Source organism: Ceratosolen solmsi, unplaced genomic scaffold (genome assembly GCF_000503995.2).
Source record: "Ceratosolen solmsi marchali unplaced genomic scaffold, CerSol_1.0 scaffold13, whole genome shotgun sequence".
In the NCBI taxonomy this organism is placed as follows: Eukaryota; Metazoa; Arthropoda; class Insecta; order Hymenoptera; family Agaonidae; genus Ceratosolen; species Ceratosolen solmsi.
In genome coordinates, this window is record NW_011948418.1 from 6,752,932 (window position 1) to 6,825,020 (window position 72,089).

A 72,089-nucleotide genomic window follows, 5' to 3' on the forward strand; every position below is an offset into this window, starting at 1 on the left:
ATAATGCACAAGCCCAACTTATTTCATTATATAAAAAACAAAGTAATTAGTGAAAATACCATATTCGATGAATTGTAATAGAAAAAAAAATTGAACGAAAGAAATTCCAACGTTCACAATTCTCATAATTATAAAATATTTTATTTATCTTGAACCTCGTACGTTGTCTACTGTTCAACTTTCTTTGCTCTGCCATTGCACCGTACAATATAATGTTCGGAAAACATCCTATTTATATAGTCAACAGATAAATTATTTCAAAAATAACCATTATACGAATAAAAAAAAGGATTGAGATCAGATAGGGTTCAAATTGCATCCGAAAAATTAGAAAATAAAAGTTGACATTAAACACAATATGCTTCATAAGTTAGTAAGTTCTTGTTAATTTTTTTAATACAACACGCAATCAATTTATTGTCGTAGTTTCCATTTCATATGCAGACTTCGTGGACACGATTTTTTAATATTCGTGTTAAAAAGTACAATGCATATATATCTTAAGACGTTGGCAAATGACAGCCATTAATCATTAGACCGAATCACCCGCCATTTCCATCAATACCTGCAATTTTCAAAATAAAATTACAGAAAAATATCTTGACATGAGAAATTGCTTGAATATTGCATCAAATACGATTGAAAATTTCTCGAAAACTACGACAATCTTTTTTATTAAGTTAAAGATTAATTATACATAAATATCAAACAGCAGCATCACATGTATTGTAAATAGAAATAAAAAATTTATTCACACGCACACACACACACACACACATGTATATATATATATATATATATATATGAATATATTTTTATTTTTTGTATATAATTTTAGGTTATATGTTGTATATTTATTTATATTTTATTGTATGTATATTTAGTTTATATAGATATATAATTTAATTTAAATTAGACACAATAAAATTATCTGACATTCATAAACCGTCTTTTATTACGTATCTCAAAATATTAATCTATAAATTCATTAGAATGAAAATTATTCAGTCATGCTTTATAACTGTTTTCTTTTAAGCTTTCTAATAAGTCGTGATTTCTCCAATTTTAAAGCTAATTTATGAATGTTATAGATGTAAGGAGCACTTGTAGGACAAAAATTGAATATTTACGAATCTAAAGGTAATATATTCAAGACGTTTAAGGAACTATGTTTGGTTAATTGTTTACAAATTTGTAAGAACAATTTACTTTAAAAGGATGATTTTAAGGAATGTCATTGGAATATTAGTTTTAAATAAGTATAATACGGCAAACTGCTCCACTTATGTTTATGCGCCAATTGTCTGAAATTTATAAATTAAATTAATTTGATGAAATATTTCCATTTGTCTTATCCTTAATCAACGTTTGTAAATTAGAAATTTAACATAAAATAACTATTGCACAAAACTAAAAAGCTCGCTTTTTATAACAAAAACTTATATTTTTAAAATAATCGCAATATCAACTTTTCCAAACACCTATAATTTCTTAATTAATCAGAATTATTATTGATAAGTAAGTAATAAATTCTTAGAAAAAATCCAAAGTATTATATATAAGGAGATTCACGACATTGAAAAAAAAAAAAAAAAAAAAAAAAAATTTAATCTAAGATTTGAATTTTTTTTTATTTTATGTAACATAAGATATAAAAAGAAAATATGTTTAGTGATTAAGATAAAATAGATTAGCTGGGGACCAACAACTCAAACAACACTTATTAACTCGCTCGTTTATGTCAAAGTGGATATATTCAATACGGTAAAAAAAAAAAAAATTACTCTACTTTATAACTAATTCTTTTTGTTTTTGTTTTGTGCTTCCCTTAAATACTCTCAAAGCATTGTTTATAATATCGTGAAAAATAAAATTTCCAATGTGATTCAGTCCTCAATACAATTATGGATATTGTTAATTAATATGAAAACAATGTCAATCACGAAAAAAACAGACTAATTTTATTATATTTGAATTTTATTGTTATTTATATTTTTCGCAAAAAGATTCGATTTTTTTTTTTGTTTTTTTTCTTTCATATTTCGTTCTATTACTGTCAAGCCTTTATTCAATTCGATTGCTTGTGATTTATAATAAGATTGTAATTGATATTATTTTATTCCTATTTTATAATAATAAATCCTTAGATAATTAATTTTATTGCATATTTTATGTGTAAAATTTTAATAATTCTTGATTTTATTATTAAACTTTTCAAAAGAAAAGTAAATATTTAAAAGTATAAAACATTGATTCATTCAGCAATTCTCGTTATCATAAACTTTTAATGCATTGTTACAAAAACTTAACATTGTTCTATTCTTATAAAATCGTTAATATTTAATAATGCAGTTTTAGGTTATATAAACATGGCAATTGATATAAATAATAGGTACGAGATAAATCTACGAAGTTTTTTTCATTTTAACTACGAGAAAAATATTAAAATCAGGATTATTGGATAAAAGAACAAGGAAGCTAACAAGTTTAAAATAAATGATCTAACGTTCTTTTGCACCTGCGTTAAGAATGTCTCGGGACCGTACCTGAAGCTTACAACTATTTTACCATATTAGACTAGACACTAACACGTGTTCTTACTTAAATGGTCCACTTATTGGTTGTTGCACTCTTATACTTTACATCTTACATAATTCGTGAGAAAATTACCTTCAAGAAAATAATGTGGATCTTCTCCCGCTCGTACGGTTTACAAGTTACAGAGTATGGGCTGTGACAATAGTTAACAAATACCATGTATTAAATTGTTGATAATTTATGGTTGTTTTTATTATAGTATTATAATTTATTAGAAGAAATGAAATTTACTAGCAAAGTAACACTACCATGTACTGCGAGATTGGGTGTGTTGTCGGAAATCGAAAGACTGCCAAATTTATCTTATCAAACGCCGTTACTGCTTATATATACAAAAGTACGTATTTAAAAAAATATTTGGTAGAGTATTCGGCGATTGCCATCTTTTTTCAGATTTCAATGTTTGCTGAGAAAGCAAAAAAATCATGCTTAAAACCTGAGTTGCAGTGAAATAGTATTTGCTTAAAACTTATAAAATGCAAAACAATCAATGCATAGAATGTAGAATGTAATAATTATAAATATGTTAATAGTTTTGTATTTGTAAAAAGAAAATCTGTTTCAAATTTATTATTATATTGTTTATGGATGGCAATAATTTAATACTCTTCATTATTTTTACATAATATTGATGAAACAAAATTGCTCAATTATTAATTGAATAAATAATTAATATAAAGTTAATTATTCATCTATAATCAAAAATTTTTATTCAAATATATCTTTCCATTATTTATATGTTTGTTCTTGTTTCAGAGAGGTTGCATTCCACATTTGTGCAAGGATGTTTTTAAAATGTTGTCGCCAGAAAAATGTTTCTTATTAGCATCGTTACCATCTACATTACTCATGGCAGAATACATTAAAGAGTTCAATCATTTCAGTGAATACGTGAGTATGGAGGTATGTGTCTTTTCTAAAAAAAAATCTTTGCACAAGCTAATGCGACATAATAGATACGATACAAAGTTGTAATAAATGTCATATTATAATAAACGTACATATATGTTTCAAAATTTTAATTATAAAATAAATCTTATGTACTTTATATTTTAGGAATATCCATTATTCTTAACCATACAAGATCCAGCTGAATGTACAAAGTCCGGCTTCCACAAACATGATTCCATTTCTGTATGGTCGAGAAATGGAAGACTTTCTATTAATCCAGACCGTTATATGAACGTAGTAGAAATTTTTAAACCCGATATGTACGTCAGCTTGTGCGATGGAGATACGGATAAAAATAGTAGTCAAAAGAGAATAAATAAAGCCATAGAGAAAAGTAAAAATTTCTTTGATAAATGTATGCAAAGGCACGTGGAATCCAATGTATTAAAGAATAAAGGTTTCTTGGCACCTATAGAAGGAGGTTATAATCTACAAGCGAGAGAAAAGTGTATTAAATATATGAAGGATAAGCCAATTTTAGGGTACATAATCGATGGATTACACAAAAACGGCATAGATACGCAAAATATTTACTTTGACGAGATTAAACATGTCATTCAACATTCCCTTGTAAGTCAATATTTCAAAAAGTAAAATATTCTTTATTTATACTTTAACTAGTAATTGTATTCCCGCATTGTATTGTGCACTTTTCAGAATTTACTTCCTGGAAATAAACTTAGAATAATGTTAGGTTGTTGGAATCCATCGGCTGTATTAGATTTAATTAATTTAGGTGTTGATGTTTTTGATTCGACCTATCCTTTTATGATGACAGAAGAGAAGAAAGCATTGTTATTTTCATGTACTTCATGTACACATCAAGAACAACAGTTTGTAAATCTTTCCTTTAAAAAGTATTGGAAGTCAATAAATAAAATTTTTAAAAATATTCATTCAATATTTTATGCAATTTAACTATTTCAACATTTTAGATATAGAGATAATTTTACTCCTATTTGTAAGTCATGCCACTGCGCGACATGTAAAAATTATACCAAAGCATATATACATCATCTTATTCAAGTTAAAGAATTATTAGCACAAGTGCTTTTAATGATGTATGTATTCACCTTTTGGCACAATTAAAACTTTCAATTTTCAAATAATTCTTAAATTATTCTTCAATAATAATATACTTTTAGACACAATGTTCATCATTATATTGAATTCTTCAAGACTGTTCGGATACATATAAAAGATGGGACATTTCAAGAATATAAAAATAAAATCCAATCAAAGTATTCAATGCAAATGTAAAACTTTTAAGTATTTCTAATGGAAACTTTAGTACAAATTATTGTTAAAATTTAATTATTAAATAAATTTATATTTCAATCGACTTTTTTTTCAATTATTATTTAAATCTCAGTTTGTAAACTGAATAATTTTTATTTGATTAGATTTTGGTTTATTTAAATTTTAAATGTATATTTACATTGAAATTTATGTAATTTTATTTCTAAGTTATGCTAAAAATTAAAATTCATCTGCATATATTGTTTATTAACTATAATTCAGATAAATTGTTTTAACAAAGAATAAGCTTATGAGATTACTTGCACATTATTCTATATATATATATATATATATATATATATATATATATATATATAAATTCGTAGCTTTTACAAAATGATTCGATAATACAAAATTATTAATAGAAACAACTTAATCGCTATTAGTAATATATGATAATATTACAATACAATCGTTGAAACTGTTAATTTAAATATTTTCTTTATTTAGAAATTACATTACATTACATGAAAATTACTATTTTCTGCAACATTAATGCATTTAGATGAATTATCTTAAAAAGAAAACTAGATAATTGTATATATCATTATGATATAATATTATCAAGTTGAATGTACACGAAATATACACGAGCCTCAAAACAATTGTTTATAATTACTTTGAAAATAAAAATAACATATTTTCATCTCACGAAAATAAAAATATTTCAAAATTTTGTACAATTAGCATAACTGAAAATTTATTTTAATGATTACATATTTGATCAAAAAAAAAAAAAATTTTTTAACTGTAGATATTACAATAAATAAATTTTAATTTTTTCGTCTTAAACGATATAATAATTTATCATTAAAATTTGTGAATTAGGAATAATATTTCATATAAAAGGTCGATTTAATTAAAATCCGATTACAAAATCACTAATAATAAATAAACTTAAATATTTAAAAATTCTAATATCAACATTACAATAATAGCTTTATTATGTTTGAACTTGATAAACATAATTCTATTGAAAAACTCCCAAGTTTTCTTACGCAATGATAATTATTGTACACAATTAATTGACTTTCCAATTATCAAGAGACGTGAGATTAAAAATAAAAAATATTATCTTATACGATACTTATTTGCTAATCAGGTAAATAGTTTGGGTCCAAGTAGTTGTACGAAGTAGTACTAAAATTTTGTGGAAGATAATCGGTGTCATGGTACTTTGAATATTTCGGTGGTCGTACAACTTCGAGCTTGTGGGTTGAAGGATGAATGGGATCTTCAGCTTCTAGTTGAGCTATAGCACAATCTGAGCACAAATCAACTTGTTCTTGACACTCTTTGCAATGCCATCTTATATGTTTTATAGGCGCTTCGCCACAAATATAACACTTAAAAAAAGAAAAATAATATCCGCGATTTAATAGATTGTAAATGCAGGATTTTAAATTTGAAATAGTAGAAGCAAGTCGTTAAGAAATATATTATAATATATTTCTTATTTTAAATCAATATTTATAAACCTGTCTATTTACACCTTGGATTTTGCACAATAAGTAAAAAAATTAATTCTTATGCATTAATTAGAATTCTTATAAATATATAAATAAATTGTAAATATTATTAAGTTAATAAATATGTGATTGTATAAAGTTATCTTGTTTTTGATTGTGAAATAATAAATATATTATAAAGTATGTCAATTCAACCTTATATCCAAAATGTAGATAAGTTGATTCTTTACTATTATATTTTTCAATTTTAACTTGTCGTAGTAATTCCATTTGGCTTAGCTCATCGTTATCACCATTATTATCAGGAGTATCCACTAAATCATCATCATCCTAAAATTTAAAAGTAAATTATTTAATAATATAGTATTTAATTTAATAATTCTTCACGATCTTTCAAACACTTTTATCCGTAAATTGTATTCAATTATTTTCATCAATCATTGTAAGCTAATGTACAGTTCAAAATTAATTATTTTTGTTTAGGAAAGAAAGTATTTCAATGTGTTATTAAAATTAATAACGAATTAACCAACAAATATATTCAATGAAAATTAAACTTACAGATTCATCTTGACTAGGTTCTCTCTTAATTTCATCAAGAATTTGCTCGTGTGGAAAAAATGTTGATTTTCGAAAAGATGTATAATTACTTTTGTGACGACTGGAACTTTTTCTTATTTCACTTTTCATTTTTGGTCCTCTGCCTGGAATAGGCAGCCCAGCCTTCATAAGTTTGATAAAATATTTTTGTACTCTACTCGATACTTGCTTTGGTGTACGATTTCCTATAATATATAATTGCAATTTACATTTATCGATATACTTTATTAAACATTGAACTTGTTTATAATATAATTTTAATGCTACATTATACATTGTTTGATAAAATTCCTTACCCAGAGCATTAGCAATTTTAGTCCATCTTCTCATCTCTATATCTTCGGGAGGATATTTAATCAGCAGTTCCTCTAATCGCCTTTGTTCGTCCGTTGTCCATAATTTGTTGAAAGTTTCAGGTTTAGTTTCATCAAATGTCCTACCTCTAACGAGCAGTTTATTTGAATTGTCTTCAAACTTGATATCTTTAGGTTGAGGTGTATTCTTGGCATTACGAGTTTGTGGCCTCATGTTGTTATCGGGTTGAGCCACATTATATTTAGACCAATCGATTTCCGGCAGCTCGGGTATCTTCTGTGGTCCAGGATACTCTGGCAGATCCCCATTTTGTAATTTAGCAACATAAGCTATTGGATCTTCCAGTGCCTGTTTCTTAGCCAACAACAACACGTCCAGGTCCTTAATAGCCTGCGTGCGTTGCGCTTGAAGAGTAACTATGACTTTAAGCAGATCCCTGTAATCCTTGTTACCTTTTAAAGCCAAGTGATCGGATTCAAAGTAAAAATTATCCTCGGGATCGATAGTTTCTTCCTCGTGGAAGACGGACTGTGTTTTTTCAATAATCGGGGCGTCGGGTGGCCGACTTCGAGGGAATAACGCCTCTTTATAATTGGGTGTAAAGGCTTCTTCGGCATCGTAACCCGTCAACACCTCTTTCGGGATGTCCGACAATATATCTTCCAACGTCTCGTCTTTAGACATTGCTGCACACACGTCAGCGCTACTCTCCGATTGTCAATGCATTTTCAATTTCGCAGACCACCTGTACAAAAGCTTACTTTTATTCACCTTGAAACGCTTATCGAAGCCGGTTAAACATCATCCATACGTAATGTCAACAATGCACTACGTCGGCCCTTAGTCCGGCGACCCGAAGCGTCGATTGTGATGCGACGTTGTGACTTCCCTCTTTCCTCTCTTCTTGTCATTTCGTCGCGCCTTAATTTTCTTCCAAAATGTGCTCGATGGCAGAAGTAGTACTACTACTGCCCGATCCCCCTCCCCCTGCTCCAGAATTTCCCCCACCAACCCTTAAACGGAATGGAACGCTCGCGTTGACGATGTTGTTAAAATTTAAATCCAACGGTGGTTCGAATGACACATGGCAACGCGATAGTGCGGAGCGGAACCAGGATAAAAAAAAACGAAAAACTCTTTGGTTTTTAAATGAAAGTAAGGGGAATAAATATGGCTAACTGTCGCGAGACTCTGGTAATTTTGTACGCGCAACTTTTCAAAATTAACGCCGTTGAACACATCGAATGGAGCGTAAACTAAGCCATTCCTCTGTACGTTTAATGCGTATAAGAATGTTTTTGTAATTATTTGAATAAATATCTTGTTTTTTACTTTATAAAACAGAGTCGTCAATTTATTGTACGTCGACATTTCATTATAATTTCATGCTAATTGGTTATATTAATATTGTACTTACAATGGAATAGGCACAATGTTCAGAAGGAAAATTTATTATTTGAAAATGATTTTAAATTCCTTTATTTTATCATTAAGCCATTGTATCTAGTCTGTTGTAATATTATTTGTGACAAAATTTTATTTTGAAGCACATTATCGCCTAACAATTGTACCGTGTACATTTACTTTCTTTTGTCTTATTAGCCTATTATCGGTGCGATTTTATCTCAGAAAAAAAACCAGATATTTTAAAAATCCATACGTACCATGGGAAATGTAGTAAAAATCAAATCTTATTTTCGTTTCAAACGGTATACAATATTTTTACAAAAAACGTAAACCTCGATCATCTTTCCGATTACAATGATTCCAAAAGGTGTTAATCCTCCTAAGAACAAAGGATTCGAGGAAATCAAGCATAGGAATGTCAGAATAAATGAAAATAAATACAAGAATATTTAGAAAAACGTTAGGACAAGCTTTCAAATTACCCGAGAATAATTTTATTGTTAAATTTAAAAAAAAAAATTGACAACAACGAATCATTTGCATATAAAAAATAGCATTGAGCAAAAATTTGTTAGTGAAATAATAAAAAATTTAAACATTATTATTATGATGAATTCTTTAATTAAGCTTAAAGATAAAAAGCTATAGTAAATACAAGTTTTAACTAGCCGTAATCCGGTCATTGTCAAAAACTCTTGGAAAATTATCAGATAGCAACTACATTAGCTACTACTAGTTTATTTGAAATATTCAGATATACCGGTAAGTATTTTTTGTTAATTTTCTAATTTCATTGAAAAACAATAACTATCGAACTTCTTTTTAAACAATGTCCTGTAATGTTATTTAAGTAAACACTATTTAAATACACAATTTGCATAATATAGTAAATTTCTGAAGCGGTTAGAAGGAAGCGCCGAGGCTCTGGAAACTCTATTAAAACTTAGATTACCAAAATTTCCAGTTGCAATGACATATTATCATATAACAAAATAACATGGTAATTGTTATAAATGAGAAAAATTTAAGATCTTTTCAAATATTACGTATCTTACAAACATTAGAATCAACAGATAGTTCTCACTTATTATTTCCAAAAAATCTTAATAAATCTATTTAACATCTTCAAATACATACATAGAGACATTGCTAATGTTAATGTAAATATGGTAAACATATTTAAAAATTTTATAAAAATATTTGTTCTAATAAAATGTAAATACGCAGATTTTAGTGCGAAAAATTTCACACACACACACACATATATATATATATATATATACATATTTTTTTATTTATTTATTTATTATATACTCCATAAAATATTTTTTTTTAATTTTAAAGAAAAAAAAGTAAAAAAAATATTTATTATGCAATGTTCATTATTACTACATAATTATTCAATGAACAAATATCTTTTATAATAATTGAATAATATTAATTTGCTAAGGTATATTTAATAAAATAGCTTATAAAATAATAATGTAGTTTCAAGTTGATAAGAGAATTTTCATAAGATGACTATAGCTGCTATTCATTATTTAATAAATAATAATCATTAATAAGTATTAAATAACTTTCAAACTTATTTTTAATATATATATATATATATATATATATATATATATATATATATATATATATTTTCATATATTTTTTTATTATATAAATATATATATATATATATATATATATTTTCAAATAGCTTTTTCAATTATTAAAATATATAATAAAAATACATAATATAGAATATACTTATATTGTCAAATATGCATTACAGATAAAACAAATTAATTAATTATTTCATCGTGTTTCATTATTTTTCCTTTCAAATAAAACATAATAAAATTAATTTCAATGATTTAACGCTTAATTTTATTTATAAGAGCTCTCATAATTATTACCAAATAAGATAGCCCGAATGATTTGTTTAGCAATGAATATCATTACGCTATTAATTACAACATAAGTCTCAGACTTATACACATTCTCTGATAATAATGGAATATTGATTTTATATAGCTTGTATAAAGTACATAAAATTTACATGTCATTATAAAATATCAAATAAAAATAAGCGACTCGTTTCACCGTGTTGTGTATTATATTAGCATCGTATTGATAAGAGATAACAAGCGTTCATTTATTTTTCTTATTCTTTCTCTTACTTCTTAATTACAGTAATGGTACTCTTTCTACACTGACATTAAAATTATAATAATTAATGACGATTCTAATTATTTTCTCGTGTTGCGTCAACCGTAAAATGAAATATCCTTTTATATTCTCTTCCTTGGTCGCCGGAAATGCATAAGTTTAATCATACATTATTGAAGTATTTGTAATCATTCATTAATTGTATAAATAATGCATGGTAAAGTTGATGAAATTATTCCACTGTTACATTTTCATCCGAGGTCTCAAAAAGTTCATTCTGGAATAACGATCTTGATATTCTGCTGAAAAGTAAAATAAAAAAGTATGTATTTAATGAATTTAATGATTTATTAAACTAAAAACTAGGAAAAAAATTGGGCTTTCTAATTTTATCTTCGAAACATAAAGTGTAAAATTTATTCAAATAAAATTACGGTAAATTATCGTAATATAATTCTGTTATATGATAAAAGATAAAAAAAAATTATGAGTAGTTTTGGCCTCTTTTTTAGTCAAAGCATACTAGCTAGTGAAAAGCAACCGTTCTATTTCAAGTTTGGGAAATAAAACGGTTGTCTACTCAAAAGTCGGTGCAATTTGCCAAGTCGAGAACAAATATAGCGCCCGAATTAGATATGTAGATTTTTCTGAGACTTGAATAATAGAAACAAATAACAAAGACCAGATTAACTTAATCAAATTAATTTAATTGAAATTACGCAAAAATAGAGAATTTGCAATTTTAAATCGTCTAATTTATTTTCATTACACGCTTATTCATTATTTACATTCTAGAATATTAAATATTATTTAACTGTGCTAATTTTTAATAAATTTTCCTAACTTGTTTGTCTTTTTTTCTTCATTATTATATTATTTATATTATTATTGCCACTTTGATCGTTATTCCTACTATCGTTCTCTTCTCTTTCTTTTATTTTGATTATTCGCTTATTAAAAAGAATATAACTCTATTATATATTTACAATACCGAGATGCGTGTAGCAAAGTAGCTTTCATTATTCATTTTTATTGTCACAGTTGAAAACTTGTAAAAAAAAATTTGTTTTTATACTTTTAATGCATTAGGATTTTTTAATTTATTGATTTTTTACAGAAAAGAGCTTCGGATTAAGCAATTTATTTATGTAAATAGGGAAAGTCTATTAGTGGATACAAAAGAGGTCATTGCTTTTCCGTGCAATAAATATGTTGATATATCGCAATAACCTTCACCTTGATACGTAAGTCTACTAAAGAGAAAATATAAGCAAAAAAAATTTTTTAACTATAAGTTATAAAATAATCAATTTTTACTTATATTTTAAACAATGTAGATTCGATGTAAATAAAAAGACTTGATATTTACTGGCGCTTTGAATTCTCCTATAATGTAATTTTACTTTAATATTCTGCAATTAATACAAATCATAATCAATAAATGTAATAACGTACTATTATTACTATTAATTAGTACTATTCATCTAAGATTTGTTAAGAAAAGTTCTTGTGTTAATATAAGACCCAATACACAATGTGCAAATTAAATTTGATTATTTATTAAGCTTCAATTATAATGAAATTGAATTAACAAAAATTATTTAAAATCATTATTCTCTTGATTATAAAATCTATTATTGTTTTTCTAAAATTCTGTATCATAAAATAATATCGATCATAAAAATATTTTAAATATTAATAAAATTTATAAATATATAAATAAAAAAGTATATTCATATATATTAAATATAATGAAACGAAGTCCTAATAATAGTTAATTAATAAATTTCAGGCAGTGCAGGGACCCTAATTATAATCGATATAACAATTATGTAGAATTAACGATAAGAACAGGAAATAATTGACAAAATTTATTTACGCTCAATAATCGTTCGTTTATATAGCAAAGCAAACTTTTATCGCTCGTCTCCATATTTTTATTATATAAAACTAACAATGTGTATTTTTTTTAATTGGAACTCTCAATTAGTTACTTTTTTTTTCAATCATTAGAGCCATGATAAAATTTTTTTAATAATAATACACTTTCGTTGTTTTGATAATAGTCTCGGGTACAAATAAAATTAGATACAATAATTTACAAATATTTTTATATATATTCTTTCATTTAAAGGAAATTTAGATAAATATTTTATGAAATGAAAGGAGAAATGCGATGCGTATTGAGATAATTTTAAAATCAGAGTAAAGTAGGCAGCATGCGCACGTAATATTTTAATTACTAAAAAGAGAATTATTTTGAATGGCTAAAAGAAACAAGATATTTTCATTCCGGGATCTTTGTAGTTATTACTCCTCGTCTTGGCTTTCTACATAGTCAAATATTATGAGATCATATTAAGAATCAGCGACAAATCGACATTTATTTTTAATTAATCCTACTAATCAGTGAGGATCTATCTCGACTTATACAATAAATAAACTTAATGCGACATTGAGGCCTACATTTTACTTACGGGTAGTTAAATCTCTAAATTTTCATTCTCCATTTGTCTATTTTTTTCCTTCGATATTCAATCTGTTATCAAATCGGCTGTAAATTGTCTGGTTTTAACATATTAGTAAGATTACTAACAAATTTTATAAAGATTTAGATAAACACACGAGGTAACTGTGGCAAATCTTACTACTTAGTTATCAATACTATAATAGAAGATCGATTAATGTAAATAATTCAGATAGCCGTCAGAAATTGATTAGCCAGAATAGATTTTTAAGTATTTTTAATTAATTTCATTCAATATCAAATATATAAATTCAATATATATAAAAGGTGAAATATTCAATTACTTGTCCGACAAAAATTAAAAACAGAATATTTTTATTTAGATGCTTTTCAGTTATTTATTTATTATTAAACAAAAAAAATTAGTATACTACTCAAATTTTAAGTTATATTCTTATAATTATGTAATAATAAAATACTAATAATAATGTAATCATTTTCTTACGTTAGACATAAAATAATTATACTTAATGAAGTTAAGAATGCAATTTACCTCATACTAAAATCAAATAAAATTTTAATAGAATTCATTTAATTTAAAAAAAAAAATTTTTTTTCAAAAATATAATCGCTAAATAAATCGGTAATTTGTTTAAGGAACAATTTACCATAATACAGTTAGTATCAATAAATAAATAAATAAAATATACTTTTATATTTCGTATAATTTAATTTGAGAATTACGTTTTTTATTATCTTTTCTGTTTATTTATTTTATCATACTATTTACAATAAAATAATTTTATTTTTTAATACATATAAGCATTTTATCGTTTAACTTCCTGCCTGCTTCTCAATTAAATTATTAATCACGAAATGCATTCAAATTATTATAATATCTCTTTTATTTAAAATTCATATGTAAATGAAAATAAAAATATATTTAAGAAATATACTTTTATGTCCATGAGCACGTACGTAGCACAATATTTTTTTTGTTTGAATTATTTAAAAAGCTTCGTATTTAAATACAACAATTATACATTTCAAAGCTCTTATTTGTTTAATTTATTGGTTTAACATAAATCTTTAAATGAAAAAACGATGAAAAAAAAAAAAAAAAAAAAAATGAAAAATTAAAGTAACTTTCATTTTTATGTATTTAGATCTTAACGATAGACCCAATGAAATTCGCTGGTCATATATGCAAATGCATATCTGTATGATGTAGGAAGTACTAAAGGCAAGAATAATATGCTAAGTGTAAAAAATAAATTTTTCATATACCTATGACTCGGATCATTGAACAAAATTAACGACATTATTTATAAAATATGAATTTTTATGATATAAATGTGTGGAAATGATCATTGAAGTGTGAAACATCATTATTCGATAAATATACAGCCGATAACTGGTCTTTCAATCCGAGTTAAATAAAATAATGTCTGCCGTCAAAATGAACTCCAGCGCAAAAGCACTTAATTACGAATAATACGCCTTTCTTCACACATTACGCAATAAATTAAAATAAATGACTACGGCCTATAGCTTGAAGAAAACGCGACCTTATAACAGTAAGGTAAGGTATGAAACTGCACCTAACGAAAGAAACATCGATGCTTTCCTTCGGCATCATTAATGTCGATGAAGCAAGGAATTTATCTTTATATCGCCATGGATTATTATTCCTTTATTTCAGGCACTCCTTTCCTGAGCTATAAAAATAAAAAAAGAAAGAAAAAAAAGAAAAGAAAAATGCTCGCCAACAGCCAATGCAAGCGCATCGCGCAACCAAACACGATACTTTTTCCCGCAATACCTAAACCTTGGACAAAACTTACTTTAAGCATCGATGGAGGTGGCTGAGGTCGCGGACACATGGACAGATAAAAATTAGGTATCGCCAATCAGCGAAGCAAGCGATTGGCCCGTAGTATCGCATCGGGAGATGAAGTGGTAGAAGATTATCTCCGGGTATTGTTGCCAGGAGGGGGAGAAGATGTCATGTCATACAAATAGTAGCCGGTCGACCTCTTATCAAACGACATCGGCGATTATCCTAGGCAGCGGTGGCGGCGGTGGCGGCGGTGGCGGCGGTGGCGGCGGTGGCGGCGGCAGTAGCGGCGGCAACGACTGGCGATCAGTCGGCGATGGAAAGCCGAGTGGCCGTTGACAAAGTCCTCGCACTCTCGCGCCAAGAGCCGCGACATAAGCCAACGTAAAATGAGGACTGACGGCGAGTTTCGGTAGCCAGAGCTTTTTGGCTGCTGATTTTGACGTCTGTCCGCTACATCGCGCCGCCTGCTTGTGGACTCGTGTGCTTGCCCTGACTTTTCTTCTGTCTTTCGACGAGCTTTGCGCCTTGCTCTTGCTCCAGAATGGCAAAAGCAGAGGAAAAACGCGAGCACGTGGGATTGAAGAAAGAGCTCGGGCTTTTCAGTGCGGTGAGCGTCATTGTTGCCGTCATGATCGGTAAATACTAAATTCTATTCAAATTTCGCTTAAGCTGCCTGCGCGATCTATGAATACGGTCGTTGTGCCTCACTTTCGCCGTACCGAGTTTCTCTTTCCTTTGACCACATCTTACTCCACAATCGTTTCGTTTTATCGAGAATGAGAGAGAGAGAGAGAGAGAGAGAGAGAGAGAGAGAGAGAGAGAGGAAGAGACGCGCGCACACATTTTCTAATCGCGTTTAAATCTCTTTTGTGTAATATACATTAATTTCCGACTTTTATCATTTTCAATTAGCCACTTATTTATATGCTTGGAAAATGTATTTTCGTATTTACTTAACGAAAACACCAACAGATGTCAAAACTTACTTTGCGCTCTAGAAATCTTAAAGTAAAGTCATAATATATCATTGAACAACTGAATCGTTTAATCCAAATTAATAACATATTAATAAATGTGCATGTGTTAATTGGACATATAACGAGCCTAAAGATGATAAAAATAACGCGTAGATCTATTTTCACATATTGAAATATATAAAACAATTGTCTATAAATATACAATTCAAATTTACATTAAAATGGAATAATCATAAAACCCAAACTATTTTAGTAACTTTACATTTTAATCTATTAATTGAATATAAAGCATTGCATGAAAAAAAAAAAAAATATATATATATATATATATATCCCATAAGCGCTGAATTTAATTAATCATAATAAATTAATATGGAAAAAGTAATTTATTGCAATATCGCTATTTGTCAATTCTTATAAACAAAACATATTTGTTTAGCTTTTTCTTATTTTTGATCATCTTTCAATCATTGTATTTAATTAAAATTGGATATATTTAATAAAATGCATAAAAGAATTTTGAATACATTGTTAGGATCACAATTTTTTTTTTTTTTTTTTAATAATTATAAATATTATTATTTAGCAGTTACAATTAAATTTATAGTTAAATTTGTTTGTAGAGAAAAAAGTGAGAAAATTAAGAGATTTAAGAATCATACGTATTCAATGTTTACTACCCAATTGTATATACGATGAAATATCACACAAATATCTGAATTTTGTAATATTTATAAATAATGTGATATCATGCATAATAGAAAAATACTTCTAATGTAAATAAAATAGATAATCCTCAATATTTTAATGCTCTTTATCGAATAAATTGAATACGAGCTGTTTTACAGTACATCGTATGTATAAGAAAAAAAAATTTTAAGTTAAATTAAATTTAGTAAAGGACAAAAGATTAGTTAATAATTACTTAATAAATATGTATGCCATAATAAAAGAAATTTAATGTTATTTTAATGCAATTAATAATAGTATTGATAAAGAAATTCTCGTGAGAAAAAAAAAACAAAATAATGGACTCAATAAATTAATGAAAAGTTTTTATTATGCGCGTCATAAGTTTCAAGTAGCTTATTGGTTTGTGCTCATAACGTTTGCCTTTGGTTTTTGAAGGTCCTTAAAGATAAAGAAGACTGCTCGCAGTATTTCCTGCTGTCTATTCATCTGTATAGCTCTTGTATACAATGACAATACCAGAATGGGCAACAATTTTACCACTACATGAACATATAGTATGGTACGCTACAAGGGCTTCATTAATCTCTTCACGGAACATAATTTTATGATATTCTCTTGTGACATTCATATATGTTAATCATAGTTAATTGGGAAATAAGCCACAAAAATATATTTTCAATGATTGAAAGAAAGTATTCATGTAATATAAAAATCCGTTAAAATACGCGCGTATTTGTAAGATTTTTACTATTTATGTTCAATCTGCTTGTACTTGATATGAAAAGAAACTAATTGCGTTTCTACGGACAATTCATATATTGATAAAGAAAAAGATATGTTTATTGAATGAAATTAATTTAATGTTTGTACACTGACATCTTTTATACGTAGTGCTGGCTTCAAAGCTCATAATGGAAATTCGCATCTATCATTATTAATGTATCAAAGGACATAAGTGCGTTTCTATTTATAAATTATCTTAAGCATTAAATAAGGCAATGAAAATATCTAATAATTAGCATTTAAATTAGTAGTTTAAATATTTTTCTTTTAATTGGAGAAAAAGAAAAATTAAGATAATCATTTAGCCGTAATTGTAATTGTAAGTCAGAATTTAAATAATACAAATACTTAATTTTATATATTCTATTAGAGTGTAAAAGCTTCACTATCTCCTGGCTTCATTGGTAAACTCTCTCTCTCTCTCTCTCTCTCTCTCTCTCTCTCTGATCAAATACTGAAACTTCTATATTTGCTTATTAATTGTGCATCAAAAAACTATTTATAATTAAAATACAGTTTTATAAAAAAATTCATTCAAATTACAATTAATAATAAATAATCATAATAATTTTTTCACATTATAAAAATGTTTATTTTCATTTTAGCCACTAAATATATTTGACAAATATTTATCTTATTGTATTAAATAAATTGAAAATATATTATTCTTATGTAAGAAAAATGTAAATGTTTTAATATTTATAATATATGATAAACGATCAATATTAAATTAATATAAACTACAGCGTTTTTATTATCAGTATTTGGTCAACATTTTTTTTTTTTCAAAGTATCAAAATAAATTATTACAAATTCACCATAATTTTATAGTTTCTTAAATACAAAGCTTTTCATTTGAAATTTATGAAAATAATTAAATGTCTATGAAAAATTGAAGCATAAATCAATTAGTTGTTTAAAAGAGAAAGTTATTATCAATTCACAAATAATGAATTTTGTTTGAAAAAATAATGAAAATACCTGTTTTTTGGATTATTTGAAAAAAGTAAAATATTTATTTTGCTGAAAATGTCAATGAGCTTATTTTTCGAAATTTATGAAAACTGTCAACGGTTTTTACAATTTACAATCGAACAATAATTATGTAATGAATGTTTAACACAATTTGTGATGAAGATTTTGAAGAAGAATTTTTGAACATTCATATTTCATAATTTCATATGAGTTCTATATTGAATCATACCAAATTTAAAACTAATTATTATATTAATGCTTTATTTTATTATCGTATTATGATTGATAAGAAAACCTAATTGGCATAAGGAAAAAAATGATTCAAATTTCACTGAATTTATGCAGCAAACATAGCAGATAAATTACACGAAGAACAAATATATTTATTTTTTAAAATCTGAGCTCTTCTTTTAAATATACGCCTTGTAGAATATTTTACTTTATATTTGAAGGATATTTGTTCCAAAGAGCCCATACCATTATTATACTTATACACGAAGAAAAAATATTTTTTAAACAACATACTATTTACAGATGTTTAATGGTAGTTTAATTTTAAATTAATAAAAGATGTTTGAGAAACTCGTATGAATGTCTGAATTTTGAATGATTTGAGTATTTACGAACAAACATTTTTAAAACAACTTTATTGACTATCGTAAAGATAATTTTGCCTAAGCGTAATTAATTCACTTAATTCGTATAACATAATCGTCTTAATAAATTCTTAAATTGAAATTTATTTTTAACATCAAAAAGCCTTATTTCTATGGCAACACTTTTTTATCCTAAAATCACAAGTCTAATTGAAAGAATTAAATGCATACATTACGCCGCCACTCGAACCCATCAACACCATCCATCAAACGGTCCATTTTCCCAATGTCTCACAAGCACATTAGCGTACGTCCAATTAGAACAATGTATCAGAATTTTAATTATTTATTCGTTTGCTTATCCTCGTCTTACCATCTATATTTTAATTGATTTTTACAACATTAAGCAAATTTCCTCTTCATTAAATAATTCATGTAAAATACTTTATAGAGTGAGAATATATTTGTAACATATAGTGTATGGCTATGCCTAGTTAGGCAAAACTTATAATTTGAATAAATGTGGAGGAAACGAAACTAAATAAGTAAAACGGCTTGAAAGTTTTAATGGACAGAATTTCCGCCTTTGCGTAGATGCTAATCTCACAATGAATTAAGTTTCATAAGTTTCCGTATAAATGTAAAGTAAATTTTACGGGCAAATTTTAATAATATACGATAAATTCAATCGTGTCAACTGTTACATATGTAATTAAGCCTTATGACTAATTGCAAATATTTAGTAATTACAAGGTGCTTTTGTACCTTACCACAAATCTTGTTTAACTTTATATATATCACTCGTTCTAATTAAAAATAATAAATATTGTTGCAATTATTTAATTTTAATAATACTATTTTCTCTTATTAATGCTTTTAATTTTGTAATAAATAAGTGTGAATAAATTGTGTATCTGTACGCGAAACTTGTATTCATCACCCATATCTTGAAGAATTTATTTTGATAATTTACCTTCAACCACATGTTTCCTTTTATTTATATGCAGGCATACTTTTTTTTTTTTTTTTTTTTTTTTTTTTTTTTTTTTTATAAAACAAAGATTTTCGAGCTAGAATAATTTTACCTTTTGCGTCTTTCTCTCAATTCGAATCCCTCGCACATTAAAAATATCTATTAATATTATTTATTAAACATGCAAAAGAATAAGAATTATATAGAGCTATATAGAATTTCTTATGAAATCGTCAAGATAATAGAGAAATCAACTAATAAATAAAATTCAATTATTAATTATTCTAGCTATGTAGTATAGATTATTCACATATAATTAACCACTGATTATCACGCTACGACAATGCATTTCACACAATAATACAATAAAAATACACCAATACTCGTATATATCGCAATGTTTATATTATATTTATATACCTAATCGCCTAAGAAACTTAATATGTTTACCATCTTATTAGCCAAAGTTGGATCTCGCAACTTAGTAATTTGCTGATTAAGACGAGTGACGACCCTAAGTGATACACGATTAAAGTGTACTTTAAAAATGACGCGAACGATCGGCTTATCGATTAAAATGCCCGCAAGTCAATAGAAGAATTCAGCCACGGAACAAGCGGAAGAGTCCATGGATGATCGGTTGGGCCATCGATTATGATTAACCATATGCGCTTTAACCCGTCCGTTTCAGGCTCGGGCATCTTCGTGTCACCATCGAGTGCCTTGGCACGCTCGGGCTCGGTCGGCCTCAGCCTCATCGTGTGGACCGTCTCCGGCTTCCTCTCGCTCCTCGGCGCCCTGGCGTTCGCCGAGCTGAGCGCCATGGTGCCGCGGTCCGGTGCCGAGTACGCCTACTTCCTCGAGGCCTTCGTGCCCCTGCATTCCTACTTCGGCCAGCTGCCGGCCTTCATCTGCGCCTGGATCTTCATCTTCGTCCTGAGGCCCGCCGAGGTCGCCGTCATTACACTGACCTTCGCCGAGTACTTTGTCCAACCGTTCATCCCCTACTTCGGCCACATCGAGCCCGAAAGCTGGCATCAGGTGAGCCGTGGTCACGATTCGACTTGGAGTTGCTTTTTTTTTTTTTTTTTTGCCAAGTTGTCGGTGCATTGCATTTGGAACATTGTGAAATTTTCAAGACAAATGGAACGGCTGTTATAAAGCCGTAGGCAGTAAAGCACAGCAACTCAAAATAGACAGAAGAGTGCTTTAAATAATATAAAAAAAAAAAAAATAAAACAAAATAAAATAAAATAAAATCAAATAAAATAATAAATAAATAAATAAATAAATAAATAAATAAATAAATAATGAAAAAGAAAAACGTGTTATTCTTGTTGCTTTTAATCGGAGATCTTAGGGAATGGATTTGATGGATGAAAGAGGCTGTTCGGCGACGTTTTTTTTTTTCCATTCGTTTTAAAAGCAATCGCCGCTTCGCTTTAATCATGAAAGATGCACCTTTTCAACAAATTGGCGGAACAACAAATCTCTTGGATGAAAAAGCGCGATGTTTGCTACATTGGTATTTCAATAATGTCATTGGAAATGCAAGTGTGCAAAAAAAAATGCGATCGAGACAATCTTGAAGTACCAAGTCCGTCATTGGCAATTCAAAAGTTGTCCATTCACCTATTTATTATAGCCCAATCTCAATGATTAACGGGCCATGTAAATCATTTTCTTCACCTTCCCCTCATCATTGCCAAAAATATTCTAATGCCTCGATTTTCGTGACTCCGCAGGTAAAGAAGCTCGTCGCCATAATGACACTGGGTCTGATGGTTTACATCAACATGACTAGCGTCAAACTGTATGTGAGAATGCAGAATATTTTTATGATATTCAAAATAGGCGCTTGCATGCTCGTCATCGTCGGCGGTATCTGGTGGCTTGCGACCGGGCACACGGAGCTCCTAAACGAGCCCTTCAAAGACTCAACCACCTCACCAGGTTTCCTATTTTCAACTTCATTAATAATGATGTGGTGTTATTGTTTGGTGACGACTCTCGCGCTGCTCTCGTATACGCTTGCCTGATAACATTTTTTAACAATTAGTCTCGGAACGAGTCGAGTTTGTGGATTAATCGATAAAAGATGACATTCAATCGTTTGGAAAGTAACATGAAATTATGCTGATTTAGAGAATGTAAATATTAATTTTATTAAGGAATTATGATATCTTTATTTATTATTGGGTCCTTATTGTTAATACGCGTCATAATAAAATTCGCTGTTTAAATTAACTCGCAGACATGGGGAGAAGGAAGTCCTAATAATAATAATTATTATAGCAATTGTTGGCGTTAAGAAGAATGAAAAATTCATGCCAAAGATAATATTTTCATTCGGACGGTATCTTGACAATTATTTGTTTAAATGAAAATCATTGCTTTAATTCTTGAATTATTCTTTCTTCTTTTAAACCGTGTAAACGAATAGTAGTCATGTTGTATTACTAATTGAAAAATGATGTCATTTCAACGGAATCAAATGAGTTTATTTCTTTTGCATTTGATAGTTTTATATATTTTTTATTTGTTATTTTATATTTATATACATAAGATTAAAATCTACCAATGTAATGAAAACTATAATCGAATTATATAACGAAATATATATATATCGAAGCATGTATTTGAATGGAATATATATATATATATATATATATATATATATATACTAAACCTTCAAGAAACTTAAAAACGAAAAATCGTTATTTTATATTGTAACTTTGACTGATTTTACAAATTCATCAAATATCTAATTAAACATCGCACATTAATTCCATAATTCACTTAAATAATCCTTTATAAAACAATAATTTTTATTATATTTGCCGCTAATTAATTTCATTGGGATTTTATACTTTTTTTTTTCATAATAAAAAAAAAAGAAAATGTGCCATAAATACGAATGATTAAACATATCATTCATAAAAAATTAACAATACATTTTTAAAAACTTGTTATTCATGAGCAATAAAATCAGCTCAAAGACGTAATAGTTTAATTATTTCAATCACAACAGCCATACGAATTACATTATTTATTTATTCTTATATAATACAATCTTATTCAATTGGTTTAAAATTAAGATTATATATTGGATTTTAGTCGTTGCTGTTGCTGTTGCTGTTGTTATTGGCGTCGTTGATGCTGTTGTTGTATTAAATAAAATATATGAATTAGCGACATCAAATGAATTCTTTTATCAGATTTAATTCGTACGTTTATTAGATCTTACCCAATAAATCTCAATAAATTTTCGAAAATGTACTATCGCTACAACAACAACAACATAGTTAAAGTGTGTTATGCAAGTGTGCTATCGCTAAAGAAACTCGTGTCAAATATCATATTAACGATGCGAGATAAGCCAGATTACATTTTTGACATAATATTAATAAGCGATAATGTCAACAAACTTAACGTTCTTTATTAAATTACGCCATTACAGTTAACGGCATTACTATTTAAAAAGCATTTTGTATTTAATCTGTAAGATTTTTACTTCGTATCTCTGCCGGATGTGATCATATAAAATCGACCGTTGGCATAACGAACGATCGGAGATAATAATCGTTTACGGAAAATGCACCGCATGAATGTTTCCAAACTTTGATCCTTGATATTGCGAGGGTGACATTAGCCAATGTTCGAACTATCTGTTAAACACCTCGTTAATGTAATATTTCGAATAAATTGAAAAATTTGCAAATGGCCGAGCGATAAAATGTCGCGTTAAGGACGTCGAGATCAGCCGTCGCATAAATTGCGCAGACTGATTTTTTCTCCCCCGCAGGTCAAATCGCCCTCGCCTTCTACAGCGGTCTGTGGGCGTACGACGGATGGTCGGCTTCGGCGGTGGTTGCCGAGGAGGTCCAACATCCCGAGATCAACATACTGCGCAGTATACTCATAGCGGTACCCATTGTCACCGTCCTCTATGTCTCCATGAATCTCATGTACATGTCGGTCCTCACCAAGGCTGAGATGATAAGCGCCCCGGCTGTGGTCGTCGTCTGGGCCGCGAAGGTGCTGCCGTCCTGGATGAGCTTCGTCATTCCCCTTGGCGTCGCGGTCTCGACCTTCGGCTGCGGCCTCAGCGTCCAGTTTGGCGTCACAAGGTAGCCAACGTATACTCCTTATCGGCTCCTTAATTTATCGCTCTTGTGGTAACGTATCGTCGTAGCTAACGATTTTCAATACTCGCGAGCCAGATATTTCTATATAATTTGACAAAATTCTTAACTTTTGGCCTCTTATTTACGCGAATAAAGTAAGCGCCTAATGAATTTTCGCGACGCACAACTTCCGTAATTAAATGTTTCATGTTCGCTCTCTGCTATTCCATGTAAAATAAACGAATACTCCATACTAAAAGCATCGGCAAGTTTTATAATCAATGACAACAAATTGAACAATATCGGCCAATGTTAATTTTTATTTTCCATAAGGCATTATTACTCTGTGCGTACGTACAGAATGCAATTGCGCACTTGCATAATAAAATTTCATGTATTGAGCTAGTGAGTGGATTTTATACTTTTAAACGTATTAATTAATTGACGATCGAGATAAGAAATAACAATAACGTGATTAAAATTTAACTCGCGCTGTGTGCTCATCCTCGTATACATCGCGTATTGCTCATAAGTATTATTTGACATTGATTGTGGATTGCTCTGGTCCAAATATTCGCGATATTCTTTAGACTAATTAATGAAAAAATGAATTCGACTACTTATCTTAAATATTAATGTTGTTAATTGCATAATCATTAGCTATAAGGCCGTAAAAGAGTCGGTATTATTGTTATTTCTTCTTCTTTTTTTTTTCTTCTCTTTTTTTCTTTCCTTTTCCATTTCTTTTCAAATTGAACAAAACGTCCGGACGACAAAAAAAGAAAAAGAAATGAAAATAATGTGCTTTAGGACATTTGAATAAATATTACGTTCTTGGCAAAAATAACATTATTACATACGATTCTGTAAAGGGATTACGAGTTTCAATACACTTTGAGAATGGATTTCTGAATTATTTATAACAAAAGTAATATAATTTCGAAAGAATTAATTAGCGTTGTACAACACTTTTTCAATATTTTACGATTAAATATGCATTGTTAATTAATGTGAAACTAGTTTGGCAATGGCAGGCCGATTTGCTATTTAAGTTTTTCGCCATATTTACTTTACAACCATCTGCGTTAAATTCCCATTCGTTAAATTATTATTCTAATTAACATTATTTTAAAGGAAAGCACTGAGCGTAACCCAACGCGTCGACAGAATAAACAAAATTCAAATCTTTTTGTATTCTCCATAAAAACCATTAACCCTTAACTAACGAATAATTATCAAACGGATAATTTCCTCACATAAAAAGTAAAGACAATATATTTATTATAATAATTTTATTAATGTGTATGTATTAATGTATAATAATTAATTGTATTCATATTAATGGCTCGTACAAGCTCGCTGAAAATTTATTTTGCGAGGATATAATTCGTTTGGTATCGTGAATATTGTAGCCCCTTCACGTTGTAATGGCTGGGCGGGGTAGGGGGAGGGGCGCTACAATTGCCACTATAAGCGCGTACAGAGAAGTTGCAGGACTAAACGATCCACTTCCCTAGATACAGCGTCCGAAGTCGTTAATGAATTACAAAATAAAAATTAAAAAATAAAAAAAAAATAAAAAAACAATAATCCAGCAAATATTATGATACGAATGAATGACAAAACTGGCTGCGAGTGAAAATGCCTTTTGGCGAATCGACTTGGCGCTCGATTAAGCGACTAAGAATGATTTTAACCGCGCGTCAGTCGCATATCCTGGCAACTTATCGTCAGGACGATATAATGCGCGTAATATCGGTGACACGGGAATGACGTTACGAATCCCTTGTTTCTCAGGCTCTGCTACGTTGCGGGCAGAGAAGGACACGTGCCGCGCTTCTTCAGTTGGGTGCACTTCGAGCGAATGACTCCCGCCGTTGCCGTTGCTCAACAAGGAGCGCTTACACTTGCTTGCCTCTGCATTGGAAATACAATCGATATTATCGAGTTTGTCAGCGTAATTATTTGGATCTTTTATGGACTCGCGATGGTAGCCCTTATTGTTCTGCGAAGGAGTAATAAGCCGTTGTGTGGTAGAAATCGCCTTGTCCCTATTGAGATACCCTGGGTTGTCTTGCTCATCTCCATTTTTCTGGCTTTTCTCCCAATACTGGACACCCCTAGCCAGTCTTATGCAGTCGTCATTGCCATAGTTGCTATTGGATGTGTCGTACACTATGTATACGTTTACAAGAAGAGGAAAAACAAATTTATGCGTAAGTATAACACGAGCATTACAGATTCAAAAAATATACGCGTAAAAATGTTAAGATAATTGTTGATTGAGAAAAGATAAATTCTTACCCGCATCATCGCCATCTTTCGTGTACATCACACAGTGACGACTATATTGATATCCTCGAGTACATGGCATATTCAATTTCGACAATTTGCTTAAATCTAACGGATAATCGTACTTCTCCATCTTTTTCATATTTATATTCAAATTCGTATTGATATTGGTATTTGAATGAAAGTTTGACATGTCAGAGTCGTCGTCGTCGTAGTAGTTACTTATTGGCGATTGTGTTGGCCATTGAGTTGGCCATTGAGATGGCCATTTTGTTGGCCGTTTTGTTGGCCGTTTCGTTGGCCGTTTTGTTGGCCGTTTTGTTGGACGTTTCGTTGGCCGTTTTGTTGGACGTTTTGTTGGCCGTTTTGTTGGACGTTTTGTTGGACGTTTTGTTGGACGTTTTGTTGGACGTTTTGTTGGACGTTTTGTTGGCTGTTTTGTTGGACGTTTTGTTGGACGTTTTGTTGGCCGTGTTGTTGGCCGTGTTGTTGGCCGTATTGTTGGCCGTGTTGTTGGCCGTGTTGTTGGCCGTGTTGTTGGATTTTTTATTGGCTTTTTTATTGGCTTTTTTGTTGGCTTTTTTGTTGGCTTTTTTGTTGGCTTTTCTGTTGGCTTTTCTGTTGGCTTTTCTGCTGGCTTTTCTTGTAAACATTCTGATGTGCAGTCTGGGCTGCACCCTGATTGGGATTGTATGATCACTTCTAGTTTAAATTTTTCATTAGACATTGCATTATATGAGTGTGGATGTTGTGGTATTCCTTGTTGTTGTAATTGTTGTTGGTCAGTAATTTTTATTGGGTCGTGTGATGACTGATATCCTTCGTTTTGCTGCTCTAATGATTGGAAATATTGTTCTTCTGATACCTGTCCTGATAGTTCTGACGAGGACCGTGATGGTTGTTTTATCGGGTATTGTGCTGATTCTTTTTCTGAGTACTCTCTTGATTGTTCTAACAAGTACTGTGATGATTGTTCTGTCGTGTAGTATGCTGATTGTTCTGATGACTGATTTTGCGAGTAGTGTGATGTATATATTGGTTTGTATTTAGGGCACTTGGACGAGTGTTTTGATGATTCATTTGGTCTGCATTTAGGTGGGCACTTGGAAGAGTCTTTTGATGGGCGTTTTGTTGTATCTTGTGGTGAGGATTGTGCTGAATTTTTGCAATTTGCTCCATCACAATGGTGATCTACCTTAATAGTAAGGTCAATTTTCTGTAGCGATTTTTCGGTATCTGAGCTTATTACTTGTTCTAGTGCATGCCTTGGTCTTATTGTTGTGTTGTATAATTTCGATTTGTATCCAGCAGTTTCCATATTATATGATTCCATGTTATCGTCTATTACATCGACTTGTCCAATTATAGTTCCTTCTAACGTTCCGATATTTCTTTTTTTTAATGAATTTGTTTTCAATAAAGGCCAATGCATAATTTTGTCTAATTCATCATCTGGCTCCAAGTGTATTTTACCTTCAACGTTCATACTTCCATTCCACGTTGTTACTGTGAGGTTCGATAGGTCTTCTTCTGAAAGCAATCTTTCGTCATATTTCAACAGCTGCGTTGTATCAACATTTAACGAATTCATCAATGAATTCGAATCTATCGGAATAGTTATATTCTCACAATTCCCGTCTTCTATTTTTTCGCACATCGTGCAATTGGAATTAGTAGAAAATATTTGCAAAGACGTAATCGTGTGACCCCATTTTTGCAGAAATAGGCAATCACAATCTCCTAATATTATTATCATATTTTTTCTCTTCAATCGATTATCTAATTTACTTATTAAAGAAACTCCCAATCTATTCTCCTGATTATTTGTTATTTCTCTCAACTTCAATCCTCCAATTTTATTGTCTTTCTTACCTTTTAAATGACAAGACGTCAAGTTCTCTTGCTGGTTTTTATGTAAGAGTGTTGTATCATTTTTGCCTTTAAATATTGAATGTATTCCTTTAATATTTTGTATTGCATCGCCAAGCGTAGTTGATTCAGTTTCATTCGATATACTATTTAAAGCTTCTTCCACCTTTACTAATGAGTTTTTGTCCTGCACAATTACTATTTCGATCAAGTTTTCTTCTATAAAACTCGAACATACTAAAACTTTCCCGATAAGCATGATCATTCCTTCACATGATATATACATTATACTTAATTTGTTAATTTGGAAGCCAAGAAAAAAAAAATTACTCCAATCTATTCGCCAATTTTCCTTGTCCGTTCAATTACCATCAACTATGTGCGGTGACACTTAATTTTCTTGATATTTTCAATGCTTTTAATCGCTATCGCACAATTCAAAATAATTCAGATAAGAATTTATGTGGAATTCGAATACCAATTTACTGATGATATAATCTAATTGATATGCAACGAAATTTATTGATTCTAGGCAGTAAGTTTGAGTTGAAATATTTTTTAGCATTATTGCATATTATTAGATCAATCAAACAAAATAAAATTTTTTAATAAAAATAAATAAAATCAATTTTATTATTATATTTCTTTGTTTATTAAGTAGTTTAGCTCTAGAAGAAGAAAAAAATATCATAATCTATTAAATAGCTTACAAAATACTTAAACATTTAATTTGCAAATATTTCTGAATTTATAAGTGTAATAAGTTTGTTTAAATTGTTTAATATTGATTGCTTTTTTTTTTTTTTATAAAAATTGAAAAAAATATTAAATTAAAAAAATTTTAACATCATTATAGCTAATGAAGAAAAAACAGTCATGTTTATTATTATTATTAATCGAAATAATTCCTTAATAGTGAACATTTTTCAAAATATCTAAATAAAAATTACTAAATTCGGCGTATAAATGTTTAACTTATATAAGTTAAAAAAATTTCAACTAAATAAAGGTAAAAAGTTTTTCAATTACTTAATTAAATAATTAATAAAATTATTATTTATTTATGAAAAAATATTTAAGGAATAATTGTAAAAAAAAAATAAAAGATTTTCATAGATTTTTCAGTTTGTTGAAAATCATAAATTAATGGAAAAATATATTTCGTATAAATGTCATTTACATGTTACAGGGAAATTAACGTATCTAGTCCAAATGTTATTTATGGTTGTCGCACCTGATGAAACGGAGAATAAAACAGGTATAAGAAATTAATTGAAGGAATAACAAAGAAGGTCAATAACAGGTAAAGCAAGCCCCATTGTGCAGTTAATGTGTAACATTTCAACAAGAGGCTGTGAAAGCATATATCTTAAGTATTTTAACATTTATTGTTGATTAATAAAAACACAACCAGGTAGATTAACAAAAGTATTTTTGTATTATATAAATAATGTATAAATACATCAACACGTATAATAATGTACACAATCGCCGTAACAAATATTTTTACAATAAAATACGTCTTTTTTAATAACGTATAATATAATCTTAGTGCCTTTATTTAAAATATAAAGAATAAAATAGGTAGAAAATAAAATTATAAATAGATTTCACAAAATTGTTTGTAATAAACATAAAAGTTAACTTTCCAATTCTTTCAAAAGACATTCTTTATAGTTTAAAAATATATTAATTAAAGTAAAGATAAAAAATACTTTATTACTTTCATACAATTTGTTAGAAAACATATTTATTCCATTTTGTTTACCACCTTACATTATCTAAACTACATTTTCATTAAATATTAAAAACTTTAATACATTTGTATAAAAATATACAATTGTTGAATTTTTTCTTTAACATATATAAAATAACAACCACCACGTGGAATAATAACAATTTTTAAATTAATTTATAAATATTCATAAAAATTAAATACATTTTAAGATATTAATTTTAATATTATTATTTGCACAACCTTTTTTCTTTTTATATATAATTTGTAAACTAGTGTAAAATAGCCTGTGAAAGTCTTGTATAAACTTTCAAAAAATAGGTACTCATTATGTATTGATTATGCTTAATTATATTGTATATAAATTCCAAATAAATTACTTATTATGTACTAGAATATTTTAAGAAATACATTACAGTTGTACTGTTAGATAATTTAATATTATGTTTCACTTTTAAGTAAATATTACGTAAGGCCACCATAATTAGCTTAATTACTTGAATGAAATTTTATTAAAATTCATTACTCTGCCAATGTGTTGGATATTCGGCACACACATAATTCAAAATTTCAAAATGTTTACAGTCTTCCTTTTCAGATCTATATTTAATATTTCATACCAATTTCAATTTTCCTAAGTTAAATGACAATTTTACTTTATATACAATTATTGCTATTTTCTTTTTTATTAAATGAAATTCATCAATTGTATTGTTAAATTTCTATATTGGAAAAGCTATTTGCACCACAATTTGAACAAGTTTGAGATTCACTAAAAAAAGAAAAAAGTTTTTTTTTTTTATATTTTTGATTTTTCATAAGCAAATGTTTTTAATATAAGCAAGTATTAACGTAATATCAAATTAATTTACTTACGTTAAAACATTATGAAGTTTTTTCCGTAACTCGTTACAAAGATTTGTTTCTACAGTAAGAGCATTATCTCTTTCTTTTAATTGCTGACGTAAATGATAAATGGTGTCCTCCAGAGCTTCAAATATAGCCTAGATAGAACATTTTTTTTTTTTAATGAATTATGTAAAACATACTTGCAAATGAATTAATTAATATTTAAATATTATTATAGTGAATGTATTTTAACAAATATTATCAATTTAGTATTACATTTCAATAGTATTTAATCGTCTAATAATAATCATATTCACTATAATAAATAAATACATATACAGAAAATGCTAGACTGAGTTTATATAAAAAATTTATGTATCTAATGAACTGAACTTACTCTAGATTCTTCTACCGTATCTGACAAGGCAGGAGGTTCATCAAGACAAAAAAATTCTTTAACACAACCCAAGCTAACTAAATTAGGACTGTTCAACAGTCCATTAACAAATAATTGAAGTCCTCTTATCCTTTCTTCCAGAAAACTTGGAGCAAAATTATCACCGAGCCACTTTTTTCTAGGTAATGATAAATGAGATACAGAAGCTTTTTGGCGTCTTAACTGTGTAAATAATCTAACAAAATCAGTGTATCGACGAAAAACAAACCAGCAGTTTCCATTTTTAAATTCTACTTTTAATTTATACACCTGCGAACAAGACAAATATATTAAAATTCACCCACTGTATATGAATTGCTTTTTAGTTTTGGTTAATACAAGTGAAAATGAAATCTTATTGTTATAATATTATGCCAATATTAAAAATAAAAATCAACTTATCTAATTTATATTTTTATAAAAGGAAAAACATTGATTATTCTTACAGTAAATCGAGCTCTCTCTTCCATTACTTCATATCCCACAATAGGTATTCTTAAATTATTCATATTTGGTGTTTCTTGAAATTCTGAGTTCTCATTGTGGCTTTCATCATCATTATAGTCAAAATGCTGGACTGTAAAGGAATTTGAATTTCCAGAACATGTAGAATTAGGACTATCAAGTACTCTTATATTATTTACTGGATGTGATCCTTTTGTTTTATTAATTGCTAATGTCACTTCACTAATACACCCAACACTTGCTTCCGAACTTGACATTCTAATTGAAATATAAAGTAAAGTTAATTTGGCCTAGAAATCTTACAAATACAATGAAACATGACATGTAATCTGTCTTTATAATAATACACATAATCCTATTAAATTATTAATATCTAAGTATACAAAGCGATTATCCTCTACATTTTCTATTCTAAATTCGACTAATTTCCCTTCTTTAATAACGTAATGAAATACAATAATTACAAGTCAAAAAATGATACTTGTATAAAAAAAAAAAAAAAATTATTAATAAGTAAATAATCAAATGTAAGAACTAACCTTAATTAACAATTTAAATAACAGGAAAATTAAAAAAAATTATAACTATTTTACAAATACACTATTTTCTTAAATCATCACATATTTTCACTTGATTTTTAAATTATAATATAATAAAACCTTTGAAAATAAAAGCGATGACAGATGCCGTTAACTCGCGTCTAACCTCTTACTCGCAAAAACGAAAATACTACAATATTTTATATAGAAATCGTTCACGCAATTTTCTTCTTTATCGGCCATTTGAATAAGCGGAAATTTATAAAATAATATTTAAACGAAAATTATACGTTAAACTTTCAATGATTTTACATTATCTGATATATGTAGTATTGGGAACTATTATTTAATAATGTAGACAAAAAATTTAAATAAAAAAAAAAAAAAAAAAAAAACCCCCGTACGAACCACAATTATTATAATTATAATCAACTTTGTATTTATGTTTAGAGATGCAAATAAATATGTGCGAAACTTTATTGAATTCGAGAAATATAAACGTCTATAGAATGGTAAAATAGCGAATTATCAGGTTATTGAAGATATCAGTATTTACCTGAAAATTAAATCGAATAAAATCATGTTTAAGTAATTTGCAAACTCAATCGTCTTATATATAGTAATTTTTTAAAAGTTTCTTTAACCGAATGAAGAAAATATCAAGTTTAATAAATATTTCTTGATATTTCAAATTATTTTAAAGACCTTACGAATATATAATTCGTGAGATAGTTAATAATCTTTATTAACATAATATGCGCAATCAAATATAAAATTAATTAATCTTGTTAAAAAAGTGGCTGGTATTGGATGAACGTAACTGACCATTTTTCGAATAAATGTACAAAATGTTGCATAAGTTTTGTAGGTTATAATGCTTGTTTGTAATTCTATATCATCAATAATATTCACAGCAATATACGTATATTGCTGACGGAACTTTTTTTTATTATTAAAAGTAAAATATGTTTATACAAAAATCTTCTAGAAAAAAAAATCGAAATTGTTTGGTAGATTTTTATTTAATAGCCAATTGTGAATTTGATTTATGCCACATTAAATTTTGTCAAATGAAGTTCTTATTAAAATGAATATATATTAAGCAAATTTTATTTAAAAAATGCATTCGTTATTAGTAATCTACATAATAAATATTTATTATACTGAAAAATAAATTAGGATAGAAATAAAAATGAACAAAGAATTTTTAAGTTTTGATGGATCGGTCAAAAAAAATCAAAGAGAAAGTTTATCCCCTTATAAAATTGCAGTTGTGCTGTTCATCAAAATTTATTGTTCCGATACAATGAGTAGAGGTGAGTGTGAATCGTATTTAATATACAAATTTAACATTATGAGTAACATAATAATGCAATTAAATAAAATGTTTCAGTTATTATTGAAAAACGAGACTTTTGTATTGCGGCGTTGAAATTAATACAGGTATTAATTAAAGAAATGAGTTTTATTATATTATTCATGTGAGATTTAATTATGTAATATCAAATTATTTCTTTTAGTCGCCAGATTTAGATAAAAGAAACTTGTTTGGAGTTATTAATTCATCGGAATTTGTATTAGCACGTTTTAGTCTGCAGTTACAAAATGATTTAGATTTTATCTGTGCAGAAGGTGTTAAAGAACTATTAGACTTATTCGATAGTCTTGGAAATTTAATGAAACCTATAATAGATAATCCTCATGTAGCTTTGTTAAACAAGCATTCGGTTCTTGGTCTTTACGTGCGTCGAACCATTGTGCTATTTGAGAAACTAACATTCTGTAAAGTTGTTGCACTTTTCGAAGACTTGAAAGTTTATGTAAAAAAAAATATAAATGAAATGAATACTTCTATGGATGATACAAAAAGTGAACATATTTACTTTCAAAAGTAAGAATAATAACAATATTAATAACACTGTAATATATAAACAATATTCGTTTACTCGAATAATTTTACAGATTAAATGAATTTTCCGAGATGAAAGAAATACAAAATTTTTCATTTTTAAACAAAGGTTTTAACAAAACAAAAAAAAACAAAAATATTAAAAAATTCATGTTTAAACATAGTATTCTTATAATTATTTGATATTTTTTTTTTTAAATTAAACTCTTGATTATTTGCACTTAGCGATAATGTTTGGGGAGGAAGACAAGCCGAATTACTTGTTGCGCAACAGGCACACGCTCTTCTCACTGACGAGCACAAAGCCTTACCACCCGCCGAACTTCAAGCCCTTGTAAAAGATCTCTTAAGTAGTAGTCCATATTATGCAGAAGCTGTACGTTAATTACCAAATACATTATTTAAAAGAGTCATAGTATAATGATCAGTTTGTAAATTGAACTCATTTTTATTGTAGCATTATCTGAGCTATCTCAATTGTTTAAGAGTTAACGAGTATTGTGGAGCACTTGATAGCTTGTATCATTGTTTCGATAGATTAGCTCCTTTAGAAAGTCGTCCTTCTCCAGATGATAAACTCAGAACATTTAGATATGCTGCTTTGAATCTTGCTGCACTTCACGCACAGTTTGGCTACAAGTAAGCTTGTCGATCAATAAGATCGATAATAATAAAGTCTTGGGTGCTAATTCATTATTTTTTTCAGGGAACTAGCTCAATTGGCTTTAAAAGAAGCAATTATGTTGGCTCAAGAAGCAGGAGATAACGTTTGCTTACAACTTGCACATTCGTGGGTTTATTACTTAACGGATAAGAATAAGTAGGAAATTTCAGCATTATTAAGCAAATAAAATTACTTTATAAACTTATTAATACTAATTACTTTCTCTAGAGGTCCATTAATTGAGCGATCTATTGCTAAAGCAACTGCTCTAGGAATGACACATACTGCAAGTTTGGCACTAATTGCTTCTGCTCACAATTCTGCTATGGAAGGTAAAAGTCCTCAAGTTGTTTTTGAGGTAATTTTAATTTAATTAAATTCATTCCTCCTCGAAAGTTTATTTCAAACACGCTATTAATAATTGAAACGCAAAGAAATTTTCATTACCGACACACGATTTATCTTAATATTTATTCATAAATATTTAACAAATTTAATAATACACTTGTATATATTATTATATCGATTAATTTTTCAAAAATAGCTTTTACTTAAAAAAAAAAAAAAAAAAAAAAAAAATGCTTATTTACGAGTACATTGTATTATTCATAAACATAAAAATTTAATTCTTAAAGAATCTATCTACTATTTCGTATGTTTTTCATCCTTCGCTCCTCTTCTTAGTCTTCCTTTTTTTTTTGTTTTTTACATATATGATTACGGGCTTTGTGTTGTTGTTTTTTTTAACGAAAATCTTACAAAGTATGATTTAATTGCTTTTCAATACAATACTCTTCCTCTTTTGCTCTTATACACTCTTTTCCACTGTCGAGCCAATATTTTAGTAACTATATTAAGAAGATTTTCGCTATTGTTTAGAAGAAAAAAATTAAATAAAAATAAAACAGATTACCTCAAGATTTTACTCTAATAATTGCATTGCAGCATACACAATCTCAACTGGAAGAAAAAACTCCATACTTCCATCATAATAAGTTTTAAACGTTTTCTTCACCTTATATTATACAGACCCTGACCAAGTCCGACGTGCTGAACAGTCAGCATTCGATGATCGATCTGATGTCAATGATCTACGCGGAGAAGACGGCACTCTGGGCTTACTACGGTAAGACCGAAATGTCGTCGGTATGCGCACAGCTGCTTCTCCTCTTCAATTCTGGAGAAAAGAAACAACTGATGTTCAACGGACCCTCAACTTGTCAAGCCGTCGTCACCCTCGCCAACATCCTCAACGAAATGGGAGAGTACGCGCTAGCGAGCACTGTTCTCTTCCATGCTAAGGAGCGCTTCCCGAACCAGCCGAGCAGAAGGATTTGGGCTCTTAGCGAACAACTACACGAGTTCTCGAAACTCATGAGGAAGGAAAAGTGGTCGGCGGCCGAGGAAATCGCCTTGCAAATCTCCAGCCTCGACTCTGTCGAGAGTAAATTCAGGTGGGTTGAAAGTTCTCCAGCCGCGATAATGCGATCGAGCGATCCTTTGCTATTCCTTGCAATGATATGTCTATGGGAAATTTTTTCCTTTTTTTTTTTTATGGAGATAATTGATCGCCCCATTAATTCGACGATAAAATCAAAATTTTAATTTATTTTTAAAGTTAATGAGAATATTGTAAAAGAAATAACTCGATTCACTTTTTTTATTATGAACGAAGAAGAGTGTGACTGTCGACAATAGAAAAGTCCTTCGTTTTTTGAAAGTTGCAGTACGAAGAGTTTTTATTTATTTATTTTTTTTTTTTTTACTACATTGTTCGATTGTAATTTCGAAATAGTACAAAATATTAATAATTTCAACGATTCGGGAATTTTTGTTATTCAAACAAAACAATTCGAATGTACAATTTAACTGAACAATTATGGCGGCAAATTTCTTAAAACGCTAGTCCACTTATGGAAAATATAAAACGTCGAATTATTTGAATAATTTCAATCAATCTTTTATAGATTTAAACTTTGACTTAGACTTTTGAGTTACAATATTCAATTATCTTTACAAGAATTAATTTTTATGAAAGTATAATAGTGAAATTAATGTTTTTTTTTCTTTCTTATTTTTTATTTACTTTTATTTCTTAATTATTATTAAATTAAATTAAAAAAAAAAAAAAAAAAAAAAAAAAAAAGAAGGAAAAAAAAAACTGGCATGATTTCAAGCAAATAATTTCAACATTAATGTCTTCTAATTACCTGTATCTATATAAATAGATTGGTAGAAGTTCTCTTTGCAAAGCATGATTTTCCAGAAGCTTTGAAATTAGCATACGAGCTTGAGAAACTAGAGAATATTACGCCACAGCAGAAAGTACGAGCAAAGCTACAAATCAGCCAAATAAAATGCGGTTCTGTTTTTGCTGGAACTCCACAGTCGGCAACAAGCTCAATTTTGCTATTAAACTCCGCCTTAGATATAGCCACGAGTAATCATTTATCATATTACGAGGCATTAGTCAATATGTATATCGTCAATGTTCAGGTAATTATTAAATTATAATTATTAGTTCCTGAAATAATTTACATCCTAATATGACCAACTTAATGAGACAATTTTTTTTTTTTTTAAATTATTTTTGAACGACTGTTGTATTTGTAGTTGTTACTAAGAATGCCTTTTCAAGCTTTAAGAAATGTGAGGGAGCCAATTATTCAAATATTAGCTCACGGTGGATTATATGACCAAGCAAGAGCTTACATTACATATGCTAAGTGTTTATCAGCTAATGCTTCCAAGCAAACTGATGAAAACAAGAAGTATATGATGTTGGAAGCGATAAAACACCTTTACAAGGCAAAAACATTGCTTGAAAAACTTGAAGCTAACGATAGACTAAAAAGCACGCTGTACTTGCTGAGTCTTTTTTATCATGAAATTGATATGCACGATGAACGCAACCGATGCGCTTTTGAGTTTAAACAACTCGATGAACAATTTCCAGCTGAAAAAAATTACATATTTTTATTTTGATAAATTTGTTATATTTGTACAATAAATTTTTATGCAATGAATGTACTGTGCAGTACTCAAGTTTATCATTTTTCTTTTACTTTTTCACGTTTATCAGCTTTTAATAAATGAAAAGTCGTTTGGATAATAATAGAATAAATTTATCTCGACTTTATATTGGATTAACTGAATTGGAGTAAATTTCATTATTTATTACTACTCCTGAAAGATAATAGTGGGTAATTTTTTCTTTCTTTTTTTTTTCTTTTTTTTTTTTAATTTTTTTTGTTACATATTAAAAAAAAAAAAAAAAAAAAAAAAAAAAAAAAAATTACTTTCAATGCATGAAAATCTTAAAAAATTGTTCCCAATTTATTTCTGTTACAAAATACTAATTTTATTGCTATTTGCCAATATTCTTACGACAAGAATATAAATTTATACTGTACGCGCGTTAAAATGTCGTTAAAATATTTTGTAATCAAAAAAAAAAAAAGAACTGACAAGAAAAATAAATCACCAGCGCAACAAGCATTATTGTGAACGCGACATTATACATTATTTAGAAATATAAATTATTTACATAAAGAGAAATAAATAAATTACATCGTACAATTGCAAACTGCCGTATATTTTAGGCAATAATGTCTTTAGCAAGAGACAAAAAGTAGATATCAATATATTATCATCCACGACGCACTCGATGCGAAAAATTTCGAAATATGCGAAATATGAATATAAGCATTTTATTCGGTAATAATTAGAAAAATTTGGCTAAGGTTCAGAGGTTAAATAATACAAGTGTCGTAAGAAAAAAGAAAAGAAAAGAATAGGAAAGGAAGAGAAAATCTAGCATAATAATAGTAATTAAATAAATAATCGATCGGCGATTAATATTAATTAAAATCAATAATGGACAAAGAAAGAAGAAAGGATAGTCGTACGAAACATTTAAGAACAACTCCATTCGCTTTGCCAACGATTCAAATCGTTCAAGCACCAAGAGCAATGACTTATCCCATTGGTTGGTATTTATCTTTCAGATGATTTTCTCGGCTTACTGGCGCCATCTCACCTGCCAAGGCATCTAAAATGCCCGGCAGATTGTTCTGGCACCGCATTGAGATGACGAGCAAAAAATGAGATAAATTGCGTTATCTTAGTCACACGTACGCACACAGTTACGTTGGGTAGATTTTATACTACGTTCACGTTTTCGATGGCGCAGAATTACGTGCGAACTACGAAGTGATTTATTAATTAATGTGATGTTTTCTGTGGGCAATAACGAGGTAAGAGTTTATAATTCCGCCTTCGGTTTCCCTTTCTGCTGAAAAGAAAGGGAAAAAAGGGAAAAGAAAAAGAGGAGACTCGCGACGACATGCGACTTGAACGTCGACATTCTCAACGTCGCGGTGTACTTGGTGCAGAATTATTATACGTACGAAAAAATGTGGTGTAGTATCCATATATACACGAGAGTTCGATTAAATGACGAATCGAGCATTGGGAAAGTTATACATACCACAAGTCGGGGATATCATGTGTTATGAACAATGTGATAATTTTTTAAGACTCGTGCCTAAGAAAATATTTGGATTTTGGAAGCTTTGTCGAATGGATCTTTGATGCACGACGTGTGTATTTTTGTATGGGGATCTGGATTTGGGGAGTGTCTAAAGGATTTTGGAAAAATGACTATTTATTGACAAGACGATGGCGTAATTGCTTTACGATTTCTTCCAGATGTAGTTGAATTATAATCATTTTTTTCTATCGTAGCTGTTGTCTGCTCAAGGGGCAAATCTTAAGACTTCCGGGGCTCTTATATTTTTATGATAATTCGACATTTTCCTATCGATTCTTATCGACCATCCACATCCAATTGATAAATTCACATTGATTTTGATTTAATTCTGGATAAATTACTTGATCTGTTATGATTCCATCTTTTTTCTCTTCTTCTGTTTTATTGCGTTTTTTTTTACTATTAAATCTGCAGGGAGTTTGCATAATTCTTTGCATAACGTAATAAATCAATTTTCTTCTAATGTAATTGATAACGTTCTATGATGCTTTTGTCTTACGCTTACTTCAGTTTTGAAATTTCAGTCAAATATGCGTATCTCTAATTGCCAATATTTTTAGAATAAAAACATATGTTTCTGTTTTAAGAAAAAACACAGTCAGACACACAAGGATTAATTGATAAAAGCATTCTTACGCTGGGATTAATGTATCAATATGAACATATTAGTAACAAGTATTTTTGTAATGGGATTAGTTGCTTTCATTTATTTCTTAATTGTAAAGCACGCGTAGTTTTAAGAAATAGGCTACAATATTATCTAATTTCAATAAATATTCAATAAATAAATAAACTATTAAATTCTTTTAACATATGCGATTAAATGGCAAATTATTGATTTTATACTAGATAATTGTCTTACGCATTCAACTCTTTATAATACACTTTTTTTATGGATTAAATATTTTTTCGTTAAATCATATGATTTATCGATAATTAAATTAGATATTAAAACGAATTAAATTATATAATATGAATATATTTTTTTTTTTAATCGCATATAAGATATACTTTATTTTATTAATAAAAATGTTTATAACTTAAATCCTCATAAAAGCAATAATTTGTATTCTTTTTTTTTTCTTTTTTATATACATATATATATACATTTATTTTAATCAATTACTGCAAAATAATTAACCAAAGTTTTTTAATAGCTAATTCTTTTGTTTTTCACAGAATGCCAATACAGGCACCACAGTGGACTGAATTTCTTTCTTGTCCTGTATGCTATCATGATTTCGATGTGGCTGTACGTGGGCCTATATCATTAGGATGTGGACATACGATATGCCGAACTTGTTTAGCAAATCTCCATCGAAAACAATGCCCTTTTGATCAGGTTTGTGGAATAACATCTAATACCAGGCATCAATTTATTATCACTTGACAATGCTTCTAATGATCTTATTCTAATGATATACAATTAATTCATTATTTGTGATATACAAAGATACCGAGCTATTGATTGTATTGTCTTAATTCATCCATTCATATAATCAAGTTTAATGAAATCATGATAATTAATCTTTATTATTAATTTACATTTTTTCTTAATCCTAATGCATTGTACATCCATTCGCATGTTAAAAATTAAAATTTGAACATTTTTAGAAAATTTCACCCCTTTTATAATGACTTTATTAATTTATTCTATATTTGATTTTTTTGTTCATTAATTTTTCAGAGTATCATTAATACGGAGATTGAAAAGTTACCAGTAAACGAGGCATTATTACAATTGGTCGGCAACTCTGTACCAAGTAACAATGCAGCTACATTTCAATCACTTTTATCCCCTGAAGATTTTACCCATTATCTTGTGGCCAAGCATTGCATCGAGGAACTTGCATTGTACCTCAAACCATGTCAAGCCACGCCAAATAACATTACTGGTAAACATTTCTCTTATTATTATTTTATGTTAATAAAATTTATTTCGATTGCTAATACATATGTGGTACAAACATTCTTTACTTATCTTCTATTTATAATTAATAAAAAGTAAATTAGAATATTTTAACAGTATGCTTATATAATTTTTTCAAATTAAAAAAAGATGCGTGTATTTCAAATACTACTATATTTTATACCATAATTTTTTTTTTGATTCCCGCAAATATTTAAATCGCATTGAAATTTCGAAAAGTATTTAGATCAAATAATTATTATTACAAAAATATTTATATCTGCAACACTGGTGAATTTGAGATGATTCGCACTATTTATATAAGAAGTGTTTTTAAATTTTCAAATAATAGTAAACTGGATGAATTGAATGTTGAGCCAATAATACTTGTTATTAAAATAAAAAATATCACTTTTTCTTTTTAAATATTTTAGTAGAAATATAATGGAAGAAATGAATAATCTAATATACCTTTTATTTAGGCATTGGTATAGTATCTAGACCAATGCAAAGGAAGCTTGTAACTCTGGTTGGATGCCAACTTGTAGAACAGGAAGGGAGAGCAAGAGCGATAAGAGCGGCGCGAAGTTTAGGAGAAAGATCTGTTACAGAATTGATTTTACAACATCAAAATCCTCAACAGTTGAGTGCTAATCTTTGGGCTGCTGTTCGAGCAAGAGGATGTCAATTTCTTGGGCCTGGTATGTTATTTAAAATATTTAACATTTAATGACACGTTGAACGTTTACTTAGAATATCACAGTCTTCAACAATAATTAACTAATAAATCGGTAGATAATAAAACGATAATCAAGATTTCATAAAAGATAGTTTCTCAAAATATTTTACTAAAAATATTCGTTTATTAAAATTTTAATGTATACTTTCGGGCAAATTTTATGTAACTAACTATAAATAATGATTTATTATGCAACTATTGATTACACAATGATACAATAATATCGAAAATTGTTCCAAAGAAATCCGAATTAGAAAGTACGTTTAATATTGATTTTGAAATTATTATTATTATTGTTACAATTACTATTCTACTCTCATTATCGCTACTGTCTCTGTCGTTGTTGTTATTGCTCGTATTATTAATACCAATAATTTATTTTATCAAGGTATGCAAGAGGAAGTGCTGAAACTTGTTCTTTTGGCCCTAGAAGATGGTTCGGCTTTATCTCGAAAAGTGTTAGTTATGTTTGTTGTGCAGCGTTTGGAACCTCATTTTCCACAAGCTTCGAAAACAAGTATAGGACATGTCGTACAACTTCTTTATAGAGCCAGTTGTTTTAAGGTAAGCAATACAGTTAAAATTACATTTACAATGAATTTCCTCCTAACTTTAATATTATGGATAATTAATACGGTTAATAATTTTTATTTTATGGATTTTTATACATTTAAATATATATAAGAAATTGCATAGCACCTATTAAAAGTACTTTAAATAATGTTTACATAATATAAAGGATAAAGTGAATAAATATGGTGTATAGTACAGTGATACAGGCATCCTAAATGTAGATCTGTCATCATCGACAGGATTTGTCAAGGAAATTTTATGCTCATCATTTGTTTAACATATGATGCGTTGACAGGTATCAAAGCGCGAAGGCGATTCGTCGCTCATGCAGCTGAAAGAAGAGTTTCGGACGTACGAGGCCCTACGCCGCGAACACGATGCTCAAATCGTGCAGATTGCGACGGAGGCTGGACTGCGCATTGCCCCGGATCAATGGTCGGCACTTCTTTACGGCGACACAGGCCGTAAGTCTCACATGCAAAGCATCATCGACAAGCTGCAGACGCCCCAATCATTCGCCCAGAGCGTACAAGAGCTCGTAATCGCCCTACAACGTACCCCTGATCCTGGCCAGCTGAGTATTCTTAGACCGCAGCTGGAATTGTTGGCTGCTATAGATCCCAGTCCAGGTATTTCAATCATGATTAAATTAATCCACGCTTATAGACAATGTGTGTACGTTTATGTACAACTTACTTTAAGAAGTATCTAAACAGCACATCTAAACAGCCACTACTGGCATTAAAATTTATTTGATTTTACATAGATTATTGACACTACTACTATTAATCTCACTAACTCTGTATTGTGAGTTTATTAAAATAATCTTGTGATTCGTAGTATTTTTATTACACATACAACAAACACGCACGCACGCACGCACGCACACGCACAAACAAGCAAACACCATAAAAGTATATTGTTGTTGTTGTTGTTGTTGTTGTTATATATAATAAATTATATAAGTTAAAGGAATCAAGTCGATTAAACCAAATGTATATTAGCAATCTTTCCAACTATCTTGAGCGCCTCTTTGGTTTATTTATAAAATGAAATTTTATTTTGCAACGACTCTTAAATAATAATAAATAATAATCGTATGGATAAATAATCGTAAATGATGCCTACATATTGACTTTCAAAAGTTTTTAAGTTATAGAAGTAAATATAAAAAGTATTTATAACAGAGTCATGATAGCAGCAATAATATAATACAATAATTCTTACAATAATAATGATATTTAATTTCTTTGAATGGTTTTTCCATTAATATTTACAGTGGACAATGAATTTGGATTCTTCTCATATGTTAAAAAAAATACATTTTCTTTACTCTTCGATTGCATTTCGCAATAAGAATGTTATTAATTATTAATCAATATGGGCTAAAATATAATAAAATATTTAACGGTTTCGTTTGGATAATGGTAATTTTAAAATCCAGTGGTGTGTCCAATCGAGTATGTAGTCGAACTTATCATTAGCAAATCGCAAAGTTGACATTGACGATGCTCTAGATTGTTAATCGGGAGCTAAAACAGAGATAGCAAGCCACGTTCGATCGTGATAAGGTACAAAGTACACGTATTTCCAGAATCAGAGCCACCCTCGTGGGCCGAGTGCCGAGCAGCATTGGAGGCCATCGAGATCGTCCTGAGCGCCCTGGTTGAGTTCATCCAGCAACATGGGAGTCGGAAGTCTCAGGAAGGCGCTCACAATAGTGGCCAATCCAAGTACAAGGTCAGCATGTGCCGCGATCTGGCGCTACGCGGATCGTGTCCACGTGCAACCAGCTGCACTTTTGCTCACAGTGACGTCGAGCTCGACAAGTATCGCTCGAAGAGCCGGAAACTGGCTGCAAGGCCTCAGAGTCTGCCCATAAATGGTGGCACCGACCCAAAACCCGATAAAGCCCTCATCGTCTCGGCCAACCCCGTTGCCGTCAAGGGCTTTAAGCAATCAAAGGACGCGGCCAACAACTTCAATAAGAATCACGATAGCGCGCACAGGGAAAGTGAGTAATCGTCGTCCACTTGATAAGTTTAGCTTTCAGACTCGACATTTTCTAATCCCATTACTTACTCGATACTTGAATTGTTTCAACAAAATAAAATTAAAAAACCGTTTTAAAAATTACATTACCGGCTCACATCGAACTTTTCACTTAAATTCAATACTCATCCTTGAGTTACACTTAATACTTGGACGAGAATGATAATTATGTAGTATAGTACTATTTACTATAGTACGTAGACATTGTTTTAAATAAGCTGTCGTTATGTCGTTGTCGGCACACTTATCGTCTAATTAACAAACTCGTTTTACTAGAATTTTATCGGCATAGCGCAGGTACAAGATAAACTTTCAATATTCTTGAATAGTAGATTAGATTAAAAACTTGTTGAAAAAGAATAATAAAATAGCGATTTTAAGACGACGGACCGACCGACCGACCGACTTATATGTTACAGCTATTATTGCGCAAATATCCGTCTCAACTAATAACGAACATTTATTTATTAATCTAAATATAGGATGTAAGTAAAAGACGTGCGTCATAGCATTAGATAATAATTTTAATGATTTTTAAGCACTACCGAAGGTTATTAACCGAATTAATACTATTAGCCTTAAAAATAAAGCTCACACCATAGATATCAAACTAACTACAATCATTTGAATTTTATTATTATGTCATATTATTTGTCGTGCATTTATTATTATTTACTATTGACGCCTGAAATCTCAAGACACGTATCCGTCCGATACGGCTCTTGATTTTTTATTCTTTCCAGAGTCTTACTAGTCGTATAATTGCCGATAACGGAAGACATTGCGAAAGAGATGTTTAAAATTCGTTAACGCGCCCTGACAAAATAAAGCCGCATGTCTAAACATTTCACCTAGATTTCAACCCGCTGAACAAGGGTAACGCGGTGCAGCAACCGGGCGCCAACAGTGACAGCAATTTCATCGGCTCGCTGGCGAGTTATATGCTGCCGGGGGCGCAAAACGTCTCGCGATTAATACCCCAGAAGGATATCCAGTGCGGTCATTACATAGTGCCAGCAGGCGCCGGACCTCTCGATTACGCTGCGGCGAATCTCCACCTCTGGGATCCCTCGCAGGTCGGGCCCGCGATTCAAGGCGCCCTACCCAACAACAACAACAACAACAACAACAACAACAACAACAGCAGCAGCAGCAGCAGCAACAGCAACAGCGGCAATCACAACAACAACAATAGTCACAACAACAACAATCACAACAATAACAACAATAACAACAATAACAACAATGGCGGGGGCAGCAACAAGAAGCAGAGAACCGCGGCTAAGACTCTGGCCGTTCTGTTGCAGCGAAGGATGGAAATTATCAATCAGCTGGAGAACATTGTCGGCAAGCAGACGCCCACGCAGATGAAGGCCGTATGTGATTTATTCTTTATTTTACGTATTTTATTAATGAAATATGGAGAGAGTTTGACTTGAGCTTGTCAACTTCTCGAAAGATACTCTACCTATGGCTTTAGGTGGCTTAAGATGTTTGTTCCCATAATTCGTGCGTTAAAATATTCACAAGCTGATATCGATGACAATTTTCTATAAATATTGGATATTAATGCAACGATATTAAATGATATTTAATTAATTAACGAATATGACAAAGGTTCCAGAGCTGTATTAATACACTTTTTCGTGTATTTAAGGAGATTCGTAGGATTTTTGTTTGTTTTTTTTTTCTCCGTTTTGTCCAGTAAATCAATTTACGGTAATTTCATTAAAATTTTATAATACCTTATTACTTTAATTATATCGAGTTTTTCTCGCTATATCTTAATTTTGATAAAATACTCGAGAAATATTAACTGTATCTAAGAAAATTTGACGAAAAAGCAAAATAGGAATATTATTTATACGTATAAAGCAATATGTAAGGGTGAAAAATTAATACAAATTATGTAAAGCAATATGTAAGGGTGGAAAATTAATATAAATTATATATAAAGCAACACTAGATTTAAATATTTCAATTTCAGAACTACTATGATATTCAAAGTGACTCGTTGTATCCTAACTTTTCTATTTGGACAAACGCACCTACAAATCAAACAAATTCAACTGGAAATATTAATTTTACCAATAATTTTATTTGCAACGACTCCATACTGTACGATGATGAATTTATACCTTTCGATGCTTCATCAGCTAATAAGTATGGTCCTATATCTAGATTATCAAAAACTATTTTGAGGTGAGCAACTTATAATTTTTATTTGATTTTGTTTCAGTTTCTTTATTTATTAATAACTTTATTTGCTCCTTTATTTTCTTATTCATTACATGATAAATATAATGTAATGAATCAAGAAAGCGACTGTTGCCTTAAAAAGGATTAATGATTTTTTAATATTGAACAATGGAAAAAATATTTTGTTAATATATCAGTATCACCAATATATTGACCATTACTATAATACATGCTATGGATAGTTTTAACAAAAGCGATAATAATTAAGATAATAATAATAATAATCTTGTGCCAATAGACCAACAAACGGAGTTCAGCAAAATGGTTTATATAACGATGGTGTTGCAACATCGATTTCATCTCTTCGACCTGTACCAGCATCTAGTCCTATAGCTTCACGATTTTATAATCAACGTAAGTATTTTTCTTTAATATTATATCCTTATAAAAGAAGGAATAAAAGTTCATTTCAAGTTTGTAAATTAATTAACATAAGACATGTTAATATCATACGAAATATTTGCTATAACGATTAAAATTATTTTTTTAATTTTCTCAATCGTTTTTTTGAGTAAAATTATTTCACTAGTAATGTAATGTAATGTACTTCGATTAAATTGAGATTTAAATATATATTCATGGCTTTTATGCTGCAGCTTTCACTGCTATAAGTACAAATGGAGGAATGCAACAAATTGCTAATTCCAGTCTTAGCGATGCCTATATTACTCTTAATCGGAACTTATCGGAGTCTGCTTCTCAAATGCAAATTCCTCGTCAAGATTGTATGTCAAAAGAGTACGTACAGTAAAATATGATTTCTCTCTATCACACTCTCTCTCTCTCTCTCTCTCTCTCTCTCTCTCTCTCTCTCTCTCTCTCTCTCTCTCTCCCTCTCCTTGTATGTTAATGTTAATGTAAGGTAATGTGAACAAATTGAACTGATTTTTTCAGTTTGATAATTGAGTCGCAAAAGGTAAAGCAACAATTGAAAAACTTGGAGAAAAAGATCAATGATTTAAAGGTATTTATTGTTCAAGCAAAGATAAAAAATATATATATATATATATATATATATATATATATGTATATAGTTTTAAGGATTGTATGTAATTGTTTTTCTACTTTGGCATTTGTCCCTTGATAGCTCGCTACTCAAGGCACAACTTACAGCGAAGGTGAGCGACTAGCTCAAGAGCTACAGATGATTGAGGCCGGGATTAGAGAGAAGGAAAAGGATGTGTGCAATTGGAGTCCATACAGTAACATGGCTTGGATTCAACCCCCAGTCAATGTAATGACCAATCAAAATTCAATTAGGGACTTTAAGCCTGAAGAGGTATGCTTAAAAGTAATGATTTGATCGTAATGTCGTTAATATAGTAGATGTGATAAAAAAATTTAAATAATTGTGTTTGAATTTGATATGAAAATATTCTGTATCGTGATTACTACTACTACTATTATTATTATTATTATTATTATTATTATTATTATTATTATTATTACTCTTAATACTACTACTGCTACTACTACTGCTACTACTACTGCTACTACTATTACTACTATTACTACTACTACTACTACTATTATTATTATTATTATTATTATTATTATTATTATTATTATTATTATTATTATTATTATTATTATTATTATTACTCTTAATACTACTACTGCTACTACTATTACTACTATTACTACTACTACTACTACTATTATTATTATTATTATTATTATTATTATTATTATACATTATTGTTATATTTCTGCTACCACAATGTTAACTATATTTCATAGTCTGTGTATCTGTATGTATGCTTTTGTATTAATTCATATATATTCAGAGTAATATAAGTTTTAATTTGAAATTATTAATTGATAAAAGCTTACATTTTATTAAACTTCATTCAACGTGATATCTTTTTCTTTTAATATAATATTGTGTATATTTAATTGTCTTCAATTTGTCTTGTTATATCACATTTCGTCCAATTTGAAATTAATTAATCATATCAATTAATAAAATGTCACTAATAAACAACTAAAATTTGTGATTGTACTTATTACTATTTAAGGATGATACGTATGAAGCTGATATTGCAAACGACATGCGAGAGTTTGAGTTAAGATGGGAGTCAGAACTGCAGGAACACGAGAAGATCTGGTCCAGTGAGGAGGATGTCAAGAAATGATAAAAGCATCGACGATGCTTGCTCTTGCAAACCCATTAGATATCAAACTTAAATAGTGCACTATTGTACTTGGTGTTGCTATTTTTTATTTCGGCAAAAATTTATTTAATAAGGATGAAATTAGGAGTATACATGCGTTTTAGGTCGAATGCTTATCTATTTCGTTTGTACATAGTTTTGAAAATCTCTCAGAATTTGTATCATTGCGATGATATGTACACATACTTGTTATCATTTTCTTCTCGAAAATCTTACTCTTGTTCCATCAGAGTACGAATTTATTGTAACATAACCTCAATGAGGTTAAATACTATTATTAATACAGGGATTCGTACTTTCGGATGTGACGTCAAAACGAAATTAGCAAAAAATGAATGAAGGTTAAACGAAGCCATTGTAATAATTTGAAATGTTAATAATTATTTCAGTTTGGTATTCTGCGATATTGACTGAAAATGAAATAAGTCACACGGCGTGGGAGTATCTTTCTGTAGTCATTGAAAAATAGTATATATAAACCTAGAAATGAGGAAAACGTTGTTTTACAAAAACAAAATGTGTACGTGGCTGATGTGAAATAGGGGAGATTTGTTAAAATTTAACAGAAATTAATCGTCAATGTTTTATAAACATGACAGAGTGTAGTATATTTATTTATATATGTGTGCAGGTTGGGCGAAACTCAATGATATCGCTGCGATATGTACTGGGGAACTATAAAAACACACGTTAATTGACCTGGATTTAAAAGGTTAAGTGAAAATATAGATACGTTTTAAGTAGAACAAAAAACATATAAATGTTGAGAATATTAGCGATCAACGAATCATAGTATGATGAATATCTTGAAATTTCAGAAGAATAACTTGCGTTGGTGTTTTTTTGTTTTTTTTTTGCGGATCGTTAATGTGTTTCGGATGTACTTTTAATAACATAAATTTTAATCTATTCTTTTTCAAATTCATTTATAACTTTTTTAGATTTATTTACAAAAAAAAAAAAAAAAAAAAAAAAAAAAAAAAATTTTTTTTTTTGTACAATTTTTATTATTTTTATATAAAAAATAAGGTATATGTATACATCTATTATGACTGATAAGTTCTTAAATTTCAAGATTTCATCAATTCGATTCTATATAAATAAAAATAATAAAAATTTAACTATCTTTATGGAAAATTCGCATATTATTATGTAGTTAATTAAAGGAAAGTTCATCTGGGGTAAAGTCATTCTTTAACATTAGAAATTATAATGTTCGTGCACTCTCGAAATCCTCGAAGATATACTTCCTACGGTCTTGCTTACAAAGATTCATACGTTTATATATAATGACAAGCCAAAAATGCAAAAAAAAAAAAAGAAGATTTACTTCAAGGGCCCAGGGACAAAAAATACTTTATATAACTTTTATTCATGTACGTAACTTTTGTCTACCTCCAATTTATATTTTAGGTGATTATAAATATTAATAATATATTTATATTATAATGTATGACATAATGAAATATATTATGTAGTAGCTTATATCATCATGTATGAATATATTTGTAAGTAGGCAAATTGTAATACGTACTCAATATGCAATTACATAATTATATTTTTTTCCTCTGAGGAAATGTCTTTTCGTAATCAATGAACAAGAAAAGCAACAACATTGATGCGGAAACTTTTTCGTCATTTTTGACGCGTAAAAAAAGAAAGAAAAAAAAAGAACATTCTTTATTGTGCCTAGAAAGGAGCAAAGCATTTCTTTTATTCTATTTAAATATAAAAGAAAATAATAAATATAAATATATATCTGAAGTCGATAAACGATAAAGACTGGTAATCACAATTGCAAAAGAAAATAATTACAATTGTCTGTAATTACGACATATGAACATGTGACCCAACAATGTTTTTACAGATTTTTCAACGTTCTTTTCTTTGTTTGTTATATTTAAATCAAGTTCGATTCTGCGGACTTTGCTTTTGAGCGAAATACATATAGAGTCACATTGGCTTCGATAACGTTTATGTAGAAAAAATTTACATTATCATCTGGTTCTACGTATATTCTTTGTTTCAATTTTTTTCATACTGGGGACAAAAGATACTTTTTTTGTCTATTGATATATACTCTCTTTTATCCTTCTGTTTTTCTGTTAGTACTTTGTTTCGAATATTATTTTTCTTATTACGTTTTCAAGTTTACGCAGTTTGTGAATTATTAATTTGTTCATTTATTTTTCTTTTCGTAAAGATGCATTACCGCTTTGCGAAAAAGGAAAAAAAGAAAAAACTATCAAATTGGAATTATATTTTATTTGACTCTAGTTTTTTTTATGATACATAATGTATAGCCGATTGTATAATGGATTCCAGTTTTATTGGAAGTGTTGATAGACTTTTTACGAGATCAGCAGGTATTTGGAGATGGCAAACCGTCAATCGTAAAAAAATAGGATTATTTTTATACCTTTTTGAAGAGACTAAATACGTTCTGGCAGGATATTTTTATTTCATAAAAAAAGTTTTTACGTGATCTTATAGAATTTATTAAGGTTATCGCAATTTTAAGTGTACGTTCTTCGATGAAATTTGATTATTTCCTTCGTTCGTACAATCATTCTGCTATATAAATAAAACCAATAAAATAATAAAAGTTATCTTAAACAAGGTAATGTTTTGCTAGAACATAATTGATTTCTTCCGATAAAAAGACAACGGTGCAATGACATCAACTTGATTTTCCAAATTAATTTTTTCTTCTCTACAGCTTTTGAGGTTTGGAAAGAAAACTTAATGCATTTTGATAGTCAGAAAAAAAAGAATCGAATGAAGACTGTAGTATAAGAATAAAGTTGTTTTGCCTCATTAATTGTTTGATTGCGAAAAAAAAACTGTGTTTTGCAAACTTGTTATTGTTCGATTTATATTTCTTGTATTCATTTTTTTTTTTATTTTTTTTTTAATCATTATTATTATTATTATTATTATTATTATTACTTATTAATAGTAAGTTTCTCATTTTTTTTCTTTTTAATCTAAATGTTGCTTACGTTTATGCTGAATCTCTTAAAATGGCAAGTACTTGGTCACTTTACTCGCACGTCTCCTTAATTTCTGGTGGGTAGTTTTTATCTAATGATAAAGTAATTCAATTAAAAATGACAATATAAAGCTTACGATTGAGCATTGATAAAGAAAAAGGAAAAGAAAAAAAAAAGATGCACTTAAACAAAATGTAATTTTTACGAAAGTTTTAAGTTACAAAACAATAACTGGAAGTATTGTGCTCGAATTTCAACAAAATGTAAACAAACTCGAAACGTTTAATAATATTTAGACTGTCCGTATTATTCGTAGACAAAATTCACTCAATGTCAAATTCAAATACAAAATTTCTTAAATTTTTAGCTTAAACGACATAGTAACAATTACCTCATCCTCATATTAATGCTCCACTAATTATAAATGAAATGTAATTTTGCACATTTTTGAAGAAACTATGAAATTGTCAATGAAAAATTTCCACCAGGAAAAATAACATTATATTGCGCGTATGAGTAAGTAGACTGAACAAGAGACAAAATAATTAAATAAATAATAATTACAAAAGTAAGGAGGGCTGTGTAAACAATGGGAAGTAAAAAGCGCAGCAATACTGTTTGTGCAAGCTTCAGATTATTTGCATGTTAAACATGTCACTTTATATATGTATGACGATAAATGATACGCGCGTATCTGTGTTAATGGTATAAAAAAAATAAAATAAAATAAATAAAAAAATAAATAAATAAAAAAAGTAAAAATGATAAAAACAAGTACGTATGGAAAAACTTGCACATGTACGACAGAAAAGTAAAAAAAAAAAAAAAAATGAAAGAAAGAAAGAAAGAAAAACGAAAGTCGTTTGAACATAATGTACCGAAAGTATATGCTTCCATATGCAAGCAGGTACATCAATTTTTACAAACATTAGGGAATACTTCGCTTGACGAAAGATAATAAATAATTATTCATCACTAATCATGGAGTGGTTTTTTTTCTTCTGTTTTTGTTTATAAAATAATCAGATTGTACATGAAAAACCAATCATGAGTAACGAATGGTACGTTCGAATTTTTGTATTATAAATTAAATACCAATATTTTAACATTAATAAAGACAATTTTCCACGGTTACGTAACGTATTTTTAACGTTAAGTCGTATTGTATTAGACTATTATATAATTGAATGTGATTTTTTGTTTACAGAAATGTAACAGTTTATAGCTTTATTACTTTGATAATGTAAAAACGACGGTCAAACAAACAAAACAAAACAAAATAAAAACAAAAAAAAATCTTTATAAAAATAGCAAAATATTAAATTATAAACAATTGTAATAATTGTAATGTGGCTGAAAAAAGTTCTTGTTGGCTATACGAACTGTAAAGACGTCCTTCTCACTAGTTGCTCCTAATGTAATACGTAAATATTAATTTGTCTTTAATATTTGTGTATTATTAATACAATCATTATGAAAATAAAAATAAATGATTTTGAATGAAAAACGATATCTTTATTTCTGAGACAAGAATGTTAAATATTCTTGTATAATAAAGAAATATATTTTCAATTATTACATTTTATTGTAATAATATGAATTACGAGAGAGAGAGAGAGAGAGAGAGAGAGAGAGAGAGAGAGAGAGAAATCAAACAGAATCATTTAATTTTGTTGATTTATTTAAAATGACATTTAAATTTAAAAATACTTTTTTTTTTTTTGTTTAAACGTCAAAGAGGAATGATGTACATAATTGAAACACTACTACTCACTTAAAACATCTTAAAATTTAATATAATAAATTTTTGCTAAAATGTTTGTAATACATAATTAAATTTAATTATCAAAAATTCGAGCGAATCATACGCAATCAAAATTTATCTTTGTCTATAATGACAGAATAATATAAAACAATGCCAATGTTTGCTCGTATACTGCCTGAATAACGAAGGTTAGAGAGAATTTACACTTTTTAACGCTCGAATACTTTTTTAAATCATGTTTTTTCTACAATAATATGCGATTTATATTAACAATGATTATGATTAGGCGATTATTATGATATTTGCAATCTATGCTCTTAAAGTCGACAAAAGAAAAAAGAAAAGAAAAAGAAATTAATGTATATTTTCTAATTAATAAGAATGTTTCATAACTAACGTTTTATTTAACAGAAAATTTCCAAAATTCATGAGCCTGAATTTACTTGATTCTTACATTGTTTCAACTAATTTATAAATTATCTTAGATAAAATTATAATTTATTGTCCGTAAGCATAAGTATTCGATTACAGTATAATTCATTTATGTCAATTGAATTCACTATAAAAAATTGTATTTTCTTTCTTAGTCAATCTATATTAATCAATCGTTTATTTACGAACTAAATGTTTGAAAAATAAAAATAAAAAATGATTTTTCATTAATTTGCAAATAAATCATGCTGATCCTATTACCTGGCCATTATTTAAATATTATAGTGTTCTATATTATTAATGATGAGACAAAAAAAATTGCGTCGAGATGAAAAAGTTCATTACCTATTATTTCAATTAAAAGTTTTGTTTCTCAAAACATTAGGATCCAGAAAATTATTACGAGTATGCATATTTATTCGAATACAATATGTTGAAAGTACATTGTGTAATAGTAAATATTACTACTACTATTACTATTAATATATAATATTAATTATATTACATATTAAACACATTGCATTTGTAAATATATTTATGCATACAATGTAACATTTTATGTTTAAAAACTAAAAAAAAAAAAATATATATATATCTGTCGGTAATTGGTTCATCAGCACAACAATTGAATAAAGGGACAGACTCAAGTATTGGTTAATTGTATTAACAATAAGATTTTATGAAGATTTACGTTTTTGCAAAGTAAAGTACATTTCAATATCTTAGACATCTGTTAAGAAAAAAAAAAAAGTATATGTGTATAATTTAATTTTTACATTTTTATCTGTAATATAATAAACAAATGTTATGTGAAAAAAATGACTTATGTAAAACTCTAATTTATTATTTATATATATATATATATATATATATATCCTAATTCTAATAATAAAATATAACAAAGACTATGGTTGTAAGAATTACTTTTAGAAAAAGAAATTTCTTCAAAGATTTTTTTTTTTATATCTTTTAATAGTGACAATTTATTATTTTGCAAGATATACATTTATTTGTGGTTTACATAAGTCAAAAGTCATTTTCTAGAAGATATTTATTAATAAATTGACAAGAGCAATCTATTAGATTTGGTAGCTAATTTGCATTTCTTAATTCTTAAAGAATCAAGTAAATTATTATAAAGATTAGTTTTTTATTTGCATCATATCTCTGGATACAATTATTTATATATATATATATATATATATATAAGTATTGGGAATTAAGTTATTGAAATAAATGATCTCGTGGAGACAGAGAACACAGAATATTGTTCGAATTACCAAGAAATAGAGCAAAATATAAATTATAATAGAAGAAAATTTAATAACTGAAATAAAAATAATAATTACAGATTTAAGGGCATATATAAATTCTATATACACCACTTAATTATTTTATTCGTCGATTAACGAATAGTTAGTTTTATGAGAAAAATACACATTCACCCATGTAATACTTATGAATTGTTTATAATATTTGCTTGAAATTCTCTCAGATCAATAATTAGGCGGCACGAGGATATTTTAATTATTTAATCAATGAAATCAATTATTGATTAATCTAGGGCTTATTCTTATATAAAGGGCCATAATACATTGGATTCCTGTATAATGCTAATAATCCGTTTAAGAGTATTAAAATTTACTTAAGTTTGGCAATTTGTATATTATTATAGAATAAACAAACTATCGATTCTTTCGTTGGCGTAATGAATCATCCTCTAACAATCTTATTCTGCGTTAAATGCATTTTTTCTGTATTTTTTGTCCAACAAATGTAATATATTTATATACTCAATATAATTTGGTTTTAAAGTTTATTTGTATTTTTGCCCCCAATCCCATTAATGTTCATCGCCTAATTTTCGAAAAATATTCCTACCAGACTTCTCATTTCACTAATAATCAACATGTATATTTCAACTTGCATGAAGCAATAATTGGCATAATTTTTGTAATAGTACATATTACAAATAATACGACTGAAAAATCTCAAAAATTCGACGTATTACATATTAAGATAGCAAGGTACAAGTTTACGAGGAGATTCAATAAAAAAAGTGGACCTATTTCGTATTAAAAATACAAACGATTCGACAATGTTCTATAAATATATTAAACAAAATAAAAATAAAGTAAAATAAATTATTAAATAAATAAACTTTGCTTATTAAATTACTTATTAAAAGCAATATTGTTCGTAATCGTACGTCGGCATTAACAAACAATCAAAAATAAATAAATAAAAAGGAATAGATTTAAATTTTTAAATTTTAGAAAACGGTAAGAAAAAAAAAAAAAAAAAAAAAAAAAAAAAAAAAAAACTCATAATAGCGTTATGTGTTAAAAAGCTGGAATTTAAGTGGACAAACGGCAAATTCGTTGGGCCTTAGTGCCAAAATGTAATATCGCTCCTACTTAATGAATATCTCGTACGGATAAGAAGAAGAAATAAATAAATAAGAAAGGCGTGCAGACGTAATTCGTGGTGTAGATATTAGTACGCGTGCCGCAATGTCCAGGACGATCGTGAGAAAAGAAACGAACCGTTATAACAATATCGTCAAGCAGAGAATGATGACCTCTCGGATCCTGGCTACGGGTACGCGTGTGTGCGTCAACCGACAGCTGCCACGAAACCTGCCTTACCGGCCGTGGTTTTATTCAGGCCAGATGTCGCCCCCCACTTGGCATTCCGAGATTTCCTGGAACGCGGCCACCCGTTCGGGAGTTCCCGTCGTTCCCGTTGTTTGGCCCGCACGACTCGCCGCCTGTCGTCGTCGCCTCGGAGTTTCCTGGTGCGCACCAACCCCCTGTCCCAGATCGTTCGAGCTCGGTTGGGACACGCAGCAGCCGCATCAAGGACAAGGACGACGCCCGGGTGGTCTGCCACGCGTACCCACTGATCCCTTCGACCAGCCTCGACCTGCGGCTCCTTCGCCGGCCTGGGACGACGAGGTTCTTCCAGCGGCGGACGAGCAACCAGAAGGTGAGTCGCTTGGATAAGGGCGAATCCTCGTTGGGACTGGCCCTCGACTCCCACGCGTGTCTCATGTTCCTCAAAACACTCCGTATGCTAATGCTCCGTGGGCCTAAGGCCGATTTTGATCGCAAGCGTTCTCCCGCCTTTTGTCGCCTATTCTTCTCTTCGCTCCGTCCCCTTTGCCCCCCTCCCCCCTCTCCCTCCTCTCTCCTCTCTCACACGGTCTCACTCTCTCTCTCTCTCTCTCTCTCTCTCTCTCTCTCTCTCTCCTACATCTATCTATCTCTATCTGATTCGGCCAGCTCGCTCCGGAGCAAACGGATGCCAAGGGCCTTGTAATGTCTTCTTACGCGATATCCGGGGATGCTGCCCCTTCCTCCTAGATCGTGGAAGCCTCGTGGCTCCGCAGACTAGCAGGACATGGGCAACGTGGAGAATGAGACAGCCGGGGAGGACGGGAAAGAGGACGAGAAGGAGTAGGAGGATCGGCTCGTACTCGACTATGTCCAATAATTTCTATTTATAATTTGAAGGTTCGAATGGTGAATGGTAGTGCATGCCTCGCGCTTTCCGGATTTCCACAACTTTTTATCATCGATCGCGCCCGCTGTGCGCTCCCGAATTGGGAGAGCGGCATTTCAAATCGCCTTACGCTTAGATCATTTGCTAATCGCGAATAGGCCCGTAGTGATAACCCGCGATGATACAGAACATTAAAAACTAGTAACTAAATATTGATCTCCTCCACGCGGTGATTACTTAATGCCGAGTCCGCGCTTAATATTAATATTAAACAAAAATCTATCCGTGCTTGTGCTCGTCATATTACGATCAATCACGACGATTTGTGATGCACGCGCGAGTAAATAAATGCATGTGTTGAGCGTGTGTATAGAGACGTTGACAGCTAATCGGGCACCAAGCGCTAAGAAAAACTGTCATGATCATCGGCGACGCTGCTTGAGAGAGAGAGAGAGAGAGAGAGAGAGAGAGAGAGAGAGAGAGAGAGAGCGATCGCGCGTGGCCGTTAACTGGAGCATGATTGGGGGGGGTGATGGAGAAAGGAGGCAGGTACGATCCCTTAAATTGCCAGAGTCACAATCACTCGAAACCTGATAAAAAAAGAGAGTCGCGGTGAAAGAGACGGGCGAAGCAGTGCCGCGGAAAATCGAAGGCACGGATGAGGCATCTGGGCTGAAGCGGCGACGGATTCCTCGAGGAGTCGACGTGCCTCCGCCCTACACCCGAGTGAAAGTGGGGCAAGGTGTTGGGCGCAGGTGCTTGCTTACCGTTAGCCACAGCAGTCGCCCCCCCTCGGGTGGGTACGCGCGACCTCTCGGTACGTGGATATGCGACGTCGCAGCCGAGGGTAAACGGGAATCGCGATTCTGCCTGATATATCGTTTTCGGTAGAAGTTGGCGATGGTATGGGGATAGCGTTGGGTGGGGGGGGGGGGTGAGGTCGGGGGTGGGGGGGGAGAGATTCATGTAATTATAGCAAACGCATTCGCCGCCTCGATCCATGCCAATTACCTTTAGCGACGTTGGATTTCATCGAAATGCGTGCGGTCAGGTCAGTAGTGCGTCGAGAGCCTTACGACTTTCAAGATACTTGGGCACGGGAATTTAAATGACTTTGCTCGGCGGGAATAATGTGGCATTGCATGCATGCCCGTGAGAAAAGACGTAGGATTTGCTCTCGTGCGCTCTTTGCGTAAAAATAGAAAGTTAAAGTCCAAAGAATAATAGTGAAATAACAGTGACGGCATAAAGCTCGTTTAAAAGTAAGGTCAATACGGAGCTCCGACTACTATTGGCCAATAAAGTTAATTTCCACGGCATTTTATCTTAATGTAATAAATAAGAGTAATTCCTTTCGGCTAATCGTATCTACAAACGGATTATTAGTTTTGTGCATAAATTCGGACGTGCAATTATTTTAGGTATTGAAGTTGCACTGTTGCAACGGAACAATCGTACTCCCGTGCAGCTCCTTTTCGAGAAAATCCTATCGTCGATCCTCAATATGTTTGAATGAATTGGCAGCCACGTTTAGCCTCGATTAGCCTCAAAGGTATGCCTATATTGAATTTTATTTAAATTGATAAATTTCTCGATCTCATTGAAAATCACGATGATGGAGATTGTATTCGTGTACTTTATTTTATTGTCATTCGGTTGGAAAAATTTGTTGCATTGCGTAATCGAAGAAATCTGACGAAATGTCGTTTAATGTGTCAATGGATCGTAATCTTAAGGAAATGTGCGCGTAAAGCGTAGACGAGAGATATTTGTCAGCGTACGGATGCTGTAGTACAGCTTCCAGTGACTGATATCGAGGATCATCGTGAAAAGGGAAAAATTCATGTTTTACCTATAGTCGTTTATGCACAAAAAGTCGTGTGTATCCGCTCGATAAATTGTTATTAGATGTAATGAAACATAATTCTTTTTCCTTTTTAATTCCTTATTGAAAGAGTAACAAAAGGTATTTTATAGTTTATTGGAACTCTGAGTTGGTACGTGAGTAGCTATAAAGTTCTAGCGGTCAGACCATTAAAAACTATATTAAAAAAAAAAATAATAAATAAAAAAAAAAAAAATTCTACTAGACTTCGACAGTGTTAAGCTACGATAAAGTTGTTTCATATGCGTGTAATAGAGATAAATAAAAATATAATCGATTTATAGATCGAGCATAACTACTTGATTACTTCATCACTGCAAGCGTGTGTCTATCCTTTTACGGAAACGTATTTTCTTCCTTAAGTTCTTAAATAAATTTATTAGCAGACGAATTTTTCGGCTATTATTATTCTTTCAATTAATATCCTTGAAATATATAATATCTCTGCAACAAATATCGCGATAACAAATATAAAATAAATACTATAACATTTTATAATACTATAACAATAATATAAGTATTTTATATTTATAATATGCATGATAATTTCATTATTAGTATCGCACAAAATTTATTTATTTGCGCATTCAGTGTACGTAATTTCGTTTATTTCACAAGACTGATTAATGCTTTTTCTTATAAACGATTCTCGGTTTTCTAATTAAGAGACAAAATTTTCTCTAACGCTACTTATATTTATTATTATTATATAATAATAATACAAAATTAATTATGTAAATAGTTATTAATTTACATTCTTTTTTTTTTGTTTGTTTTTTTTTTTAACATACAAGTCACTTTTTAATTGTCACTTATATGTAAACGAAACTACGGATGAATGTTCTAATTTTTTGTATTTTTTCTACACGACCAACATAAAATTATTCGACAGCGGTTCATATATGCATATTCCTTGGCGTTAATTAAATTATACAAACTGAAAAATAATTAAAAAATTAAAAATAAAATTCTTTTACTAACGATAAAGTAAGAATAACAATAATACAGCTAATGGATCCCTGAACTCTACCGTATAGTTTACATTTGGTAATGAAATTTTCTTTCAATCTTAACTGCTTGATTTACATCGATGTTCATAAAGTTAATTACCGATTTGAAAGACAAAAGAAATGAAAATGTATATTTTTTACTTTTCGCTGAATTCACGAAATAATCTTAGGCAGCGGAAGAAAAAGAGAAATACCTTCGGTTATACTACTGATTAATATTTTCATTTTTGTTTCTTAGCAAATTGTACATGCTCTAATGATTATTTACTGCATGAATATAATGATAATTCATATATTCATATAATATTAAGATAATAACGTATTATCACCGTTTTGTTTATATCAAATTTTTGTTAAAAATAATGAAAGATTAGGCAAAAATAAATGGTTCGTAAAAATTATGTTATTTTATATTTTTCAATATTAATATTGTATAATAATTGTATTACGTAAGGCTATTAAAATATTGAATGATTATTATAAATTTTTACGACAATAATAAATTATGTCATAAAGCGTTATTGCGCAAATGCGATCATATTTACTCAAAGCGTGTATTATTAGTATTAAAAATTCCTTCTCTCTTTTTTTTTTTTTCTTTTATATTTTTGTTAATAAAATAAAATAATGTTTGTTAGGACTTGAATATATCGATCATTTCATTTGTACTGTAAATATAAATGTATTTTCCTGAGACTGAAAAAATTTATAAACGTGATTTTGATGTGAAATTATGGTGTTGAAAATATGAAAAACGCTAGTGTAAAATAAGATAGAAATACTCTGTTATACTGCTATTATATAGAAATAAAATAATAATAATAATAATAACAATAACAACAACAACAACAACAATAATAATAATAATAATAATAATAATAATAATAATAATAATAAATCCCTAATATTACTTGGCTATCATTACAACTGCCTATATTCGATAAATTAAAGTTAATATGGAAAAGGATCAAATGTACATATATTGTTGTATATGACCTTAAGCGTACGTTTAATTATATCAATTTCCTGATTATCCTTCCCAGACATACGACTTTAATGCCTTTTAAAGCTCCTCAAACTCCGTATAAACCAAGTGGCAAAAATCTAAAATCTCGCAAACTCCTAAAAATGTAAACCTTGTGATTGCAGCCCGTGGAGAAAATCCGCAGCATTATCGATTACGCGTGACATAGGAGGATGATACCGGGTCCAGGAGCAGAGGTACATCGGGAGGCGTGAGCGGGGCAAGCGCGAACCGAGTCCGCGGCGATGCCCGCGAGCAGCCTGTCTCGGAGTGTCCAAGGGTTAGGAGTGGCCGCGGTGGTCTTATCCCCGCCCCCCGCCCACTACCTTCATGAGTTACCGGCCCAGGATGAAGAGCGCCTTGGCAAGTTATTCCAGACCCTGGACCTCGACGGCAAAGGCCGTATCGACGTGCACGACCTCTCCAAAGCGCTCCACGAGGCCGGCGTACACGAGCATTATGCACAGGTGCGTAAGTTTCGGGTTAAGTTTTTCTTCCGACGCTCGATTTATCAATTACCAGACCAAAGTCTTTACGTTAAATAGTTTTATAAAAGTCGATAGCGGTAATTGCCAGTGATCGATAACGGTTCGCTAGCAATACAATTTTCTCTTTTATGAATTATGAATGATGTAGCTTGCTGTAGTCGAGTCGCAAGTTGGTTAATAATGCAAATCGTTAAGTAATACAAAAACAATATGAAAATAATAATTTCACATGCATTATACATTTTTCATAATTTACTATTTAATTTATATGGCAAAACTGTCATACAATATTTAAATGCTATTCGAATTAAAAAGTTGACAATTATTTTGTTTAGATAATGATTGTAAGCTCCATTTTGTCGAATATATCATTTCATTAATTCGAAATTGTCTAAAACACTTACACGTTTAACATTTTATATTGCGATAAATATCTTAATCGCAACGTGTATGTATCACGATTAGTTTAATTTATTCATAATGTATGCCAATTCAACGAAAAGCGATTTTACATTGAAATATTGCTAAATCTCAATATGAACATTTTCTCTAATTTTAATTGCACTAAAATTGAACTAAGTAAAGTAAGGTCATTTTATTTTATAATAACAAACCATATACGGGTAAAGTTGAAAATATATTTATTAATAATTTTTTTCACAGAACAGCAAGACTCAATTTATTGAAATTAATTTTTATAATCTTTCGACTGGCACGATCAAATTGCTTTTTTTTTTTTTTTTTTTTTTTTTTTTTTTTTAACGAAAATCTTTTTTTTTTTTTTTTTTTTTTTGATACACGTTGAGATGAAGAAATTTTATTTTTTTACTCTTGGTTTGCTTATAGAAAAAGAAGGATGGTAAATTATATACTATGAAAAATTCTCTCAATGCAGTTGCACTGTAATACAAAAATTAGTTTAGTAAAACGCTTAATTAATTTTATTTTATACCTATACCTTGTGTATATGTTATTAACGATTCATTTATTATTTCCGAATTACTATTACGAGCATAACACTGTAATAAAACGACTACTTATCAAGCCCCATATACATTCATTGCAAAATTATTCGTATAAAAAAATATGTACTAATAAAAAAAACTTTACCTTTAGAAATTTTTGGCCCGCTCCGATCAAACAAAAAGCGGTGATATCACTTTGGCAGAATTCATCCATTATGTACGGGAGCACGAGAAAAATTTACGTCTGCAATTTACCGACCTCGACAAGAATAAAGACGGTATGTTACTCGTGATTCTCTATATACCATACAACTATTATTAATATCCATTATTAAACTAAAATAAATTTCTTAAAGCTTTATTAAACATTCTGGTCCTAATTGTTCTTTAATTTAAGGTTATGTATTTGTATACACATTAGTGATATTTATGAAAAAATCTTCATGTAACATTTGCTTATGTACAGGGAAAATCGATTTAGAAGAATTAATTAAGGCATTTAAGGATCTTGGCATCGAAATGGAACGAGCGGAAGCAAAGAAATTGCTTCAGAGGTTTGTTCAATTAAATTAATATTTTTACTCTAATTGCTATTAGTTAAATAAAAAATTATAGGACGTTTTACCGAGAGTTTATCTTAAGAAATTTTAACACCCCATTGCGAATGTATAAAAAAGACATTTCATTAATTTTAAAAAATTACGTTCTAAAATACACGTACGTTTTTGCAGAATGGATAAAGATGGAAGCCTTAACATTAGTTTTAATGAATGGAGAGACTTTTTACTTTATGCGCCTACTACTGACATTCATGAGCTTATTCAGTATTGGCGGCATTCCACGGTGAGTTTTGATATACTTTAACCGATGAGCTTTATGTGTTTAATGTGTGGGTATTAGGGGATAATATAATGGTACGAAAGATCGACGATTTTAAGGAAATTAGCTTAAAACGACGTGATTTTATGAAAATAATATTCTTCTGATTTCTAGGACTTTTGTATGCTGAATATTTTTAAATACTCTATTGTTTGAAATTTTATTGGCGAAACAAGTATTATGATAACAATTTTATTATACATAAATGTTCATAGGTATTATCAAGCGTTATAAACATTTCGAATAGAAATGTCAACTTATTGTGACTATAGTAACTAAAAATTACGAAAATATTAAGAAAAACTAACTGGGTTCTAAATAAAAAGCATCCATTTTTATAAAAACTACATAGCTTTTGGAATTTTCAAGGCGTATAATTAGCAATTAGATTTATAATAATTACTTTGACGATAAAAATGGTCCCGTTACTCTTTAAACATTGAAAGCGTTGTTTATTATATTAGCTAATTGAATTTTTATAAATCGTATATGCTTTCTATTTTGTGGGAATAGGATTTTTGTTCATAGTGAAATTCCATGTGCGCCAATACACTTCTTACAGAAAGAATTTATCAGTGATATTTTTACGTTAAATATTATATTTAAATTGATGATTACATTTTACTATAATTGTACTATAATTTGTATAATGCAACATTCACTATCGAATGTATTCTTAAAGAGCCGAATCAGCAAATGAAAATTTGCAAGTAATAATTATTTTAATACTATTATATGAACTTGGTTTGCAAACTTATTCCTTTATTGTATTCGATATGTTTAATATAAATCGATAGTGATATTTTTTGGGTTATATAGATGATAAATATTATAATTACTTTGACTGTATGATATTGGCAAAAGCGTCTATTCATGATAATGATTGAGCAATTATTCTTCTCATCTTTTTTTGTACAATAACACTACATAATTAAAGTTACTTAAAGTTTTATTAATATACGTACTTTATTGAAGGCAATTTCTAATGCTCTGTAGATTAAAATGTAAATAGCCAATTACTTTTAGCATATTTTGTACACCAATTTGTAAAAATTACAATAACAGAACGTCGAGAAAAAATAATTTACTACGAATTGTAATAAATAATAAATCTGTTGTTTTATAAAGTATTTAGAAATTAATTTTGAAAGTATTAACTTTAGAAATATTTTCTTGAGCACTTTAAATGTTCACATAAACTAGAGAAAACCTTTTTTTTTATAGATTTTAATATTTTACGAATATCTAGTTTATTTTATATGGTTTAATTTTTTGGTCTACAACTATTTTTATTTACTTATAGACATTCTCATTACCTTTTAGATTTTGAATATGTTATGTTACGTTCTCTAGGATTTTAAAATAAACACAAAAAGCTAAACTTTTTTACCGAATCAAATATTCATCTCTTACTTTTTATGAACGTTATGACTAAAAGTAGAAAATTCATTCATATTTTTATTAAATACTTATAGAAAATTTTGTATTTTTTTTTAATCGTTATTATAGTTTTATTATAGCTTATTGTTTTATTAATTTTATTATTATTTTCTTTAATATTAGAATCATAATAAAATTTATATTACTATTTCGTAATTTATTTTCTTGGTATCATCTATCTCTGGTAAAAGATTTGTAATAATCATATAAATGAAACAATAATAATAATAATAATAAAATGTTTAAAGCATGGAGTTATATTTATAATTATGTTACAATGTACAACTATGAAATTTTCTCGATTCTTATGTAATAAAATAAGTTTTTTTTTTTATCAACGTGTTAAGAATGTTTCGTCGTGTTATTTTTAAAATATAATAAATATGAATGAAGTGATAGGGAAATTGATATAGAAGAATATTAAAATTGATGTTAATTGAATTTTCATTAAAGTGAAGAAATCATTAAATAACTTTAACGCATTTAATTAAAGTAATATTAACATTGACATTATGAGAAAGGTTATGACTGACCTGCAAACAATGGTTAACAAACTTTTCTATGATTGTATAACTCTGTGATAAATATTACAATGCATCTTAAATTTCCGAATAATTAAATAACTGACGTACTATTTAAATGAAATATATTTATTTATATCACCATGTTATCATGAAAGACAAACGACAGTTTAATATTTTTCTATAAATGATAGATTCATATTTCTGTAAGTACTTATTGACGCATATAATAAAATAAACTATAAAACAGTTTTTCACAGATTAAAAATGGAAATGTAATATATATATATATATATATATATACATATGAGAGGTAACACGTTTCTAGAATGTATAAAATATTTTAAATTTGGCAGAGTTATAAGAAAACGTTAAAAAAATACTTTAACATATTGTTTATGATAAATATTTGACTATAAAAACTATATTTTTATATTAGTTTATGTCGATAGTGTACGGACTGTATGAGATTTCCAGTGAACAACGATTTTAAAAAATAAATTCTAACTGAACATATTTTTTATCTAATAATTCAATATCTTGTTAAAACAAATTAGAAAAAAATCTAATATCTTTTTAAATTTTTATTTTTGAGGAAGCATTATATTATTATTATTATTATTATTATTATTATTATTATTTATGAAAAAGAGAAATATTAACTTATTCATTTTTTATAATAAAAGAGTTGAAATTGAAATAATTCTTTAAACTCTTAAGATAATATTATTTTTTAAATATTAAAATTTCTATTAAAAGATATTTAAAATCAATTAATATTCATTATAGATTTTTCGCTCCTGTGATGTACTAAAAATAGTTTTTAGATGGATCCCATAAAATTTTTAATATTATTTAGAATATCAAATAAAGTACTTTTATATAATTCGAAATACGAGATCAAATTAACCATTTCCTCTCTAATCAATATTATACTATAGTTTATGTACCATTAGGTATATTTTTAATTAAAAAATAAAATAGATTATTGAAAAGCAATATATGTTGTTGAACAAAAAATTAAATATTAAAAGATCACAAGGCATGTTATGAATCTTATTGGCTTTGCTCATAAAACATTTCACCACGTATTTTATAATTTATACATCCAAACTATGATTTCATTTAGGTTGGCGAATTTTTAATTCGCCAAATCAATTTCTTATAATATTTCAAACTGACTCATACTGTTTTATATATGCACGCAGTGTTAATAATTTATTTTTTGTTATACTATAATTGACGGCGATATTACAATTTATAATACAATTCTAAATTGTTGGCATTACATTTATTACATTTGTGTGTTACAAAAACATATTTGGCCTATTGTTCATTTATTACAAATTGCACACTAGTTATCAAAAAATCATCATTTTGTCACAGGTCACGTTTACCTTAATGATCGTACTTGAAACTGTTTATTACCAAAAATGTTTTATTTATGTGAAATCTACACAACGACTTTAATTCTATTTATTTTAATGAAATTTTTTAAATTGTAACCAATTAATTGGTTGTTCGTCTGTATAATTTCAATTGACATTTAATAGTCTTTAATCAACCAGTGATCTTAAATTGTTATAATTCGTATTTGTAATAACTTCCTTAATGTATACGAATGCTCCTCTCAATTTGCAAATTTCATTTATTTTTAAATCTATCGTAAATATCGTTTTAATACTTTGGTAAATTGAATTTTTAATTAGACTGTACATTAATTGTAAAAAAAAGTTTAATACTTTAATAAAAACATATATTGTAGGTTATAGAAAACTTTTGTAGGAAATTAGTTAGATAAAACTGAATTATACGCTACTTCATTCTAATTTTTACATGACAAAAAACTGGTTCAATATAGATGCCAAGTCGAAATCAATATACAATGCAACATTAGAAAATGTCATTTACAAAAATTTTATATCAGTGGCTTAAAAATCGTTAAATTTATTTTATCCTCGTAAAAGGCTTTTTAGTTTAAAAGTGAACAAAATCTAAACGTCGCATAAATTAAATAAGTTCACAAGTACAACGAAAACGGTCATACCAAATTCGATACTGATTATTTCACAAAATATCATCTTAAATATCATATATTACTTAGGTCGAATATCTTGTCAAATTTATTATTAGTTTCCAATACTGCAAGCTCGAGAATTTCGCATTGTCGGCAACAAAATTTAAGTTATTAAAGCCAACTATTCCCTTCATATATTGACAATCCTAACGATCTCGCATTAAATATACAAAACGTATCCACAATGAAACGTAAAGTCGATAAACAATAGAAATGTTTATATAATTGGAGGTAAGGCCAATTTATTATTAAGTATGCAGAGATTTCGCCAGGTGGCGCCTCGAGCGCCTCGCCAAACCAACAGCGTTTTACTCCCAATGTCGGCCACTGATTTGCCGTTGGCGAGGGCTCGTCATCGCACTCACTCTCTCCTCGCCTACTCTCCACGCCCTTTCGGACTTCTGCTTCTTGTCGTGCCTGACGGCCAGACGGCAACTTTTGTCTTTGCAGTCACGCGACTAACCTTCATTATCAGCTGTTCTCGGCGAATAATTCCCGCTGATTCTCGCTCGATCCTGCGCTTTTCTTACTCAGACCTTCGCGAATCCACTTTCGATTGCATGCTTTTACACGCGATCTTACCACGTTCGCGATAATCATTCTCAAACGTACTTTGTAGCGTATGAATGCGATTATGATCTCATTTTTAGTTATCACTAATAATTGCTATTCACAAAAAACTATTTCTACATTCTGCATATTCGGTATCGTTCATTTTGTTGCTCTAGAAATATTTATTTCTAATGAAAATTCAGTTCAAATAAATAATCTGCGTAAATAAAGCTAATTCATCAAATGGTGAATTCCGCTGATATTTCCGGTGTAACTTGGGAAATATTGTATAATTTATTTCTTGAGTTATTAATGACATTTCGATGTCAAGCAGCTTTATTAAATGAATTATTGAATTATTATCGTTCGTCGTCGAACTATAAGAATTGTACTAATTTAATTTAAATTCAAATTAATGTTAAGATAAATTTAGAGAAGCTTTATATAAATCCATTTATAGCAATTCATATCGCTACTAAATGAAAATTGATATGTATATATTGTAATGCTTTTATGAAATTTCTTTGTCAATTTAATAATTGCAATACTTTTAAGCGTATGATTTTAATGATTCGTCGAGGCTTGTTAATTATCTGAGAAATATAAGATATACATTCCGTTGAGAATATTTTTTCGCTTAAAAAAATTATTCGATCAGTGTAATAATTACTTAATCACTATTATCAGTCTGCGAATTCTATTTTACTTATAAAATTAGAGATAAAGACTCTTTATAATTCACGTGTGGTAAGGTAAATTGCCAATTAATCATCTTCAAACCTTTTATACCGTTTATACCTATTACGTAATAGACAGAGCATTTGACGCAAATGAAATATATATGAAATATATAAACACAACTGTAATGATTATTCGGTGTTGAAATTCAAAGATTTTATATTTTTACTATTGCATAAGCGATATTTATTATTTACTAAAAAATGTTAACTACTTATTTTGTTGATGAAACCAATATTATGGCTATTCAAATTTTATATCTCGAAGGCATCGATTATTTTTTTAAATAATAAATATCTTATCTAAAAGTTTCTAATATTAACCCTTTTATTTTAGTATTTATATGTAAATTACATTTTGTACAATTAACAGTAAAAACAAGTGAATATGCTCATTAATTGTTTAGCACTTCAAATGAACACAAATAAATATGTTATTAATCCTAATTGCTTCCGAGATTCATACATTATTATTTGTTAAGCGTAAATATTTACACATAATAGTAAATATGTTCTATGTGTAAACTCATTTAACGTAAAAGATATATTTACAATTTAAAGTAATTCGATTCTCATTATGCATATGACAATTTTTCTTTAATATTTATTATTATAATCTCCTAATTTCTAAATTGAGTTAATTTTCATTGAAGAAAATTTTAATTGAAATTTAAAAAGAACATTATAAAATATACATTTTAATAACTTAAACGACGAAATTCTTTTTATATAATTTACTATTATAATCAAATATTAAGTGGAATCGTCAGTTAAAAAAAAATTATTTTACTATAATATGATACTCATAATCATAAATCTAACAAGTAAAATGTTAAATAATGAGGAAACTATCCAGTGTTCATATAATTTAATGCATTTCTTAGTATTAGATAACATTTTTAAAACTAATGTTATAATTATAATTATAATATAAATACTTATAATATACATACTTATAATATAATATAATATAATATAATATAATATACTTATAATATACAATACTTATAATATAAATTTTTCTGAAATATCTCGAACTCTTAGTATTCAAAAAAAATATGAGAGTAATATAAACTTTCCGAAATGAAATTAAATGAAAATTAAATGAAATATAATAAATGTGTAATAAAAAAAAAAAGAAATTTATTTTTCAATCGTTAAAATTAACTTTACAATATTGGCAATATTTAGCCTAATATCGAATTATTCTAAAATTTGCTTTAAAATATTTAAATCCATTAGCTATTTAATAAGGTATCATAAAAAGAATTATAATTCATTCGTATTACGTCTCTGCAATCAATTAAGAATTGCTTTTAAAAAATATTTAAAAAAAAAAAAAAAAAAAAAAATTTTTTTAAAAAAAATTTAAAAAAAAAAAAAAAAAAAAAAATTCGAAATAGCTTCGAGATAATGGTATTTTAGATTATTATTAATATATTATAAATATTGGTAGTAATTATTACTAGCATAGTAGCATTGAATTCCATTAGGCAAAATATTTCATATTTTATATAATAAAAATTTGAAGCGTTTTCTGTACTTTACTGAAATAATAATTTTCAGAATGATTTGCATATAAAAATATAATATACGTATAGAAATTCTAAACTATGATTAGATAAAATAATTTTTCTCGGTAATACATGCAAGTACGTACAAGCACATAGCGATACGTACATTAGATACTTTCATCGTTATTTTCCTTATGAATGTAAAAATTAAATCATGGAAATCTAAGTGACAAAGAAAGAAATAGCAAGCAACTATTAGTACGGAAATGGAATCCATAGTAGAAAAGCAAATTCGTATTCTTCTTATCAATTTGAATCACTGTCCTTATCAAGGTCTATTAGATAGTTACATACGGACAGAAAGAGCATACATTTGTTTATTACCCCGCATACTCTACTAATAATGTGTCACATTCATTTATTCCGTAATTTCACAATTTATTTGTCGTTATTATTATTTGTATTATCACTTTTGTTTATGTCGTTATTGATATTGTTGCTTCTGTATTATTATATAGACGTAGATGAGAAAGGGATTGCACATGACTAGTAACTTTCTAGAGTACAAGACGTAATAATTTGTCATGTCTTAAGGCAGCTGTGAAATAAAAGTTATTTAATTAATTAGTTTAATTATATGTTGGTTAATATACATTGATTAAAGTAGACTGATAAAAATACTAATGATTTATTAAACTTGTTACGTATTTAAATTATTACTACCATACTTGAATATAACTTAATATAGTTAATAAGATAATTTTAATCACAGAATAATATTATAATTATTTTATAATACAGTATTATAGTAAATTATAATCATTGTTTAATATTTGATACTACTTATTAGTTTATTTTCAATTCCCGTTATTTATTAATCACAACCGGGTAAATAAATGTACGTTGTTGCTTTAAAGCATAAATTTAAAATGTGTGCAAAATTGAATAATTTTGTTAAAATATGATTGTCCTCATATTGCCTTTTTTATTTTATTAAATGATGTATTGGATAAAGTTATTTTAAAATCTTTATTACTGTTTACTTTCAATTTTTTACATT

General features: G+C 28.9%; 7 protein-coding genes across 15 annotated transcripts in view; 5 read left to right on the forward strand and 2 right to left on the reverse strand.

The window, feature by feature from the left end:
• Positions 1 to 2,545: 2,545 nt before the first annotated feature.
• LOC105360180 (queuine tRNA-ribosyltransferase subunit QTRTD1 homolog) lies at positions 2,546 to 4,887 on the forward strand. Of its 4 annotated transcripts, XM_011497001.1 has the most exons (7): positions 2,546 to 2,724; positions 2,798 to 2,935; positions 3,355 to 3,501; positions 3,655 to 4,119; positions 4,207 to 4,406; positions 4,485 to 4,610; positions 4,695 to 4,887. In XM_011497001.1, exons 2-7 carry the CDS (start codon positions 2,819 to 2,821, stop codon positions 4,807 to 4,809), a joined length of 1,170 nt encoding a protein of 389 aa, XP_011495303.1. In that variant the 5' UTR covers positions 2,546 to 2,724; positions 2,798 to 2,818; the 3' UTR covers positions 4,810 to 4,887. The 4 variants fall into 4 exon arrangements, with proteins under 4 accessions (XP_011495303.1, XP_011495301.1, XP_011495304.1 ...); XM_011496999.1 differs by having other exon boundaries at positions 2,546 to 2,935; XM_011497002.1 differs by having other exon boundaries at positions 2,546 to 2,935; positions 3,355 to 3,489.
• A 1,055-nt stretch (positions 4,888 to 5,942) lies between these two features.
• On the reverse strand, positions 5,943 to 8,156 carry LOC105360412 (Ada2a-containing complex component 1). The gene is made up of 4 exons (XM_011497306.1): positions 7,214 to 8,156; positions 6,879 to 7,102; positions 6,513 to 6,647; positions 5,943 to 6,194 (listed from the first exon to the last, which is right to left on the reverse strand). Exons 1-4 carry the CDS (start codon positions 7,914 to 7,916, stop codon positions 5,943 to 5,945), a joined length of 1,314 nt encoding a protein of 437 aa, XP_011495608.1. The 5' UTR covers positions 7,917 to 8,156.
• Positions 8,157 to 15,537: 7,381 nt separating this feature from the next.
• On the forward strand, positions 15,538 to 29,803 carry LOC105360181 (b(0,+)-type amino acid transporter 1). 3 transcript variants are annotated; one of them, XM_011497004.1, is made up of 6 exons: positions 15,538 to 15,738; positions 20,792 to 21,141; positions 21,846 to 22,053; positions 23,906 to 24,230; positions 26,025 to 26,443; positions 29,578 to 29,803. In XM_011497004.1, the coding sequence occupies exons 1-6, from the start codon at positions 15,645 to 15,647 to the stop codon at positions 29,658 to 29,660; spliced, it is 1,479 nt and encodes a 492-aa protein (XP_011495306.1). In that variant the 5' UTR covers positions 15,538 to 15,644; the 3' UTR covers positions 29,661 to 29,803. The 3 variants fall into 3 exon arrangements, with proteins under 3 accessions (XP_011495306.1, XP_011495307.1, XP_011495308.1); XM_011497005.1 differs by lacking the exon at positions 26,025 to 26,443; XM_011497006.1 differs by lacking the exons at positions 26,025 to 26,443; positions 29,578 to 29,803 and having other exon boundaries at positions 23,906 to 24,234.
• A 1,006-nt stretch (positions 29,804 to 30,809) lies between these two features.
• On the reverse strand, positions 30,810 to 32,263 carry Snx16 (sorting nexin 16). The gene is made up of 4 exons (XM_011497007.1): positions 31,855 to 32,263; positions 31,370 to 31,678; positions 31,000 to 31,127; positions 30,810 to 30,895 (listed from the first exon to the last, which is right to left on the reverse strand). The coding sequence occupies exons 1-4, from the start codon at positions 32,128 to 32,130 to the stop codon at positions 30,838 to 30,840; spliced, it is 771 nt and encodes a 256-aa protein (XP_011495309.1). The 5' UTR covers positions 32,131 to 32,263; the 3' UTR covers positions 30,810 to 30,837.
• A 1,336-nt stretch (positions 32,264 to 33,599) lies between these two features.
• On the forward strand, positions 33,600 to 38,005 carry ida (anaphase promoting complex subunit 5 ida). The gene is made up of 10 exons (XM_011497008.1): positions 33,600 to 33,728; positions 33,806 to 33,855; positions 33,933 to 34,303; positions 34,547 to 34,697; positions 34,779 to 34,960; positions 35,028 to 35,141; positions 35,214 to 35,343; positions 36,015 to 36,439; positions 37,214 to 37,481; positions 37,599 to 38,005. The coding sequence occupies exons 1-10, from the start codon at positions 33,605 to 33,607 to the stop codon at positions 37,968 to 37,970; spliced, it is 2,187 nt and encodes a 728-aa protein (XP_011495310.1). The 5' UTR covers positions 33,600 to 33,604; the 3' UTR covers positions 37,971 to 38,005.
• Positions 38,006 to 38,881: 876 nt separating this feature from the next.
• roq (RING finger and CCCH-type zinc finger domain-containing protein roquin) lies at positions 38,882 to 50,082 on the forward strand. The gene is made up of 15 exons (XM_011497010.1): positions 38,882 to 39,670; positions 40,717 to 40,879; positions 41,225 to 41,432; positions 41,929 to 42,147; positions 42,574 to 42,749; positions 43,054 to 43,387; positions 44,353 to 44,772; positions 45,666 to 45,933; positions 46,069 to 46,186; positions 46,798 to 47,012; positions 47,308 to 47,423; positions 47,666 to 47,807; positions 47,964 to 48,033; positions 48,157 to 48,348; positions 49,088 to 50,082. Exons 1-15 carry the CDS (start codon positions 39,666 to 39,668, stop codon positions 49,202 to 49,204), a joined length of 2,763 nt encoding a protein of 920 aa, XP_011495312.1. The 5' UTR covers positions 38,882 to 39,665; the 3' UTR covers positions 49,205 to 50,082.
• Positions 50,083 to 57,008: 6,926 nt separating this feature from the next.
• SCaMC (Short Calcium-binding Mitochondrial Carrier) overlaps positions 57,009 to 72,089 on the forward strand; it is a 44,500-nt gene continuing 29,419 nt past the window's right edge. Inside the window, exons 1-6 of one of the 4 annotated variants that reach the window (XM_011497012.1) lie at positions 57,009 to 57,421; positions 59,359 to 59,489; positions 61,982 to 62,323; positions 63,461 to 63,587; positions 63,776 to 63,863; positions 64,041 to 64,152. In XM_011497012.1, coding sequence (XP_011495314.1) covers positions 62,102 to 62,323; positions 63,461 to 63,587; positions 63,776 to 63,863; positions 64,041 to 64,152 — 549 coding nt within the window. In that variant the 5' untranslated portion in view covers positions 57,009 to 57,421; positions 59,359 to 59,489; positions 61,982 to 62,101. Of the gene's footprint in view, positions 57,422 to 59,014; positions 59,490 to 61,981; positions 62,324 to 63,460; positions 63,588 to 63,775; positions 63,864 to 64,040; positions 64,153 to 72,089 lie in introns of those variants that run through there. The other 3 variants (XM_011497014.1, XM_011497013.1, XM_011497011.1) reach the window with 3 other exon arrangements.

Bases quoted from the DNA above. Each gene is read 5' to 3' on its own strand.
- LOC105360181 (XM_011497004.1), top strand. From the start codon at position 15,645: ATGGCAAAAGCAGAGGAAAAACGCGAGCACGTGGGATTGAAGAAAGAG. The intron at 15,739-20,791 runs GTAAATACTAAA...CGTCCGTTTCAG, and splicing joins CATTGTTGCCGTCATGATCG to GCTCGGGCATCTTCGTGTCA. The intron at 26,444-29,577 runs GTAAGTATAACA...TACATGTTACAG, and splicing joins GAGGAAAAACAAATTTATGC to GGAAATTAACGTATCTAGTC.
- roq (XM_011497010.1), top strand. The intron at 41,433-41,928 runs GTAAACATTTCT...CCTTTTATTTAG, and splicing joins CACGCCAAATAACATTACTG to GCATTGGTATAGTATCTAGA. The intron at 42,750-43,053 runs GTAAGCAATACA...ATGCGTTGACAG, and splicing joins ATAGAGCCAGTTGTTTTAAG to GTATCAAAGCGCGAAGGCGA.
- LOC105360180 (XM_011496999.1), top strand. From the start codon at position 2,819: ATGAAATTTACTAGCAAAGTAACACTACCATGTACTGCGAGATTGGGT. The intron at 4,120-4,206 runs GTAAGTCAATAT...TGCACTTTTCAG, and splicing joins ATGTCATTCAACATTCCCTT to AATTTACTTCCTGGAAATAA. The intron at 4,407-4,484 runs GTATTGGAAGTC...TCAACATTTTAG, and splicing joins GTAAATCTTTCCTTTAAAAA to ATATAGAGATAATTTTACTC.
- ida (XM_011497008.1), top strand. From the start codon at position 33,605: ATGAACAAAGAATTTTTAAGTTTTGATGGATCGGTCAAAAAAAATCAA. The intron at 33,856-33,932 runs GTATTAATTAAA...TATTTCTTTTAG, and splicing joins CGGCGTTGAAATTAATACAG to TCGCCAGATTTAGATAAAAG. The intron at 35,142-35,213 runs GTAGGAAATTTC...TACTTTCTCTAG, and splicing joins TACTTAACGGATAAGAATAA to AGGTCCATTAATTGAGCGAT.
- LOC105360412 (XM_011497306.1), bottom strand. From the start codon at position 7,916: ATGTCTAAAGACGAGACGTTGGAAGATATATTGTCGGACATCCCGAAA. The intron at 7,103-7,213 runs GTAAGGAATTTT...TATATATTATAG, and splicing joins TAAAATTGCTAATGCTCTGG to GAAATCGTACACCAAAGCAA. The intron at 6,195-6,512 runs GTTGAATTGACA...TCTTTTTTTAAG, and splicing joins ATCTACATTTTGGATATAAG to TGTTATATTTGTGGCGAAGC.
- Snx16 (XM_011497007.1), bottom strand. From the start codon at position 32,130: ATGTCAAGTTCGGAAGCAAGTGTTGGGTGTATTAGTGAAGTGACATTA. The intron at 31,128-31,369 runs GTAAGTTCAGTT...TGTTCTATCTAG, and splicing joins ATACGGTAGAAGAATCTAGA to GCTATATTTGAAGCTCTGGA. The intron at 30,896-30,999 runs GTAAGTAAATTA...TTCTTTTTTTAG, and splicing joins AAACTTCATAATGTTTTAAC to TGAATCTCAAACTTGTTCAA.